Source organism: Larus michahellis, chromosome 1 (assembly GCF_964199755.1).
Source record: "Larus michahellis chromosome 1, bLarMic1.1, whole genome shotgun sequence".
Taxonomy (NCBI): domain Eukaryota; kingdom Metazoa; phylum Chordata; class Aves; order Charadriiformes; family Laridae; genus Larus; species Larus michahellis.
The window spans coordinates 160,449,759-160,521,847 of NC_133896.1; positions in this window are offsets into that span (position 1 = coordinate 160,449,759).

Genomic DNA, 72,089 nt, shown 5'->3' on the forward strand with positions numbered 1-72,089 from the left:
ATTAGGCACCACCTTCAAGGTGGCTGGCCATTGCCAGAGCATGCTTACCTGATCCTTGTAATTTGAACATGTCAGAGGGAGAAAAATCTGTATACAACTTCAGTCTTGGGGTGAAAGTCTGTAGCTTTGATTCTTTGTGCTCACACCAACCTTTCTTTTTCTGGGAGATGCTAACTTCAGTGGAGTTGCCTGAGCACAAAACCTGTGCAACCAAGTGGAAAATCAGGTCGAACGCCCCCATGAGAGCTGGAACAGACAACTAACCTTTTTTAGCTTATATCTCTTGAGGGAACAACTTATGGAATACGGGATATGGGAGATTTATTTGGAAACCATATGGAAACATTTATGTGTTGTTTTGGTGGGTCTGGGATTAATGTAAGAAAATATGATACTACATATTTGTTGGCAGGATGGTGTTTGAGTGGAGGGTTCATCTTTCTACGGGTTCATTCAAAAGTGTTTGGGTTTTTTTCCCAGTACTGGAGTGTATTGGAGGCCAAACATTTATGAGATAAATGGACTTACATACAACACAGTTGAAAAGGCTCGTTTTCATAAAAACAGCAAACAACAACAAAGTGAAGGCTTTGGCCTGGAATACAGCATGTGAAATGGCTTAATCATTTCAGTTAGTGTTGTTATGCCCTGCTGAAGTAATCTTTTCAGGAATCACTTGTAACTTATAATTCTGGTAAACAGTTGCCTTATGTACATATAGCCTCTTTCCTTTACTGTACCAAAAGCAGTAGACTGACCTAACTCGATGTCAGATTAGATCTGACTTTCCGACCTCACTCTGTCTGCTCAGCTTGAGGGGAGATTTAAGCAGGGGCTGCACCGGTGGAAGAATCCAAGGAAGAATCCAGTCCGTGGTCTCACCCAGAGCCTCTGGAAGTGCACAGAGAAAAGCCAGCCCCCCTTCCCACCCAAGTTTGTTTCATACACCTCTCTCTACTGCTGGAGCTATTTGGGTTTCAATCTACCACAGGACACAAGTTCCTGTGTGAAGGCTCACAGTAGCTTTGCCTGTAGGTAAAAGCAATGTCAGATTTCCTTGTGGAGATTGCAACTGAGTTTGCTGCAGAGATTTAATAAAGAATGATGATCTGTGAGGCTTCTTCTCTTCTTTGAACACCTGTAAAAGATGATTAATCATTCCCCCCAGAAATATTTTTAAAAAATGTTTTCTCACCTTCTTTTTTCCACCTGTCTCCCCTGAGACTACATCCAAACTTAGAATTTGTCACAAAATGTAGGTGGTGGAAATGCCTTACCTGCTGCCACACAATTGCATATTATTTGTAAGAGGAAAGTGGAAAACAACTTACATAGCAAAGTAAAATGTCTACAGACCCATTCCATAAATTGCATCAGACAGTCTCTCTCTAGAGTCTTCCTTTATTTTTAATATTACAGAAAGGAATATAATCAGATAACATTCTCAGATACTTTTAATGAGCACAGGAGATAGACAGAAGGGCTAGTATGGACAGTGTTGCCAAAATTTGAGCTATACAGAGCCCCGAGGCTGTAGGGGCCTAATATTTCCTAGAATGGGAGGAAAAGTTAGTGTGATATTTGCTGAGAGTAGTGTACATGTTTATTCATGTTAACTAGGAGCCCTGTGGTGATAGCAATATGAGTCTTCCAGGGAAGACAGATTAGAAAGGGGCAGATCGTTGTTTTAGGGCCAGGTGGCCTCAGGCCAATGAAGACTACATGGTTAGCATCCCCAGTGCACCTGTACCTTGCGCTTCAGCTGGAAAGTACCTGTCTTCTGCTGGGAAGAACGAATTCAGAATAAAGAGGAAGATGCTAGAAATAGTGAAAAGCTCCTGGGGGAGAGAAGAGATTGTCAAGTAAAAGGGAAAATGAGGTTTACGAAGAGCTAGTCTTTCCTCACACAGCCTGGGTTACTTGGACATATCTGTGGTGAGCAGCTGACCTTCAGGTTTGAGTCTTTCCCACTACGGGACTCCATGGAGGAACTCCAGGTCCTACTGCTCTAGCAAAAAAACCCTATGCAACTCCAGGATCCTAGGAAGCATGGAGCTAGTTGTGACCTGGAACAGTGACTCACAAGAGAGGAAGGTGCCAATGCTCAGGCAGCACGTTGGGCACATCAGCTGGTGAAGGAATTTGTTGGCATTACACCCCAGCTGGTACAGATGCTCGGCCTTTTAAAACTTTGTGGAAGTGCTGTAACGCCCAATGTATGCTGCGCCTCCAAAATTGCTGGGATCTGCATTTTTCTTGCAAATAGCAACACGCCCTAAAAGTGGGCAAAAGATTCTGTTTCATGAAGGTGTTTCTGACACATAGCAACCTGGGGACAACTCAAAGGATGGCATGCTTAGGGAATGAGACTCCTGAGGAGGCTACTATAGCTAATATCATTGCCTGGGGAAGTATTCAAAACATATGTCCTAAAATAAACACCGCCTGCTTACACACAATCTTTTCTACAGCTCCAGCCCTTTCACAGGAATGCTGGCTTCTAGGTTTAATCCCTTTAGACCTCAATTTTTTTTTTTTCTTTCCTGTTTTCCACAGCTTTTCAAGAGGATCTTCTTTGGTCTTACCTTGCCTTTTATAGCAGAAGGCAGGTGTTTTCTGTTAATTGTTAACTGGTCACAAATGAGCTGGAATTATTAATCGTCTGGGCCTCACTAGTTCTAGGCTTCCTACTACTAGAAGGAGCAAGCTGGCTTGTTACAAGGTTGTTTCAAACTTTATCATGATTTTGGCTGATTTCCAGTATATGCTGTAAATAAAATGGTAGGCATATGTGCTTATTTCCCTTATGAATCATGGAAGAACACATGTGTGCACTAAATATGCTGCTGTTGGCAATTTTTATGCACTGTGTTCTATTTCCTTTGTTAGAGGAAGATATATGCTATACTAGACTGCAATACACAGTCATTTATCTATGTGTAGATAGATATCTCTAGGTATTCAAATCTTTTTATAAGCATTTTGTTAGGTCACTTTTTTTTTGTATGGGATGCACTTTAATTCTAATCCAAGAATAAAATCCTTCAAATGTTACTTAACCGAATCAATAATCCTTGTTTCTCCAATGATGCTGACTTTACAATCCTTCATTAAATAGATCAATGCATTCCCATCACATTGTTATTCTTACTTTACTGAGAAATTAATTGTGTGTCTACCTCTTCTAAAAATTGCATAAACTGATAAAGAAAAATCAAACTTAGCTTTTATGTTTCTTTCACATCTGAAAGAAAGTACCTTATAGAATTTCTGTTAAGATCTGCAATAAATATTAAAAATTCAATTGTGTTTACTGTAAGATGAGCTCTAAGAAGCCTCTTTCTTTGAGAGAGACTAAGTTTCTCTGAGCCACAGAAGCTCCAAGACTATTACTGAGTGACTACAAAATCCAGTTATTTCAACTGAATTGCAGTTTCTGAAGGTTTGACCTCAACTGTGACTGACTGTTACAAATCATATGGTATGCACAATGGAAGCAGAAAAAAAAATCTGTAACGGTGAGATGGAAAAGACCTTAGAGAAGTAAATTTCTATGAACAGGCTGGTGTTCACAGTGCTATCCAAATTAGCTTTTGGAGTGCTGCCCTTTACTGCTATGAAAAAAACCCCAACCAATATTCCCACAAAAACTTCAGTATAAACTCCCCTTATTAACCTGGCTGCCACTAACATTTCCTCCCTGGGTCTCTTTTGCTCTAACCCACTAGAGAATGGCTCCCACTGTAATCATCAGCAGTGGGGAATTAAGCCACAATGAATCAGGTGAACTTCAACAGGGTTCTAGCACTTAGGAACATAAAAGGTCACCAAAAAAAATTGCTAATGCTTAATCTGGCCATATCAACAGGGAAAGAAGTATGTTTTGAAGGGAAGCACTACAGCAATATTCCAAAAAACCTTACAAGAATAGTAATATTCAAAAAGGGAAAATATCTGTTAATGCATTATCTTATTCTATGACTGTAAATCTTTGATAGAAGATGTCCTTCTTTACTAGACGTAGTCTGTATTTGATGCTGTCATTCATCTGAATTAGTCTTAGCAAGCCTGTTCTTTTTCCTTGCTTGTAAAATCGATAAAAGAAGCTTTATTTGTGAAAAGCAGCTGTTGGGATTAATTGTTCCATCTAACTGGTTGGATCTTTAAGGTTTCATATAACCTAATCTGCAAAGAGACTTTATTATCTGGGAAGTTTCCTGATGTAAAATATCTCTTGCACTTTTGTTAACAGTCCGTGGATAAAGAACTGTAGTTATAAAATACTCATTCTGTCCTCATCTTTCATACAAAGTTTCATTTATATTTACTTAGTACAGAGTTTGTATACGTTTATAATAGTGAGTAGAAATAAGTAAAACAAGTGAGGAACTTGTTATTCTACCATTTATTCTCTAAATTATGTAGAAATTGATCAAACAAGTGAAATAAAAATATTTACTTTTGAACATAATTCTCAATCTTTTGCTTAACTTATGAACAATTTATACTCAAAGAGAATTAGGAAGAGGAAGGAAAATTGGAAAGATCATTGGAAGAGGAAGTGATTTCTCAGGTCAGTTTTTTGTTGTACGCATGAAATGTAAATTGAGAAATGTAGGGGGTTATAATGGCTTGGATTACAAGAGCCTCTCCCTCTTTCTGATGATCCCTGTGTGTTTAAAGAACTTGCTGGTCTTTTATGATGTCTAGGAGTTGCTAAATGAGTTAAAAACTGGAAAAATCTTCCACCAGACTACCTTGGTTATTTGCAAAGATCAAGGAAGGATTTTGTTTGTTTATTTTTTTGAGAGATTGATTGAAAGATTTTAAAAGGTGACAAGACAGTCAGGAGGGTTTGGAGTACCGAGGAGATCCTTGATAGCTGATAATTCAAGAAAATACTTAATCAAGCAGGGCTGGCAGGCATCTCTTCACTTCTTTGAACCTTCAGTGTTGATAAGGAAGTTTTATAAGATGTCATTTGTAAGAAAATTTGCTTTTCAGATAACTGATTTATAGGTAGAGGATTTTCAGTATGAGGCACATAACAAAAAGTGACTGTGTTTTCATTGGAAAGAAGGGCTAGTATCAATGTCACACAGATCTGCCTTTGAGCAATTTTATTCACAAATCCAGTGGCAAAAAAATCTCTGGAGTCACTTAGAAAACCTCGTCAGTAGTAGATTGTATGTGTATGTGTGAAACCAACAGACTATTCATAGGCACTTTGTAATTAATGACCGAATATTTTGAAAGATCTTGTTAGTAGCAATCCAAGGAGAAATGGGGAAAAGGATGGTCTGTCCATACTTCACCAGCAAGGCAGATAGTGACTTTACAGAGCATTAAGATTTCGAGCTCTTTCTAAGATTTTTCTCAGATGAAGCAAACAACTGGATCCTGGAGTATTTCACCAAAGGCTGCTTTTGTCAAACAGAGAAGAAACTAGAGAAGGCTGACCTACCTCTTTGCTTACAGAAAGTTTTTTATTTGATAGGATTATATATTTAAAACACTTTCTATTACAGGCCAAGCACCAATGTTATGAAATCACTGAGTGTACATGTATTGAAAAGATTATACAGTGCTTCCAGCCAGAAGCAAGAGGGGGACTGAAGTTTTTCTGGACAACAAAACAGTCAATGTGAGAACACTGAAAATTGATCTTTCCCTGTCTCACTCCCTTTCCCTGCTGGAAAATGACAGAGGGTCTGCTGGTTGGAGGCAGGAACCCTCAAACAAACTGATGTTAACTGATAGAAACAACTGGAAAAAATACATTTCTATCTGATAACACGCAAACCCAACATACTTCAGTCATTTAGTCACTCACTTCTTCCATCACACTCTTATCTCTGTTTTATTATGCTTTATCTTTTTCACAAACCATTCTGGGTCTAAGTCTGAAACATATTTACATTGGGTTAGTTTAACAAGATTTTTTTTCCCCCCCTGCAAGTACCTGCACAGTACATCATGTTCTTCTGGTGTGACAATATTTATAAATAAAATATAATAAAGAAAAAGATTTTTCCTTAGGAGAACATATTAAATAGTTCCATAAAATTTAAGATGCAGCCTTCTTGCCCACTTGCTATATGTATTTCATCTACAAGATGAGCAGAACCTGGGATGTGAGTTGCAAAGCAGAATCTGACCTTCACTGAGTTTGTAAGTGTGACCTAAGGAGAATTCTTTTTATCTATGTACTAAAAGCATGTACAAAAGCAAACTGGAATTGGAGCTAACGATTTGGTTCTGGTATCCGTTTCTTTGCAAGCCTACTACAGTCTCCAGGACTTTTGGGATTTTCAGAACCGATGCATGATTTTTGCTTAAGAAGATGGGTGTGGGAGAACTGCAGTAAGTTGGGCTCATTTCCATTATGCTTAGAGGCCTTTTCTGCTGTCGCTGACGTTAAACCAAGAGGTCCAAGTTAAAGCACCCACCTGTTAAACTTTGCACAACACGAAATGTGTTACTCTAAACATATGCAAAAATTAGAAATAAATCCTGTGATTCTAGGAGTGAAAGAAATCAAAAGTAGTCAAACAACAAGCAAAATCAAAGAGAATAACCAGTGACAGGGTAGGGAAAAAAGCAGGGATGTAGCTGGTGGCAGGATGATGTGGTTTATGGCAGTATAGGCAAGAAACAGTCTTGGACAGAGGATGAATGCAGTTTTGAGGAAAAAGCAGCACTTTTCACCAATTACAGTACAGAACCAAAATGGTCTGAGGATGGATTGCTCCTGAGGTAATGAGTGAAGGGAAGGCCTGCCTCAAAGGCTGAGAAAATCCTTTTATTTTTCAAGCGGTGTGTATGAGCTATTTATTTTATGGATCTTGCAAGCCGTTGCTTTGATGAGTTGAGAAGGACTGACTGGCGAGATTGACTTCGCTGGCCCTTGGTGAACTCCCACTCTGGGGTTCAGCGGTGAATCTCCCTTCCTTCACGATCTCAAGAGCATGCCTAATTTACACAATCTATCTCCTTCTGTACAACTTCCACTGGAGTCAATGGGAGCTGTGTGCCTGAAGCCAAGGGCAGAATTTGGCTCAGAAAGAGTATAACAGCTCCAGTGCTTTGCCAAATGAAATACATTTAGAGCCTGACATGCACAGTTGGATGCAGTAAGTAAAAAATCAGTTTTGCTGGATACAAGGCTTCACTGACTAGTGCTGCTTCTCTCTCATCATTGTTAGAAGACGTGCTTTATAAGAAAAACTGTGCTAGATCAAACCGGAGACTTATCTTACCTACTGTTCATAGAGTGATGCTTTATGTAGTTCCTTAGTTTCCAGTGCTTTGTGGCTTAGGACTTTCTGTGTCAGAGGCCGCATTTTTTATTTAGCTCTGCATCGATTATAATGAAAGTTGTGCCAAGTTTAATTGCTTTCTTTGTCACAGCTCCTTGGAACACAGTTCTTTTAACTCATTCCAAATCATTTCCCAAAAAGCAGCAGCAGTAGCAGCACAGTTGACTGATATGATCTGTACCTCTTTTAAAACAGCCATTCAGCTTGTCTACTCACTGCTGAACAACAAGTATTTTACTGCTAAGTCACGGTACCTCACAGTTCACCAGTGTCGGGAACACAGGTCCTTATGTGGCTTTTTCTTGCGAGGTTCTTCTTGCGAAAAGCAATTCTGAACTGCATGCAAATGACTACCTCGTGGAAATAGCCTTTTAGTCGTCGTCTGTCTTTTTCTCATTAGGTATTGATGATTCCTATGGGATCACCTCTTCTCATAGTTATAAAGATTAATCGAACAAAATTGCACATATGGACAACTCCTCAGCTATTCACAGACTTTTACAGCCTACAGGAGTCTTCCATGGGAACCATTAGTTGCGGCTGTTTGTTCTTCCCTAAAAACACAGTGGCTTACTGCTCTTTCCCTAAACAAATAACTCTAGAAAAAAAACACAGTGCATTTAAGCGTTAACTACATACCCCTAAAGTGATCTGGGTTTGTTTCTGGGTTGGGGTTTTTTGAGGTTTTTGTTTTGTTTTGTTTTTCCTCTGTGAGACTTCTGCTTTTCTTCCCTATCGGTTTTTACCTTTGCCTTTAAATGTACAGTTCCCACCTCTGGTGAGAAAATCCAAATGAGGAAATCCCTTCACCAGAAATGATTGTCATGGAAATCACCAGTTCGTTCAACCTCCTTAAAACAGCCAGTCTGCACTCCAGCAAGGAATCTGTTCTTTCTGACCCATTAAAGTCGAAGACCTTTATAAGTTGTTTCCTTTAAAGTCAGAAAACCTTGATTTTGGATTATGTGACAGTTTACAATACTTTGTGCAGTGCAGCATACAAGGCCAGATTATTTTTCTTTAAAATTATGTCAGCACTGTGTGCTATGTTCCCAGAAAGCACTTCTTTTTTCTAGCTATATGTTTCAAGAATGGAACTGTCAAAAATTCCACAGATGCAAAAGAGATCGGTATAAAAAATCAAGGTGGAAATGTTTTGATTAAAACAATGGAAGGTGTTTGGGATTCTTTTCCCCCTCAACATGTGGATTTTAATAACTGCTGTTTGTTATTAATTACAGAACATACTGCTCCTTCTAATAAACACGTCAGAGGAGAATCAAGCTAATTTGTTATATTCCCCTTTGGACATGATTCCCATATACGCAATATTTAGACTAAATCCTGGGACTACTTTTTTTTCCATTGACAGCTCAGGGAGGCAAGTTCTCAGCGATCTGAGCTGCAGGGGATCTGAATCACTGATCATGCTCATAAATTAAAATGCCACACTGTACATGACTGTGAAGTTAGGTGCCTAGAATAGACCAAAGGTGCCTAACTCATATGCAATTCTTTGAGCAATTAAACCTTAGCACTTGATGTGCACGTATGTGTGAAGTTAGATTTCAGCATGTGAGAAAGTTTGCAGAGCCTGAAAGAAGGAGAGAGAGAGGAGCACCGGTAAGATTAGAACATTATGTAACATAGAGACTGTCACCTGGGAGGATCTTAAAATATTATTTGCAGCATCAGAAATATTTCCATGGGAGATTACAATATATGATGTACAGCTATTAGTTAGATGTGCCACACCTGGTACTTTTTTCTTTATTCACAGTTGTACAACATGTACATGTGATACAAAGGAATCAACCTATTGGAACAGACAAAGAAATGGAAGAATCAAAAGCCTGTATTTGAATAATTAAACAGCACAAAGTTATTGCAATCCAAGCATATTTTTAATTAATTGAAACCAATCAAAAAACCTTAAGTAAAATATAATTTATTTTATAGACGTTTCAGAGTTCTTAATAGAATAAATCTCTTGTGTGAAATATTTACGTAATGACTATCATAAAGGAGACTGCTTTAGAGTGCAATAATGTGTTCTGAAAGAGTCGTCTTTTCTGTGTCAGTTAGGAAGAAGATGTTATTATACTTGGCAGTGTATTCATTGTGCCTAATACTCTATGAGCTGTAGCTGAGTAAACCTGGAATGTACACCAATACTTCCTGAGTACCTGCCGCCCTGCCCATAAACCCACACTGTCACTGTGATTGTCCCCAAAATATTTTATAAAGTTTGTTCTCTCACAGTGTTTCTTTTTTTTTTTCTTTTTCTTTCTCACATCCTGAATATACCAGAGACAGGCTGAACTGACAAAAAAAGAATCTGAGATAGGCATCTAAGAGCCAGTCTATGACTTGCTACTTGTAAATCCTACCCGTGACCACTCACAAACAGAACAAGTTTTTATTTATTTATTTATTTATTTATTTATTTATTTATTTATTTATTCTTCTTTCTGTCTTATAGAATCATACAATCATAGAATGACTGTTTTGAATACCAAAATTCCCAGAAGTGAGTGAAGTTAGGAAATATCCGCTACAGCTTTGATAGGTTTGCTTTCCAGAGGTATTACTGTACATGAGTGATGTGAGAACGTTGTGATCCTCTGCTGTTCATTATGGGTATGTACCTGCACCTAAGAAGGTTTGCTAAAAATACCATAAAGTTCATTATGTACTACTACAACTAACTATTCTCATTAATTTTGAAAATGCATGCAATTTATATTGGTATTGAACACACACTAATGCATGGAAAGTACTGGTTGCGCAGTGAAGGAGCAGATGGTCTTGCCTTGAGGAGTTTACCACCTGAAAATACAAAAGTAATGTAGGGTGAGGGTGCATACATGCAAATGAAGGTCTCACCACACAGGAGCGGAGTGGGGATGAGACGGGTTGAGTCACAGGAGAGGAATGAGCAAGGGCCTGTCAGGAAACACCCTGCGAGTTCCAAACATTTTTATTTTTGTTTGATAGGGGTTTGGGTAGGTGGAGATCAGTTAAACAGGACAAAGAAAAGGCAGGGAAAGAGAGGAGAGGGCATTTCAGGATGTGGAGAAGAGAGGGGGGAGCAGGCATGCGGTGAAGACAGGGGTAGAGAAAGGGAGAGGCGTGGGGGCGAGATGGGTTGCAACAATCAGCACGTGGGGAAGGATAATTAAAAATCATGGGTGTCTTGTCAGCCTTTAAGCCTCTTTTACCTTTGCTATGTCGGCTTCATTGTCAGGCTGGATCCTCCCTGTAGTGTCTTCCTCATTCCAGGCTGCTCCTGTCATTGTTTAACACAGCTGTGCATGAACCGCGTGCACAGACCAAAGCCATAAAATTATACAGTGCGCTTAATTGAAAGATTGAAAAATTGCTTTACAGCAACAGTCTACACAATGGTTGACACTTAGGGACTGATCTTAGGCTACTGTACTCAGTAAGTGCCATTTAATGTTGTAACTTTTAAGTAAGAAACCAATGAATTTTCCTTTGGCAGATGGAAATTGTTCTTACACCACATTAACTTTTAGGGCTGGAAGGGGAACTTATCCCCTTACCTATCCCCCTTAAAGATTCAGATAGCTAATAATATTTCTCACTTATGCTTGAGACAGAAAGCCTGAATCTCAAAAATGGTCTCTCGGTGTGTGTGTATTTCCTTAGGTCAAGTGATATATTAAATTTCCTTAATATTTAAATGCTTTGCTTACGTGCTGAGAATTTTTATTTTTGCTTTCAAAACTGGTAGTAGATTTATGGTAAATATTCTGCTGAGAAATCCCAGATCAGCTCTAAGTCACTGCCGCCCTTCCTTTCTCAGGGAAACAAAACTCGACTAAGGTCCAATTTTATCAGTCTTCCCCCGTACTTGCCACAACTTGTTTGAATATAGAAACTTATTTTTGTGAAAAGCTGTGTTAAACCAGAAGAGTTTGAAATGGAGAGTCTCTAATTTCTTCCATAAAACATGATGAAAACAGCAAAGTAGATCCAAACAGCATCTAAATTGTTTGAATAGCGACAGTGTCATGGCTGAACCATACGGGCTGCATGCCTGGTTATTTAAGTTCAGTTACTGGCTGCCAGAATTGCACTCGTGGGACCTCAATATCTCCAGTCCTTAACCTTATTTTCCAGTCAAAATTCAGAAAAAAACCTACCCAAAATAATAAAGGAAACCCAAATAAACCATTCTCTGTATGAAGTCAGGTTTTTTTTGCAATTCAGTAAATTCAGCCCTTCCATCCATAAGTTCAGCATTTGCATTGTCAGCACTTACCCTTTTAAGTGGAATTAGGAAAACAAAACATCAATGGAAAATCAAGCTGATTTTAATATTGTTCAACAAAGCAGGAATCATCTGACACTGTAGGAACTTCTTATTCCATTTTCTCCGAACAGCAGGGTAGGAGCACTTTAGTATTAAGATATTTCATTTTCTCTAAAAATTATACTGAAGACTGCAGTGTGGTGTGTCATTTATAAATATTTGAATTTCATAATTGTTTCCATACAATATGGAGACAGAACCCACTAGAATTCCTGACGTATTGAATATTATTACTGCTGAAGTCTCACTTTCAGTATGTAGCGTCAAACTTGCATCTTTTGATCACATATGCTGAATCTCTCACATTAGAATAAACTTTTTTATTTACTTTTCAAACAGCTTCTCTCATGAAAGCACAGCTAATGGCACACTATTTGCAGCCTCTGTGTGGTAACACTTCGTTCAAACTAACACCTCTACCCAGAGCTCATTAAATAAGCACTTACATGCCTTCAAGACAAAGGGAATAGTTTCAGGATGAGCACTGGGTGTCTGATCTTCTTTTACAGAGATTATCCTTTTTTCGCCCCTGCTCAAGGCATTGCATGAGGGAACTTATTCCTGAAATACTGTAGCAAAAAATGGCTTCTTCCTCTCCCTTATTAAACTGTCACAAAACACATCTGAGAACCAGATATTCCACTGCAGTGTATTAGGAAATTTAGGAGATCATGTAGAAATTCTCACAATAGAAAAATGCGCATGTTCATTTTCTACCAACATACAAATTACAATTCCTCGTAAGCATTATTCTTTTTCAGCTTTGTAAAATTAAAACCTTTTCATGAATTAAAAAAAAAAAAGTAAAAATGAATGTGTTATACATTTAATATATTTAAAAATCTGAGTCTGAATCTGATTGGATGAGATGTGATCGTATTGTCAAAAATCCTTCTTTTTTTAACATAAAACCACTAATTTTGAGAATGTAACTTCAAACAACTATGGTCTGTTTTTACTTTTCTTTTCCTTTCATAGCTTTTCAAATTGCAGCCACTGAGTCCCAGCTTGTGAAGGAGAATCTCATTCCTGTGGGATGATCAGACACCTCATTTCAAGAGAGTCAGGTGACCCTTATGAGGCACAGGGGTGAGTCTTTTAGAAAGTCGAGTTGATGACATCAGGCTTGGGTCTCAAATAGTTAGATGCTACTTTGGTTAAGGTCTTACTCCACTGCCATTAAATAAATAACTGGTCCAGGTGGGCTTGATGAAATTGATACCTAAATAAACTTGAGTCGTCTTTTTATTTTTGTCCAGATCTCCATTTTGCATACAGATCCCTGACCTAAGTGCCCTGGTGGGATGAGGGTGGCACAAGGAGATAGATAAAGAAGAGATAAACCTCCTTTGCATGTGCAAACAGTTAATAAACTGCATCAATGTCTATATTATCCTGATTAATCATTCTGATTTTCCTCCTGAGTTAAATAATGCCCCCAGGGGAAACAAACAGGGGACTTAGTTCTCCTCATGTATTTCCCAGGAGAGTGAACTCTCTGTACTTAGATTGGAAGGCTTGCCTGACTGCCATGACAGGACTTTCAAACTGAACTGGCAAAAAAACATTGTCTATTCTCTACCTAGGCCTACATCTGTGAGAGAAATCAAGCTCCACCTTGGTGATAGAAAGCATCATGAAAAAGAGCAGTGAAAAATGCTAAGGCATTCACAGTCCTACATTTTTGATACACGTTATTATTTATGTTTGTTATTGCAATAATACCTTGCAGCTCCACCCAATAATTGACAACAGCTCAAGAATCATTGTATGGGTTGTTACAGACAGCCATAACAAAACACAAATCATGTCCTGAAGACCTTAAATTTAAAAGGGATGACAAATAATGAGCAGACGATTGGGACCTGAAGCCAAGAGAGTTATCAAAAACATTTGCTACACATCACAAATCTGTGGCAGTCATGAATAAACCACTGTTATGGCATGTTGTCTTGTCTTTAACCATAGAAATAACTTTTTTTTTCACTATATGTGTTAAAGATTTAAAGTTACGGCAACAAAAGCATACAAGCAACCATTGCAGTGCTTATTACTCAGATGATCAGATGTTTCCTAGAATTTACAGTGATAATTTGGATTAGATCCAAAACCAGTGTTAGACACTTCACAGTTGAGCATTGTCGTGAACACCTTTTTGGCACCTAAAAGGACATCAGGTGCAGTTTGGAGCCATGAGGTGAATACCTAATCTCCACTTTAAAAAAAGAGAAGAAAAGAGTGGGAATTAATGTCAGTTTGCTCCCTGGGAGGATGTATCAAGTGAAAACCCTTAGGGGTCTTTCCTAGATCATGTACCTTTCAACATAGCCATAAATTATCTGGACAGAAAGCAACTAACAGAAAGATAGATTTGCTAGGTCTCGTAAGTTAAATGCAATAAGAAAAATAAGCTTCCTGCAAAGGTCCTTGTAGAAGGACATCACTGAACTGAGTGAACAGGCAATTGACTGGCAAGTCAAAAACAATAGAGTAAAGCTGAAAATGGTGTAGGGAAGGATGATGGCAATGATCAAAGGTGTAGAATGGCTTCAATTCAGCAGGTAACTAAATAGACGACTCTTCATATCAAAAAAGAAATTATTTAAGTGGTATATAAATGATTTCTGAAAAAGATGTGTGGCTCCAAAAAATTGTGTTGAAAAACAATTATTTGCTGTTTCTCCTAATGCAAGAACTAGGGGAAACCAAATGAAACTGGCAGGGCCCAGGTTGAAAATGAGCAAAAAGAGAGATTGCCTCCATGGTAGACAAGCTGTGGAACTCTGCACCTTAAGTTATTGTGGATATTGAAATTTACCAGCGTTCAGAAAAATGAGTAGACGTAGGGGAGAAAATACCCATAATACTCAACACAAAGTTACTGACTCTGGCTCAGGAAGGCTTTCTGTTGCAAGTTTACGGCAGATGAGAAAGTAAATAAGGGAACCATAACGATACTCCAGTCCTGCTCTCTAGGCACCTGCTGTTGGCCACAGTTGAATACGACAGTGCAATAGGTAGATTTTTTTGCCTGCCCCTTTACAGCTCCTTTTAGGGTATTATAAGCTGTGAATGGGCACGATTAGGTCTGCCAGTATAACTCATAACAGCTCACATGCTGAGTAGGAAACGATCTAAACCAGCTGTACATATGCTGAGGACAGGTCTGTCACAGTGGTAAAACTCCCATTTGACCTCAGAGGTGGCACAGGGTCCTATTTGTGTAGGAAGCGGTGCTTTCACTGGAAGATGATGGACCTTAGCAGGAAACACTCAGCACCAAACAGGGTCAGGCCTCAAAGCGTAATTAGGTAGGAAGCTCTTATCAGATAATCTTTTGCTTTGAACAGATTGCGAAATCTCACTCTGGCAATTTGGCTGCTTTTACCTCACCAAGCAGCAAAGCGAGGACAAAGGCAGGATCAGCTCTGCGGTAGGGTTCTGCAGAGTTCATTCTTGCATCGTGTGGCTCAGAAAATGAGCTCAGTCTCACTGAAGTCAAGGCTGATTTGCGATCAGCGATCACGCTGACTTTCCTGCATCTTGCCGGAGTGGACCTTTACAAGGCTACAGTGGAAGTGTTGCATGAGCAGGTTTCGGAATGGGTAACGCAGACCCTTTAGGGATCTTCTGTGGTGTGTAGTCCCCTTGAGAGCAATTGGATTCACATCATCTGTCGCATTAGCATTCCAGACTTGAAATTAAAGTGAAAATAAATAAAAAAATATTCGAGTTGATTTAAAATTAGAAAAAAAAAAGCAAAAAATAAAAGCATTCCACTTCCTTAAATGTAAATCCTTGTAGTATATTTGGCAGCGTTGACAGGAAGTTTGTGGTGTGAAAAAAGAAAAACAAAAAGGAAAGAAAGAAAGAAAGAAAAATCTAGTGAAGTTTATGAGTGTTTTTACAAACTGTTATTCTCCCTCCTCCAAATCTCTGGCATCGCAGGTGAAGCATTGTGCGGCTGGTATCTTGACTTCCCATTCACTCTCAGGCTCTGCAGGGAGTGTCAGGCCATCAACACTGATGTTCAGAGCAAAGCTGTGAAAACAAACCGCAGCAGATTAGTTGGGCTGCTGACCAGGTTATTTAGTGCTAACCACTTCGTGTGCCCTTACATCTCAACCAAACAATTACCCTTTTCCATTCTTTTATTTGTGCATACGCTTATCAAGGAAAACAGTGTGCGCAAGGGGACGTTTTATTAAATAAGATGATTCATTTAAGAAGCGTTTCTTTGACTCTAGAATGCCAATATATTCTGCTCTTTAATTAAGAAGGTAAACAACACAGAAGACAAATATCAAAGCGCTAGTTATCTGAAATTACTTGATTGTCTGAAAGAGAAATTAAAGATGATTCTAGAAATGATGGAGCATGATTCTGCCATTTTGAACAGTTGTTCTTATATTGATAGCTCCATTGTTTACAGTAAGGTCACTCATGAAGTGAGTACTGTTTTGTGAAAATGAGTATTTGTGTACAGCCTTTAAGATTAAGATAAAAAAAGATGAGGCAGGTACTTCAAAGCTGAACATTTCTCTCTCCATTTATTTTTTCTCACCTTCCAGAAATATTTTTAAATGATTTGTCAACTTGATTTGTCCCTTTTTTATAACTTAATATGTTTGTGGTTAGAAGTAATGGCAGATGAATGAAGCAGAGCCGTCATTTCTAGGGTGAAATCACAGGGAATCAAAGAGGAATTGTTACCCAGCTTTTTATTAAAGGCATCAGGGATCATGTTCCCTTAAAAGAAAACACTATGCAATGTGCTTTGAAAATCCCTTTCATTTTTTTTGACATTTTAGAACTACAGCACTTTCTAAAGGGTTGTCATTTGTTCTTATGTATTGAGACTTAGCATCAACTTTTTATTTAGTGCAGCAGTAGAAAACATCGAGCTTGCCCTGGCTTTGTTGTGAATGAGTAGATGCTGTCAAGTTACTAATGCTTCAAAAAATTCACCGAGGTATTTATTCTGCTTTTGTTGCTTTAAGGTTTATGCCCTTTTCTTTTTCCCCTGGGGTTTCTGTTGAATTGTGTACAGTCAGTACTTGTTCATAGCTATCCATGGAAAACCTTGGCTAATAATATCATTATCAATTGCTCTCAGGAACAGTATGATTTGCTATTACCACGCACATACATGCTACAAGGTTAGTATTTGTGACAAGCCTGACTCAAGATTAATAATTTGCATCTTGTCCAAGTGATTGATTTCAAGCTGACTTGGAGAAGGGAGGAGAAAATAAAATCCTCTCAAATACATTTCTCAAAATCTGTACAGGATGGTAGATTTGTCTTCTCTGTGCAGAAAAAAATGTCATGACAAATTGTCAAAAGATCCTCCAGAGATGTGCACCAGCATTAGAGATCACATTTTATCATTTTCCCATTTTTAAGCATTAATTTTAAGCTTTCGAACAGAGTATGCAAACAGGAAGGAGGATTACCACAGGAAGAAAGGAGTTAAAGTGGTGTCTTGAAATACATTGCTAGGCTGCATAAATATCACTGTGGTTAATTCCTCCATTTTTAGACATTCCTCACTCAAGTTATTTTTGCTCATCAAATTCACACTTCGTACCTTAAAAGTAAGGTTGAATAAAAGACTCTTGCTCAAGGCGATCTTAATGAACCCGAGATGCAAAGTCTAATTTTAAAAAGTAGATACTTTGACAACACTTCCAAAACCAATACCTTACACACAGTCCTAGCTCAAGGCAAATGCTCCAGGAATAACTTGTTTATTGTTTATACATAAGCTCACTTCAAACTGTTACTCCTGGGGTGGAGAGCAGCTGGAGTAGGCAGGGCACGCATTTGTTTTCTTTCTTTCCGATGAGATTATCTCAAAGACATTTCTCCCCTTCTCCTCTGCCTTTTTCATATAAAGCAGAATTGAGCACAGCTGTCAGGGACCAGGAAAGGTGAAGCCTCATCTTTATGCAAACCTGTACCTTTTCATTAAACTAATTCACTTAAATCAGTGCTAAACTTGTGGAGACCCTCTTATTTAGCTTTGAACTGTCTGATTTGCAACTGACTTTACCAAACTGGAACAAGTGTATCTGCGCAGCCTCTTATTCCTCTTTAATAAAGCAGGTTTAAAAACATCAGCAAATCCTGAGCATTCCAACGTTCACAGAGAACCAGCAGATTCCGGCTTTTTTTCTCAGTGCTTTAATTTATCATGCGCTAAAAAATCTGACAAATGAGTGGGGGAATGTCTGTGTATTGCTTGTAGGGCCTGCTGGGGCAGAGATGTCTCAGATCACCCAAATCCCAAGCTGCAGTGGAAAGACTATGAAGTCCATGTCTTATAAATGGTACATTTGCTGAATATTAGATGATAGTCTGAATTTCAGCTTTACCATAAGTGCTTTTCATGAAGCTTCTCTGTTTATACGATTAGAAATGACATTACTAGATGGTTTTAGGGAATTCTTACACACACACACACACACACACCCACCCCACCCCTCCCCCCACCATCCAGCTCTACTGGAGAATCTATCAAGTGTGTCAAAGCTAAATGCATGCTCTAAGTACCCCGGATGGCACCTGGGGCACCAGTATGGTGCTAGCTGAAGAAGGGACTTCTCTGCTCTTGCCCTACATATGGCCTAATTACAAAGAAAGTAAAGAGGAATATAGTGGAGATGAAAAAGACCCTCTGCCAGCTCCTAATTTTGAGCTGTGTGGAGGTGATTTTGTTTCTTGGGAAATATGGAGGGACACTAAGTCTCTGTCTCACGCACCCCAGCCCGCCATGCCTCCTGGCTCTTCACGAGCTGGTGATGGTCCAGGAAAAACGCTTGCTTTTGGCTGCCACCTTTTCAGGACCCTAATGGTGTCCCCTCCATCAATTTAGGCTCAGGCTTTTTACACTGTACGTTCATAATCTGCTTACTTCCCCCGCATTAAGGCACAGTGTTCAGGAAGTCTTTGCATTAGATAACTAGGACTTTAATGACCTTTATTTCAGAGGAATGTTTGGCTTCCTCATGCTTAGACTGATTGTCTTGTTAAGGGATGGACTGTGGAATTGCTCATTCTCTGTCACGTGAACAAGAGATTTGGTTTTCTAGGTGGGCATGTTCTTTGCTTTTGCGCAAGCGGCAGGTTTATGTGCCACATTGCTCTCCACATTGCTTTTCTCTTGTATCAAATATGAAAAAAAAAAAAAATCATTTCCCCCCTGACGCACTAAAAGTCACAACTTGTAAGTTATGAGGATAGGGAGAGATACTGAGTTTCTGCCTACTTATTGTGAGAAACATAATAGGTGTGTAGCATCTGATTTTTCAGTGCCAAGGTCCCACCAAATCTTGAATGGGACTTTTCCACCTCTTCAAGCCACTTTGCACGTGGATGGTCCCTTCCAGTATTGAAGGCTTTCTGCCATCTGTGTCAATAAGGTCTCTTGTATTTATACCAAAGATCAACTCAGGCAACTATGTGCACCAGCCATTTCAAAGCTCTACATAAGAATATGAAATGCTAGTCCATCTGGAAACTCCTGTGATTTGTCCAAACTCAGGGAAAATGTGTGAATTTGTTGTACTGATTTGGGTGGGCTGTTGCTTTAGTCCTGGGAAAAGGAGCTGGAACAAGGGATCAAGAAAGCAGGCTGGCATGGAATAAGGACGGTGTAGGTGAAACAGAGGGCAGCTAAAGGAGGGATGGAGCAAATAGTGCTGAAAGATGCTAGGAGAGAGGATTGGGGAAAAAGACTTGAGCATATATCCTGATTGCAGGGATTGTACAATCTTACAGGTGGCAGATTTATATGACTGGGGAATCATCTTATCAGAGCATGATGAGGTACATCCCAGGAGGCAACTGCAGATAAACACAATAAAGACCTCAGATCATTCTGCAAGAAAAACAAAACAAAACAGAACAGGCAAGGCTTCCTGAATGCCCCAGCATTTGGAAAGGGCCTGTAAGTACTTCTATAGCATTATGGCAATGGCATGAGCCCTGCTTGAAGACGACTGGGGCTCCCCTTCTTTTAATTGCAGCCTGGAAAATGTTCATGCATGAAACCCAGAAGGACATTTTGCAAGTAAGGTAGTGAACATATAGCTTTCTGAGGCAGACCTGTGCCTTGGGGAGGAAAAATGTGTGTGTATGCGCACGTTTGTGTCAAGGTGGCTCTTTATATTATAGCTCTGCGATGCCAATCTCAAAACACCTCCTCTGGATTGCGTCAAACACTAATGAAAGAAGATAAAATTAGTCTGTGTGGGGAACACATGTGAGACTGCTTGCAGATTTGACTGAATTTTGGATGGTTATTAGGATGTGTGTAGGAAAAGGAAGAGAGTACAAGAGAAAGAGCAAAGGTGTTTGTGGGAATTGTCATTAAAGCCAGACTAAGATTCAACCTTGACAAAAGAGATACTGCAATTCTGCTGTAATGAGGAAATTAAGTCAATAAGGAATGCATTCTCTCAAAGCCAGAGGACTACAACACAAGCTTGTTTAGAATTACCGTTAAATTGTGGTACACTTCACAAAGAAATAGATGTGAACATTTCAGAAAGCAGTCATCAAGCACCTTGTTGTTTGCCAAGAAAAATAGGCAATTATGAACATTATGTCCAACTATGCATCATATCGGCTCCAATCAAAACCATTTAAATCCAGTCAAGCATTGCTTTCACACATAAAACCCTACCCTATGCTTGATTATACCTCAGCATACCAGGTATGCAGCCTAGGATGTTGGCCAATAACAATATTCCATTGTCTAGGAATTTTAATCCATGCATCTATTTTTATAAATGTCATAAATTTGACTGCAAAAGATTGCAATTATCAAACCCTTGCTGTTTTCACTTTTCTGTCCAAATCTGTTAAAAAAGCCTTTGAAATTAAAAGCAAACAAATAAACAAAGTCTGATGAAAAGGGGGCACTGTCAAGCTTTTAAGTGGAAAAACCGGACATAGAAAATGACTTAGCTTTTCTACAGTTCTTTACCCCTCCCCAGGTGATTCTGCCTCTCAGCAGAGTAAAATTATTATATGGAGAAAATGGTTCAGGCTGCACATACCCAGACTGAGAAAAAATTGCTTCAATATAGATACATTAAAAACAAACAAAAAGAAGCCTTACAGGCACTTTTGTGGTCTCACAGAAACAATGAATTCTGTTCCTCCTACTGCTCTGCTGTGGTAACTAATTAGTTTTTTTTTTTTCTCTCCTACAAAAGCTCTTTATATTGGAGACTTATTCTAAAAATGTGTCACTTGCTGGTATGCAAGCACCAGGTCATCTCAGCAAGTGTCAATAGCACCGGGAGTCTTAGCACAGTTGAGTGACCAGTGTTTTAACATTATGTCAATTTGACCTGCTGTGAGTATGCTATTGAATTTACAACGCTGACAGACCGGCTGAAGTAGGGCTCTCCACAATTTAAAGGAACTGGAACTGAGGTACTATTAGCAAAACCAGGAATTTTCTGCTTCCTGAAATAGCTGCTCTGGGATTCAGCCTTCTAGGTCTACACTGCTCAGCCATCCACTGGATGAGTACTTCCTTTCAACTTCTCCATCCTAATTTGCTTTTTATCCTAGTGCAGCTTTCAGTGAGAGACACTTGCCTGATTTCTATTCATATTAAAAATGATGGCCAAAATATCTCTGTCAAAAATTTCTTTCCAAGAGCAATGTTGCTGCCAAACACTCCAGACAAACTATGTGGCTAAATGTTTGACTCTTGAGTACAATGGCCCCAGCTTAACTGAAAGTATGATTTTATCGCTGGTATTAAAAATGGCACGTATAATCTTAAATAGGAAAACGGAGGGATTAAATAGCTTTGGGCTGTCACTTCATGACCAGACGTTCCAGGAATCTTTGAGAGACCCTTACCCAGGGAAAAGACATGCACAGTAGCTGACAAAAAAAGTATTTTTTCAGATACTATCAAAGGTGAGGCTGCACAGAGGTAGCTGATTTCATTTTATTGCAGCCAGTGTTGGAATGTACCTGCCAGAAACAGGAATGCTTCCTTCATTTAGCCTGATTTATCATTACAAGAACTAACAGAGCTCCTTCATAAACTACCGGAGCTTAGCTCTGGCACAAGTCCAGCTAAGTTACACAACTTGCTTAACACCAGAAAGAATATAATGCTTCTATTTACCCTTAAAATAATGCCCACCATTTTTCACAGCATTGTACCAGAATTCATGAATTACTTCTGACAACATATAGGGACAAAGGGGAGTGTTTTTTTTTTTTCCAGCAGAATAGAGAGAATAGGAGCTATATTTTGAAAGCCACCCATGACCCTGAAAGTTCAAGTAGGTACCTAAGATACAATTTAGACACTGAGCCGAATTTCTTGGAAGGGGTGGTAGGCACCTCCATACCTTTGCAGTGTACTGGCAGTAGACGGCTGGGTTCTTAGGCAGGGATTCAGGCATGAGCCGCTCCCTCTTCACACCCGCCTGCTGGATGACTTGCACCTCTACCTAATTTAGATGAGTGCTATCCTTTTTTCCCCCTAGGGGCCAAGAGAATTTCCCTGGTTATTTGCCCTGGGTAGCTGTCTCTGCCTTTAAGCATCTGTGGTCTAGCCACTCTCTCGAAGACTCTTTCACTGTGGGTCCAGGGTAAATTGGTACCAAATTGGGAGCTGGATGAAGTAGACACTGTTGGCCACCTTTCGCGTGCTTTTTTATGTTGCATGTGTGTATGCAAGGGGAACGTTATTCTTACGCAAACAATGACAATGTAAGCCAATGCGTCAGTGCTCCATGACTTTCTTACACCTCGTGTGGGTTCTCCCTGCACGCCCAACTCTAGCAACCTCATACGCACTGTTTTTCTTCTTATCTATGAATTAACTGAGAATTTGCATTCAGAAAGATCTTAAGGTATCTAAAAATTACAGTTGCTTAAATTCCTTTGATTTTACCAGGAATTAGAAGCCTAATTAAGAGCTGTATGTTTGACTATGTTTGTAGATCTGAGCGTTGGCGAGTGGTTAACAGCCATAGCAGTTTGTGAGAAAAATAAAAGATCTATGGGAGTATTTTTTTGAGCAATGTGAGAAAATGCTTTGAGTGCTCTGAGAATCCCAACAGTACTGCACAAGCATTAATCTGATTTCACTTTTCATGTTGATTTCTATTCATAAATACATTATATGATCAGCAAATCAAACCCTGAATACATTATTAGTTTAGAACACAAGCTAGGAACAACATGAAAAATGAACCCAGAGTGCTTTTTACTTGAACTTTGTATGTAGCCATATTAAGATGCTGAATATTTCAAAGGCTGCAAGTATTTATAGCTTTTGACTTTTAACCATATTATGTCCTTTGCCTTATTTCTTGCCCTCAGCAAATGTCAAGTGGGTGTTTTGTGGAACTGAGAGAGACCAATCTCAGGAGAACATCCGCCTTCAATAAGTGGAACTCCAGATTACATAAAGCTGCAGGCATAAAAGCGGCTGCAAAAGCAAGTTCAGTCTGAAAATGAAATGATTTTCTCTAGAAAAATGAACATGAAAGTTAAAGTAAGGACTTAACTGAAATCATCGTGCTTTTAGAAAGTGTACTTTGTATCTAGCAGTATTTGCAGTCAAATTAAATCCGTGAAGTGGGGTTTAGTTTTAAAACTTTCTATTTCCTTTCCCTAGAGTTGGCATATTTATATAAAAAAGCCAGTCCAAATATGCACTCTGTTCCTGAGAATTATGATCTACCAAGTAAGCTTGAATTTCTGAGAGTTATCATCTACCTAGTAAGCTTGAATTTCTGTCTAAATTCAAGACATTCTTTTAAGAAGAGCATATAAATGCTGTGAGCGGGATGTTTTTTTCAGAGATGTAACTCAACTCCAAGGCACTGTATCTAACTTATCTCAGTATAAAAGAGCCCAGAAACAGGGCTTGTTTTCTAATGCATGTACAAAGCGCAGAGTGCAGGTGACGACTTGAGCTGTGAAAGCTTGTATTATAAAACCTGCACCCACACATTCTGAAAGCTCATCCAGGTTTATCAAAAGGTTAACTAAAGTTGTGAACCTTTCAAGTAAACCTGTGGCTAATTTTGAGTGAATCTTGACTGATTTATGGTCACATATATCTGGCATGCCAAGGTTCAGCTTTTTTTCTTACTTTGTTATTGTTACTTGGAGTTATTCTGGTTTATTTGAGCCTGGAACTCAAATGAGTTTCATGAGAGACAACCCCCTAGAAACTAAAACCAAGGACACTGATAAAAATCTGAGAATGGAAATTGCTGAGTTTCAGACAGGTCTGGATGCAGCAAAGCCTCTGTTTCAGCCCCTTTGAAATCCTGCATTCGGCACTGAGAATAGAACTGAGGTGTGTTTAAGGGAATTTTGGCTGAGTGGAAAGATTGACCTTTGAGAAGGGCAGAAGAAGTAAACAAATGCAGTTTGTCAAGAGGAGATACAAAATAGCTGTATATGCTCTACATTGTGTTGTGAGTGACAGTTTCTTCCTAATTTCCCGTGGTGGAGTTCTGTGGGAAAACTCAGGACACGGTACACGCTCAGAGCCAGAAAATGGACGCAGCATGTCTGGGATACTCCTATGTCCTATCTAAGCTTGGCTACCACAGCAAACAAAACGCAGGTGTGCACCTGTGATGCGCAGCAGGCCCAGACCAACTGGCGTCTGTTGACTGTTTGTCTGTCCTCTTGGGTTTGGTGTAACTCCATGATTGCTTTGGGCCTGGCCAGGGCATGTGGAGGCAAGGTAGAGGGGCTACGTGGCCACAAAGATGCACCGAGAGCTGCCACATTGTTTTGGTGCTGCTAGCCGTTGTCCCCTCACATAAATCCATGTCTCTGTTACTTTCATCCGAGAGCTGCACCAGGACCTCGGTGAGGCTGGAGGTGTCTGCCCTGCACAGCCAGCGGCGAGGCTGAGCCCCCACCAAAGGGCAGGCCAAAGCATCTCAGGCTCTGCTCCACACGAAGGGGGGAGGCAGGAGAGGGACAACAGCATCCCTCATTTTTTTTCCCCAAGATAGACATATCTGAGCCTCCTGGAAAGTGAGAAATGCTCCAGTTTTTGCAGCTTGTCATAGCTTTGGTTGGGCTTCTGCTCCAAATTGCCCTCTGGAGGAATCTGTCAGAGTCCCATGATGATATGAGGATCCCAGGGAGTTTCTACATAAGTGTCCAAATAACATGCCTGAAAAGAGGTGTTCTCATTATCCTCTGTTGTCTTAATCTGTTACATAGTTTTATATAATTTTGTTTCACTAATTAAGTAGATTAAACAGATAATAATGACCTTGAAGTCAGGTATGACAACTTTCAAATTAAATTTCAGCCTCATGTCCTGAACTCTGCTCAGTTCTATAAAAGGCACAAGTGAATATATATACAATATAGAGTATATTGTTTCCTGTCATCTGGAGTATGATTTTTATTGTTCTAGGTGATTGCTTTTTATGTCTAGCTTGAAATAGAGTTCTTGTAATTGTACTGTTTACTTCTCTGGAGAAGCCAGTTTGTTTTCCTATTCTCTTTTGAGATTTAATGAATTCTTTCATGAAAAGTGAGGAGCTGAATAGAAAAGACCTGCTTATGGGCCAGATTTTTCTGACTGTATGCACATATATGTACCCACAGTCTCAGCGCACAAGACTTTCCTCATGGCAGCATTAAAACATAAGGATCAAGAAGCAGCCAGGACATACAGAAAATAATTACTAATTATTAAATAACTACTACTACTAAATAAAGTACTTTGTACCAAAAATAAGCTGACTTTATGGCAATCTATTTTTGGTAACTGTGGTAAGAGATAAAGGAATGAGATGGGACTAGATCACTTATTAAGAGAGTTATAAAAACAGCTAGCAGATAGTTAAGTGTTGACATTATCTTTTGCAGGATGAACAAATGTCAGCTATATAATGAAATGAAAACCAACTATGTTCCAACCTGGGTTTAAATGTTTGGAAAGGAACACCTTCATGATTTTCTTAATGTGTTTTGTTAATTAAGTCAGTGGGACGTGTGCTCCCAAGTCCCTCGGGCATCGCTGAAAGTGTCCCCCTACGTCAAGCTGACAAACTTTATTTATGTGATTCAAAAAGCATACCAAATCCCAGCCCATGCTCCAAGAACCCTGCCAGTTATTTAAAGCTACAAAACTAAATAACGGTCTCACAGACTCGTGGTTTGTAGTACATGCTCCAGCTCTACCTCATTCTTCTTTCTGTCCATCTCAAATGTCTGTCAAAACAAGTGGGTCTGCAGTGCCACCTCGAAGGCACCCTGTCTGGGGTACTCAGCCCAAAGGCAGGGAGAGCAGGCTAAGATGGTGATAGCAGGGGGGACGGCAGGAGGCTGTCGCAGGCGGTGTGGGGCAGTGTGACGATGCTGAGATGGGGCAGGCTCTGTGCTTTTTGAGCTGAAGGCTGAGGAAGTGCTAAATAGGGCAGTGTGAAGGACAGTGGGATGGATGTGGTACATGGTGGTGCCAGGAGAGGCATAACAAGGGCAGACCTCGGTGGTGTGGAGATAGTTTTAAAGCATGGGTATAGATGAGTTTTACCACCTGGGGAGGTTTTCACTGGGCGTTAACAGAGCGACTTCTTTCAAAGAAGGCCTATGCAAGTGGAAAGTTTGGTCCAGCAATGGAAGGACCACTGAGACTAAGTAGATCTTTGCTAGCCTTGCAACTCTGTGTACTGAAAACCTGGTATTGTTTCTGACACACGGGCTGTACGATGAGTCCATACAGGGCTGCGAGGGCACAGGTATCTTTAAGTCTGATTTTAAAATCCCTGAGTTCTCGAATATGGCAGATTGGTTGCATTTTTCATTCTGCAACTCTGTATCACATACTGTTTGGTAAAATCAAAATATTTGGATGGACTGAACAGACCTCTGTCACAGCAACTAATGGAGTGACTAACACCTATAAGGTTGTCAGACTCTGTGTGAATATAAGATAGAATAATAGAAGGACAGAAAAAAAGTGCTGAAAATGATATGAGGTGTTCTACCCGTGGCTCTTTTTTCTCTGTTGCAGCAGCAACCATCACCTTTGCCCAGAGGACCTGAGAAAGGAGGAGCAGAGGAAAGTCTCTGTTCTTCAGTCTGTGCACAAGAGACCATCAACTACATTGTTTGTGTGGGACCACTACACCAATGAATTAAAAGTGCCTGAAAATGTTCCCAGGCTCTGACTGCTGGACCAGGGAACAGACGGCGTTCCTGCTAATAAATTCCGTCATTCTCTGAAATTAGGTGGCTGTGTGAAAAAGTGCCTGTTGGAAATGGTCCCGGGAATACTTACACTCCCGAACTGGTTTGGGAAATTTTTGAAAGAGTGCTGGGTGGCATGTATGCCAAAAGTGTGCCAGGAAATGGTTTGACAATTTAGGGAATTTCTATATTAGGGAAAAGGTCCAATAAGAACAGATCTGGGGAAGAAAACATCTGGTGCTGAGGATCACATCCACGCTGACATTCACACCCTTTGCATTTCAGGGGGTTTTACTGTTGCCTAGCTCTAGCCTGCTCCTGTGGACAGAACGTCCATTAGCAGTCAAAGTGCATTAGATGCCCTCTGAGACCGCTCCTCCAGGTTTATTTTTATCTGAAAGGAATTCATTTTGCACATTCCAAATGTGATGTGAACCAAAGTGCAGGCAGTGGGAACTACTGGGAGATTTGCTTCAGTAGTGCCCCCGCTACCACAGATACACCCAGGAGCAACTGTGTCCCCGTGTCTGAGAACACTCCCAATCACAGTTTAATTTACCAGTTCACCCAGTTCAATTGCACATAAAAATTGTGTGAGGCTTTGGCATGCTAAGTGGAAATTGGTTTTAAAATTTTATTGCTAAAATTGAGTAAATCTTTACTGAATGTTTGAACTGTCATTCTTCAAGTGCCTAGAATAAATTTGGGAAAGTTTGCAAGAGGACTCAAAAAGCACAACTGTTATATATAGACTGTCTTCATGAAGTGTTTTAAATGTGGCTTGCTAGCATATCTGAGAAGGGAAAAGAAGGGGGAGGAGGGAGAGAGTGGCTGTGAATATTAAAAGGAAAGGGAAAGCCTAAGCAGGATTTCTTCTTCTTACAGATTAGAAAAATCTTCACAGTAAATTTACAACCAAAATTTCCAGTTCTGACTAAAGCAAGTGCCGTTTGGCACGCTGTATCTGTAGGTCATGAGCTTTAATTACACCACATTATTTTTCACTGTAAGATCTGGACAGCAGTTGCCTTTAGGTCGGAATCCAAACTGATAAGAGGCTTTTTATCGCTACACGGTACATCAGACGTAGTTTGTAAGGAATAGATAGTCATCTGCTGTACCAACCTGCCTATTCTAGTTGAAGCTGCCTCCAGGGAACAGATACCAGAAACTTTACATTTAGAACACTTAAAAAGAAAGATTCCTGGCAAATGTGATGGCATAAGTGGTATTTAAAGAAGAGCTGTGTAATATAGTACCTAAATCATTTTATAGTCCCACTGCTATTTTAGTATGCTAGTAGGATATCTGAACCACTTGCTCTTGACTTGTACCTTGTCTGTAATGATGTTATGCATAATGCAGCAAAAGGAATTCTTCATTCCTGAGCAGGGGAATGGGAGCTTTTTACAACTCATCTCTTATGGATCAAAGCAAACCTCAAACTTGCCTTATCATGTAAGCAAGGTTAGCGTCTTTGAGCTTTACTGTTACAGTTACACATACTTATCCCATAGTTTTTGCTATGTTTGTGTTAACTGAAATTGCACGTTTATAGATAGCACAAGCTTGATTTCTGCTGTTAGTTAGATGTTCAATGTGTCTAATATAACCACATATTTTCAGGGCTTACTGAGAAATATATGCAGAAATGATTAAAAAATGTGGAGATATGTACTTTAGGCTAAAAATGGCTAAAAAAATCTCATACCAGAAATAGTCCTGGGGGGGGAAAAACAATAAAAAAAAAAGAAAATCCCAATAGCTGGAAAATTATTCTTGATGTGTACATTTGTTATATTTTTATTTTCCCTCCTAAAGTCAACGCTTTCTGTATTTGTAAAACATAGCTTAAGAACAGTATAGATACGAAGGCTGAAAATTGGGAAATTGATCCTTGTTGTGATCATACAGTTAAAATGAATGAGGCATTCTGTTGCTTATTACACAACATTTCCATCTGAAGCATTTTATACCCTCATTGTATATTGTGTATGTGAAGTACAAATTATATAAGTGATAGGGTAACTGCTTTTCAGTGCTAATCAACCCCATAAATGTTGTTTCAAAAACAAACAAACAAAAGGCACTGTAATGTTTGACCTTAATGCCTTTTGGCGGTGATCTAGTACGTTATGTGTCTGGACTGTATTGCTTGTCTCATTTAAATGTCAAGGTTTTTAGGGCAAAGTGTGTATACCATCTGGGTTTTGTGTCTTGCTAAGCAGTTTGACAATTTCTACTAAATCATAAGAATTAGAACACTGTAATTGGTATCTTTGTGACAAAAAAGTCCTATGAAGCTTCTTTCATGACCTGTGTAAAGGTCAATACTTACTTTCTTAACTGAGGAGAGCCATAATATCCAAGAAACTTCTTATTCTTAGTCATGCATTTCCCCCTTCCCATCAAGTATATATTATACTCTCATTGTAGGAAAACAGTTTAACTGGTTGGGTGGTTGTGCTGCTGTTGGCTTCCCAGCTTTCTATCCTACAGCTTTTACTTTTTTGCTAGTTCAGCACTACTTCAAAAGAACGTGCTTTTTGCAGGAAAAAATGCCTTAGAAAGGATCCTGAAAATGCACTCTGGGCGTATTTATGTATTCAGCTACCCTCTACTTTCATCTGTTGTTTTTTGTAAACCAGAAAGGTATGAGCCAGTTTTCATCCCAAAGCCATGTAGCTATGTCAGAAACTCAGGAAGAATTGTGTTAATAAATCAGAACTTGCATTAAAAATATGGGCCCAGTTGCCCAAATTGGTCTGAGACTGGAGCTGGCATTCTCTCTAGACCCATGGGCAGAAGTTGTGTGCAAGTGATTACTTAGAAATTCCCCATGATGGAGTTAAGGGCCGGCATACTGTGCTGGTGCCAGCTTTCTATCAACTTTCAGGCCTCTTCCCCAGTTTGGATACCTAAATTGTGGTATTGTCTTCTGCCATGGTGCTTAGAAAAGAAACAGTGAATGCCTACTTTGGTACTGATGTTAAATATTTACCCAAGATTGCCAAAATCAGTGATAAAAAGAGAATCTTTACTTCGATGGGAAGATTATACTGTCAGTAGGCTTTGTTTATAACAGTAAATCAATATTTGTCTTACCAGTGTATGTTGCCTGCTTTTCTTTTTCTGTAAGCTCAGAGGCAGAGGTTACTAATGGAAAGTGCAGAGTAAGTTTTAACTCTCATCTGGAATAAAATGGCTCAGATCTCAGTTAATTGTGTCCATGGATGGCCTACTTGTTCTTTCCTTCAGTTGGCTGTACTGGGATTTTGAGCATGTGAGCAAAAATATTTTTGAAGTAGCTTCTATTCTAAGTCTTATTTTGGCATTCAGCTACTCAGGCTTTCTTTTGAACACTACCCCTCTCTGTACAAACAGGAATACTCCTTATACGGTTGTGTTCTGGCATCATTAATACCACTATGAGCTTTGTTGTTGACTGAATACAGACAAGACTTCACCTTTGCTCCCCAAAAAACTATGCAAAACCCCCTCAAGTTTTCATTTTCTTATGTGTTTTTTAAAGTCTACTGAACATGTTCAGGCTGGCATAAACGTGGGGATCCCACAAACACTGGACTGGTTAAGTAAAATGTCTGGACTGGCATGAATTAAATACGGTCAGGAGTCTGCAGACTTCATGGTGTAGAAGTGGTGGTGGCGGCAGCAGTCCCTCTCATCTATGTACAGGACCAGGAGAGGGTATATAACAGTTCACTCGAAATTCACGTGTACTGCAGTCTGAGAAACAGTGGTCTAGATGCTTCACTTAGAGGCTGCTGATTTATACATTTCTTCAAGCTGATCAAAAAGTCTTGGTATGTGTGTACATGTGTGTACAATCATAGAATCATAGAAAGGTTTGTGTTGGAAGGCACCTTAAAGATCATCTAGTTCCAACCCCCCTGCCATGGGCAGGGACACCTCCCACTAGACCAGCCTGGCCTTGAACACTTTCAGGGATGGGGCATTGACAGCTTCCCTGGGCAACCTGTTCCAGTGCCTCGCCACCCTTACAGTAAAGAATTTCTTCCTGATATCCAATCTAAATCTACCCTCTTTCAGTTTGAAGCCATTACCCCGTGTCCTATCCCTCCACTCCCTGATAAAGAGTCCCTCCCCACCCTTCCTGTAGGCCCTCTACAGGTACAGCAAGGTCTCCTCAGAGCCTTCTCTTCTCCAGCCTCAGAATCCCAACTCTCTCAGCCTGTCTTCATAGCAGAGGTGCTCCAGCCCTCTGATCATCTTCGTGGCCCTCTGCTGGACCTGTTCCAACAGGTCCATGTCCTTCTTGTGCTGAGGACTCCAGAGCTGGACGCAGTACTCCATGTGGGGTCTCACCAGAGCCGAGTAGAGGACGAGAATCACCTCCCTTGACCTGCTGTCCATGCTTCTTTTGTTGCAGCCCAGGATGCTGTTGGCTTTCTGGGCTGCAAGTGCACATTGCTGGCTCATGTTGAGCTTCTCATCCACCAGCACCCCCAAGTCCTTCTCCTCAGGGCTGCTGTCAAGACATTCTCCACCCAACCTGTATTTGTGCCTGGGATTACCGTGGCCCAGGTGCAGGACCTTGCACTTGGCCTGGTGGAACTTCATGAGGTTCGTACAGGCCCAGCTCTCAAGCCTGTCAAGGTGCCTCTTTATATGAATAAAGAAGAAGATTATTCTTGGAGCTACCCACTAAATATTCAAACAGATTAAAAATCCTCTGTTAAAAAAACACTAATAAAGCCTGTTTTAATAATTTCCCCATAAAATAGTTATACAGAATTCCTGCATGTTGATGCGGAAAATAAACTACAGTGTGGAGTCTATGTAAACTTAGATATCTGCTTTGCGCAAAGAGAACACACTCAACTCTTTCACATATGAAATACTTCAACTATCTCCCTTACATGTATAGTAGACATACACTATTCCAATCTTAAGTTATTTTCTTCTTTGCAGGGCAAAGAACAAAAATATTCTGCAGTTCTGTTTTCAAGTGTTTGAGAGGCGCTTGATGTTACATTTTAATTACGTGGATAGATAGGTTCAATAATTTATGAATTATCATTACTTTACAATACACTGTATCCAGAGACTTTGGGACAGGTTCAGGTAAAGTGTTCTTAGTGCTCACGATGCCCGTTATGGTCTTGAATCTTTCAGACATTGGCCCTAAATCAATTGAAGAGTACTGCAGAGAAAAATGGAGTTTATTGAATTCAGTGTTTTCCACTGGTACTGATTACGAATTACAGCAACTCCAGTGTTAATTAGACCCAAATAAATTAAATTCTTAGTGGATTTCATGGAGTTTCTCTTCAGGAATTAAAGCCTTGCCTTGGTCTGATAAGAGTTATCCTTCCTTCCCTCATCCTCCCTGCCAAGGATAAATGTCAAAGGAGTTATAAGCTTTTATACCTGTTTATGTATAGCATGAAGTTGCTCTCATCTTTACATGATTAATACTATTAACTTCAGTGGAACTACTGAAGTAGCGGGTGAGCTGGATTTGACTGTGTAAATATCTGCTGTGTCTTGTATGTGATATATGGATGCCCTCTCTTTTAGCCTCTATATTATTTTATTTTTTTTCTGAAGTGTCTCTTTTTGTCTGAAAATCAGTTATAGCATGAATCAGATGTGCCATCTGTATAGCAGTTGCTATTGTTTCCTCATCACCTTTCCAACTTCAAAAATTGTATATCATGTAATGTAACATTAAACTGTGCTGTAAAAAGTTAGGTACCTATGCCTCTGTTATTTTTAAAGGTATTTCCTTTGTGAAAGATACAGGTTGAGAACCTGCTGTCATTAATGTCAGATATAATCTTGTCACTCATTTCAATGGGAGCAATGTTGAGCCCATAATTTAGTTTGATGACTTGGTCATGAAGTCGCTCTTGCTGGACCCAATTGCCACTGAATATATATCAGTAACTTTGTTGCAAATGAGCAATCATCTTGTTTATTTCTGATCAAAAATGGGAGAGAAGGTGAGGAGAAAGTCCTACAATACAACAATACAATATCTTTTTTTTTTTTTTATAGCAGTTATTTGCGCTTTGAAAATTACTCCATGAATCATGAGTGATTGGCAGTGAAGTCAGTGAGTAAGGTTGAGGCCTGATCTTACTAAGAGATTCTTAATATGGACCTGATCCAGGGCTTGTTCAAGTCTCTTGGAATTTTTTCATAGACCATGAATATAAAGTTGGTCTGGCCTTGCATTAGGAATCCTTTATTTCCCCAATTATTACCAAGGCTTGAAATTTACCATGTACGGAGGGACAACAAGATGTCTAGGAATCACAAATAGCCATTAAAACCCTCAGATTAGGCCTTATGTGGGAAGGAAGTGATGCAGAGGTCTTTTGTTGGACTACTGTAAGGGGTGAATTGTTGTGAGGATGAACTTTAATCTAATTTTCCTATATTTTTCTACAGTTTTCTTGGTAACATTATCATTTGGTTAATTGAAAAATAGAATATTTCCCCCCACTGTATTAAAATAAATACATTATATCTTTCTCTCATAAATTGATACTTCTGTACTCTAATCCTAGTATGAAAAAAATATTATGATAGTGAACAGCAAGTGGTGGTGGATTCTTATGTTAAACCCAGTTTGTACCTCAAAACCCTTTCTGCAGATTTCTGATTTACTGTTCTAAAACTTTATGATTATTTCTAGTCCTGTTGATAAAAGAGGCCTCTTTTCCATAAGAGCAAAACATGATTCACAAATGCGCTTCAAAAACAACCATCATATTACATGAGACCCCTACACAATGAAAGTTGGTTTCATGCTGTCCCATGACTCAAGTAGTTATTGTTTCTCCAAATATTTATACTTGATAGTCATACTTACCACAAGGTGCCTTCTTGCATAAACTGACATTTAGTATCTTGTAGTCTAAAGTAAATATTTTTACTTAAAAGGAAAGTAAAATCAAGACAAAGCCTCATAAAACCTTAGAATGGCAAAACTTGAAAGTTTTGAACCAGCTTTTTTCCCTCTTCTGCTTCAATCCACTAGCAACTCAACTTTTGCACTATTCAAGGAGCTTTCTTTTGTGAATGGCTTAGATTTGCCAATTAGCATGAGAATGCTCCCTCCTTGCATAATGTCAAAATCACCATCTAAGAAAGCCCAGTCATTATATGGCTTGCAAAAATACCAAAACGTGTACAAATGGTGATTTACTTTGGTGTGAACCAGTCTTCTAGAACATTTTAAGAATAAAAATGGAAAGAAATGGTTGTTTTGTTATTTGGTTGTTTTGGGTTTTGGGTTTTGGGTTCTTGGTTCTTTTTTAATATTTCTGTTGATGTTGACACTGAAGTGAAGGCAATTTCCGTAGTACATTGTTGACAGAACTGCATCATCATCACGATATGTAGTGAAGATGGTGATATCGTTGTATGCATTGTTAAATTGTTTAAAATTCAGAAAGATGTAAATCCCATAGAATGGAGCACCTTTTTCTCTGGAGGGAAAATAAATAGCCTAGTAAGTGTTCGCTTTCCTTCTGCAAGATGTTTTAGCTTCACTAATAGAGTGGCGGAGAAGCTGAAGTTTATATAGAGTGCTTACACTGTTAAAGCAAAAATTGGGTTTTTATTGTCTTACTAAGGAAACAACTGCTCCCATCTATGGGGAAGAAAATGAGATTTTCTAATAAGGAAGGACCCTTCCAAATGCTTCCAGAAGAAATTTGAATATGTTAGTGAAATAATAGACCTTAGAAAATAGGATTTTTAGAATGACTGCTATAGTAGAATAAGTTAGTCCATCGACCCGCTGATCCATAGGACTTTGGATTCAGTCTCCCCACTGCAGAATTAAGTGAGATTATATACTTATATATTTGGTATGAGTTAAATTCATCTAAACATATGAAGGTCAGCAGTAGACCTAGAGACTCTGTATATCTTAAATTAATACATAAGTGGAACAGGGCTCTGGCCTTTCCCCAGGGATAAATTGCCACAAGAGTCACATTTCTGTTCTCCTTGCTTTACAGCGAGTAGATGGGCCAGGGCAGTGGAGACACATACTGAAACTGTCTTCTCACGCTGGGTGATGATTTCCACAGAAAAGCCATTGCGATGTCTGTCTTCCAGGGCCCCCACATCAGCAGTAAATGTCCATGTGCATCAGCTCATGTGTGATGGGCAGCGTGCAGAGGGATGGGGTAGAGTGGTGGCTCCTCGGTTCCAAGCCATCTTCACGTGCTGGGGCCAGCCAGCGTGGACACCTGTGCAGAACCCAAGCCTGGGCCTCTTCCTGGCTGGGGTGAGAGCAGCAAATCAGTGCCCCTAAAGCCTAGGTATGAAATGAATTGCCATTAGGATGATCACCTAATTTACCCTTTTCTTGCCATACAATTACACATTTTTTTTTCTTTTTTTTTTTTTTTTGTAATTGTTATTGGTTTCTTTCCTTTGCATTCACATTACCTTTTGCGCACTCTCTTGCTCTTTCCCTCTGCTCTTTGCTATCTGCTGTCAGCTTCTCCACTTCTTCCCTTTTCTCTTCTGGCTTCCACAACATCATTCTGCAGCCCTTATTCTCTCTTTTCTTTTTCCCTGCACTTTCTTTTTAATGCTTTTTCTTAGGCCGTAAAAAAGGTCTTACAGTTAAAATACCATCTATAACCTCAGCTTCTATTTCTAACATGCCTTTTTTACATCCGGTATTGTTTCAGTTTCACTTATGTTTGGCGTAAATAAATTGTAGTCTGAAAAGACCTTATGATTAGTTATGGGTTGAAGGACATTCTTAGAGAAAAAAAGGGATTAAATACTTCCAGTAACACACAGTGGAAAGAAAGGGAAGTTGTGGGGGGGGAACCAGTTGTGCTAACAGGCTGTTGGAGGACCTCTGCTGTCCCCTAAAGCAGACACTAGCACTGTTTGTGAAGATTACGGCTACCCCATTTGCAATGTCCTTCCCTATAGGAAACACTCAAAGGGAAACAGAGTATCTGAACTTTGAATGCAGACTGCAGAGAAGCATAAACAGGCAATCAAATCCAGCTATAAAAACATGACATGATATATACATAATACATTTGAACCCTAGCATATTGGATGCTTTTTATTATAGTTATTAAGAAGAGTCCATGAGATCTGAAAAATAGCCTGATCCTAAAGGGAAAAGAAAATGACACTCTTTATTTGAAACCATTACTTACTGTACCACTTTGGGGGGGGGGGTTAACTGCATTGTCTAGCATACATCATCTTGGCACGCCACTTTTTCACATGGGAATTCAGTTATGTAATTCACCATTTTCAGTACTTACTGGAGTTACATGCTCTATAGAGGGGAACACAATACAGACTTCTGTGCTTCACATACTTAGTAGTAAACATATGGAATAAATTACCAGGAAAAAGCAATTTGAAATAAAGAATACAAATGGGTCAAGTTTGTTTCCGTGGAAGGAAGAAACAGAGACTTGTAGTCCAACAGCAGAAAGCCTGGGACTGAGGCAAAATGGAAATGGGCAGGTAAGAGCAGGCAGCCCTTTCTTAATCTTGCAACTGTGCGCATTTGAAGCTCTCATATGTGCCTTTCATATTAAACACCACATTTGTGGGCATAATTACTTAGCTGTACTTTCATATGTCATCTTCAAATTCTTTAACCTCAGTGTTCTGAGCCTACAATCATTTCCCAATTAATCACTGCAAATTGCCTGACAGCCTTTAACAGCCACTGTGATGAAGCGGGAATGGATCTATACTTTCAATTCCAAGGGACAGGTTTCAAAACCCCTTACTCTACTTTTAGCAGATGAAGGCAATAAAGATGGTGTGACAACTTGCTAAGACACCATTTCTGCACTGTTACTAAAATGCTAACTTTTGTGGCCAGAAAGTATCACAGCTGCCTACAGGCAATGTCAAGTGCTCTCATGACTTACGGGAAAAAGACATAAAATAAGAAGCAGGCCTTGCTGTTCTGTGGGAGGAAGATGAGTGACTGGGTTTAAGGACGTGTCTTAGGTAAAATTTAGTAGGAAGTGCTGATGGAAGGAGGCTAGTGTTTCTAGAAGAAAATATCAGTGACATGGTGAGTTTAATTGTGAGTAACAGACTCAAGAGATTTTTTTTACCTCCTAATAAATCTGGGAAGAAAAAATGCTCTGGTGCAATGATTTCCAGAAGTACAGGAGAAAGAGAAACTGAACTCAAGAGAGCAGTGTGTGGAGTAAACCCATCCGCCCACGCATACATTTTGTTCTGTCCTATTGCTTAGATGGGATTTGCATGTTGCGTAAGCTTGAATTTAGCTCTTTCTATAGTTTTGATTTTCATTTTCTGTCTGCACTTCTGGCAGACTTTAACATGTGGTGTTAAGAAATGTGGTAAAGATTCTGTGATTAAAATACTGTGGTACTTGATGAGGCAGTCTTGCCGGCATAGGCAAGAGTACTATTACTGCAACGGTTCTTCTTGGTATTGGACAATGGAAGAGACTGAGATTGTCCGTCTGAAAGAGGAGCTAAAACAACAAAATAATTGGTTTGATATCTATCCCTCCCTCAAACCCTGAGCAATTAGAAGACTGCACTGACTTCAGCGTATAGCTGCTGAAAGAACTGTATTCCCTACAAAAAGAAAGGGGTTTTTTGGAGGTTCTGTCAATAGTGTAAATTAGTTCTTTGTAGTTTTCAAATATTTATCTTCTCATTTTTAATTAAGGTAAGGAAAGAATGTGATAGTTAAGATACCCAAACTCACAAATGGTTGGTATGCAAAATCTTTAAGAAATGCTTTTAACAGTGATAGGATTAAAAAGACACAACTATAGACCGCAATTATTATATGGCATGTTATTTTGAATTCCACTTGTGATTATTATTCTTCAATCTTTTTATTTTTTTAAAGCTATATAAAGATACAACATACTCCTATGGGAAACCACATTTTAAAATATGGGGAAATGTAACTTTTCTGATGTTTAAAGTGAATTTTTTTTTCAAAGCTGTCCCATGGGCTTTGGAGATGCAGGGAACCCCAGAATTTGAATCCCATAACAAGGACTGAAAAGGTCAGCCTAAAGCCAATGTTAGGAAACACAATAGATCAAATTCCTTCTTTAAGAAAACTGTCCAGTGCTATCAATAGAATATTACTCTGTTTTCTTAGCAGAGAATTTGCTTCAATATGTGCCAGATGCTACAAAAAATATTTAGAGAAGTTATTCTCTGCATGGACTACAAGTCAGCCAGACCCTCAGCATTCATTATATTTCTGCTGCCCGGCTGCACACATGTCCAGAAACTTTCTCAGCTAATGCTCCTTACTAAAAAATGTTTCTTTCACACAAATACCCAATCCCACAAGCTCCTGTGGTGCCTCTCAGCTTTTACGGGGTATTTGCTTTGTTGCCCTTGAGAATTATAAGAAGATGACGAGCATCTGTGTTGCTGGTCCTAAGGCTTTGGGTACTGTTACCGTGCAGTTATCCTTAATGCAAAACATCCTGTGGCAAAAAACAAATGAGGAAACAGAAAAACTCTAAATATAGACAACAATACTGCAGACATTTTAGAATCAGATGAACTGGGAAACAAAGCACACACATGCACATATTATCTTCATCTCTATCTGTATGTCAAATTATTCTCTGTGTATGAGGAAAACAGAATCTGTTAACAACTGACCTGTTGCTCAGCTAGCTATGAAGAAATCATTAACCTATTATGATGCACACATGCTGTTCCACCTGGCAGGAAGATGTTTCAATTTTAGTTTTTGACAAAGATTTCAAGAAAAACAGCATGCTCAGCAGGAGGAAAATCAACTGAGAGTGATGTAGAATTCCATGATTTTTTTTTTTTTTGAAAGATCGTTAAAGAGATCTTTAGTGAAAGCAGCTGAGTAAAGCGTCACAGAAAGAAGCAGATTCATAGAGGACCCTGAGTACATTTGGGGGAGAACAAGGGCATCCTTACGTTTCAAAATGAAGTAAAAACGTAGCGAGGCTGGGCTGAGAATGCTAGGGTAATGAGGCTGCATGAGGAGGGCTGTTTTATTCCAGGGCATGCGTTTTCCTCACCCTGGAAAAGTTTAGGACAGCAAGAGGTGTATATATAACACATCCCTCCATCCTGTGTCAGGCAGCTATTGTTTTGCAAGGGTGGGTCTCCCCACCTTATTGCCTCATTACCTTAGTGCTTTATATTCATTTTCTCAAACTTCTGTTAGTCCCACTTGCTCTTTTCTAGTTAGGTTAACCCTTTTCTTGTGTTTGCAGATGATACAAAACCAGGAAGTTGGGTGACACATCAAAGGGTTGTGCTGCTTTTCAGAGGGACCTGTACAGGCCGGACAATTGGCCCAAAAGGAACCTCATGGAATTCAATTAAGGGAAATGACAGGTCCTGTCTCTGGGAAGGCATAACCAACCCCATGCACCAGTATGGACTGGGGGCTGACTGGAAAGCAGCTCTGCAGATAAGGACCCAGGGGTCTTGGTGGACAATGAATTGAACATGAGCCAGCAATATCCCCTTGCATGCAAAGGCACCAATGGTATCCTGGTCTGCGTTGCCAGCAGGTCGAGGTAAATGTTCTGTTCCCCCTACTCATCACTGGTGAGACTCTTCTAGAGTGCTGGGTCCAGTGTTTGACTCCCCAGTACAAAAGAGATGTGGACTTATTGAAGAATATTCAGCAAAGAGACACAAAGATGATGAAGGGACAGGAGCATCTCTGCTATAAGGAAAAATGGAGAGAGCTGGGACTCTTCAGCCTGGAGAAGAGAAGTCTCAGGGAGATATACCTCCTGATGGAGGGAGTAAAGAAGACAGAGCCAGACTCTTCTCAGTGGTGCTCAGGTACAGGACAAGAGGCAATGTGCACAACATTAAAACACATGAAATTACTCTTGACTGTAAAGAAACACTTTTTTTTACTATGAGGGTGGCTGAACATTGGAAAAGGTTTTCCAGAGACATTGCAGAGTCTCCTTTCTCAGAGATATTGCAAACTTGACTGGACATGACCCTGGGCAACCTGCTCTAGGGGACTTCTCTTAATCAGGAGTGTTGGACTAGATGAACTTGAGAGTTTCCTTCCAGCTTTGTCCATTCTGTGGCTCTGTGATTCTGCTATTGTAAAATTCTTCTTTGGTTGTGTTTAGATAACACAAATTTAAAACAACTCCAGAAAAAAATTTTTGGCCTCAGTATGGATTACTTGAATTTAGAATGAAAATAGAAAACGAAGGAAGTATAGGCGATATATGGAGTGGTTGTTTTGTGTATGGTATGTGAAAAGAGTTGTCCTAAGCACAGAACTGAGCTGCGGATTTCTCTAGCACAGTAAAAAGTAGTGCTGTATACATTTAAAAATTCTGAAATTAAACCCCTCGTGTGTCATAAAGACTGATAAGTCCCATATTTTTGTTGGAATATCAGAGGAATATTTTATATGGATAACTTTCACATCGACCGCATGCAAAGCAAGCTTGTTTCTGTCAGTCATTTTTGGGATCTGCTGAAATAATTCCTCAGTTTCTAAAATCCAGCACCATGGACAAAAAGGATATTGTACAAATTTTATATTTGATTTATCACCATAATTAAATCTTTAAGAGTAATATGGTTCTTAGTATAGCTTGTAAGAAGTGAGGGGAGGAGAATCAGCTTGTCTGATGTGAGCCATTAGACTTTGGTGATGTACTATGCCACTGCATAGTGCAAATTGGTCAAAACCTGGGAAAACAGAGAAATAAACCAATTTCTTAAAAGCATAAAAGATTTGGAATAAAGCGAAATGAGTGCATAATCTGAGAGGACCTCTGGGGCACAACTACAGAAGGATAAAAATAATTAATTTTCTACCTACAAATTATAGGTGCAACATAGAGCCCACAGGTAGTTGTACTTCTGACTCAGGAGCCCTCTGTGTCATCTCAGACGGAAAGCTCGCTGTGAAACCAGAAGAATTATGCACACCTCATTCAACAAAAAAAAAAAAGTATAGGCATTTTAAACAGAATTTAAGTGATAAAAACTCTGTTTATTTTAATCCTGAAATCTTTTACTCTAAGAGAGGAGAAAGCACTTGTTAAAACCCAGTGTTTGGTTGTGAGTTGAACTGAGTTGGTGTGTGGATTAAGTGTATGAGCAAATAGCAGTCTGGAAAATAAACTGTTTGAAACTGCATGATTACAAAATAGCATGTTGGTTCAGAAGCTATGTATGATAGCTTAAAAGAGATGTCAAGCTTTCAGTCTCAAGAAAAGACATGAAGAGGAATTGAAGTCATTTACTAAGGGTAGGGAAATTTTCAATAAACTACAGAACAGAGCTAAAAGAGACCAACTAGTCCATGATTCATGCCAAAAGAACACTCCACTCACCTTAAAACAGAAGCTAAGGAGACCAGCTTGTAAGCTTCAATGCAAATAGGATCAAGTGTGCACACTTGCTAGTCACTGTATCAAATACATAACATTTGTACACACCGGGACCCCAAAGAACTAAATAGCTATCAGAAAGAAACACTTTTGTACTACTTACAATGGGAAAAATTCTGGAAAAGATGTTTAATTCAAAGTCTTTCACTAAGCTTGAGTGATAACAGGATTTTGCATGGATCATTAGAAAAACAATATTTGCATCTTTGCATGTTCAACCCTTGCTTAAAGAGATGCTTCCTTTTTCAGACTGTCTTTTTGGTTATGCTTTGCATCTGAGCTGTGTCAAGAAAATATGTTGTAGGACAATATGTTGTAGGAAATAGTCATGATGGCTATTAAGTCTCATGGTGTTTTACACTATGGGAAAACTGTTCAAAGTATGATAAGAAAGAATTAGCAACTTTGGAAATATTCAGAGTGTAGGCTAACACTATAGAAATAGAAATGTAAAATTCTGTGTAACAGAAACAGCGTACCTGGGAGAGAAGTTAGCATAGCAAAAAGACCAGAGCTAGGTCACAGTATGAACAAGCTCACAAAGGTACTTGTTCTCAAACACAAGAGTGGCAAGCAAAGATTTCTTCAGAGTAGTGAACTATGGAGTATGACGTGTGCCTAATTGGCTGCTAGCAATCTGAGAGTGCTCTAGTGCAAAAGAGTCTAACACATATAAGTTTCTTGATGAAGAACATAAGGAACTAAAGGTGTCATTTCTGAAATAGTTGGAGAGTAAATTAAAGAAAAAACTGCCTATAAACGTATGTAATAGGAAGTCTGATACAGTTCTTTGAGAAAATCTGGTTCAAAAAAAAAGAACAGGGGAATTCTTCCACATAATGAGCTATCACCAAAATTGTTCGTCAATATGCTCAGATAAAGAAAGAGGCATTGGTCTTGGTCTGCTGGGATAAAAGATTTCATGTCTTTATAATGGGAATTCTGTGTAAGTGAACACAACTCAATTACTAGAATTGTCAGGTAAATAACAGAGTAAGGTTGTAGAGATTTATTTATTTTTTAGCTACATATTTATGATTTTCAAATTGAATACTAATCTGGAAGAGAAGCCGTATTGTAAATGCATACTGCAGAGAATTTTGTGTAAAAGGACAGCTGAAATAGATTATATACATGTCAATCTGTTACAACAATAAGTCTGTTTGATCTTCCATGAAATATGGAAAACTTTTAGTAGAAATATTGCAAGAGATGAGACATACTCAAGAAACTATTTAAGTCATAGGGTGTGAAGAGCAGCACATTTGTAGAATCTATCAATTGAAAAGCAGTATCTGAGTAGGAAAGAATTTTTTTCGGAGGTAACTGGGTAGTGATTCCTAAAATATTCAAGTAGACAGCATTACTTTTATTTTTTATGTGTGTTGAGAGAATAATTGAAGTTTTAAAATGAAGGAATGTTATGGTTTAAGAAACCCACAATAATTTATTGTAATTTAGACAATTATTTTATCACCCGGTGACCTGTCCCCATCTGGGAAGGGGAATCAGAAAAAAACAAGGAAGCCTGAAGGTTGAAATACAAACAGATTTAATAGAATAAGACTAGATAATTAACACTAATAACACTAAAGAACCAATATTGATCTCAATACAAATATAAAACATACATGGATTATACTCATCCCATGATATCAGTAGGAGGTTGTGCACTCCCAACAGTGGACAGCAAATGTTGGGCACTGGGAGCGCTATGGCTTCAGGAGGAAGGGAAGGCCTCAAGGGTCTATCACCACAGGGCAAGAAGTTCTCAGGGTCACAGCCATTAAGAGAGAGACATAACTCCTCAGCAATTTTTCTAATTTATGTTGAATGTGATGTTCATGGTATGAAATAATCCTGTTGACCAGCTTGGGTCAAGTGCCCAGGTCTTGCTCCTCCTCATCCCTGCACGTGGCTAACTTGAAAACACTGAGACCTTGAAACCCCCATAGCATAGCTAGCTATAAAATAAATGTTTTCACAAATTCAGATACTAGAGTCTTCTAACAGTGCAGTCTGCCCAAGCATTAGAAGAGAAATTAGTCCTGTGTTGCTCAAACGAGGACAAGGAACAAAGACACACTACAACCCTGCAGTATGATGCCTAAGCTTGTGTAAATTGGTTGGGATTGGCCTGGCTTACCAATCTTTATCTGCATGTCCCAAGGGAAATTTCTGTGCATTTGTTTTCCCTTGGGTTTTAGAAATAACATGCAAGAGAAGAGACTGGATGCCTTCTGTGCAAAACACAGGGTACTATTTATTATAAAGCCTTTTCAAGTTATTAGCTATCCTCAGCAACCTGACTGAATGGTGGGACATAAGGGGCTTTTCCCTAGTCTCATGTGTCAGGTGGCTAGCCCTGCTGCAGAGAATTAAGCTCTCCAATATACAAATCAGTATCAGGGAGACTCCTCTGCATTCAATTTGTGGTGGGTTAACCTTGGCTTGCTGACAGGTGCTCACCAAGCTGCTCTCTCCATTCCCCCTCCTTCACTGAACTTGGTGTCTGTACAGTTGTTTCTTTCACAGTTGTTTCATTGCCTAACACAGCAATATCTAACAGAGGAGTACTTTTTAGTGATTGGAAGCAGAATGCTTGCAGAGAAATACGAGCAAAGAAGCTTGCTGTTTGTGCTGCTGCAAACACGTTTGAATTTGCAATCACTCCTCTGCAGTCAAAAATAATAAGGTTCCTGAAGAAGGAGCCAGACTTGGAAGATGTTCTTTGCTGTTATATTATAGCACTAATGGAAGGAAACCTGCACTGTGTCACCTGCTGATATTTTGCTTAAAAGAAAAGCAAAACTAAGAAGACCCTTCAAGGGAATACTTTTAGGTTGCAAGTCCCTGTGGGCAGAAATTGTAATTTGAGTTTACGTAATGCTTAGTAAGATAAGACACTGATCTCTACGTAGTGCCACTGTAGTTTGCATCTTAATGAATAATATATTTTTCCCCAGAAATCCAGGAAAATAAAATAAAAAAAAAAAGATAAAAAGAATACTTAGTACTGACATAAAGACAAGCTTCATCGTTTTCATTTCATGTGCTAGATCATTAATCTGGCCACAGAGAGTAATGCAAAGAGTAATGTCAAAAAAAAATTAGCTCTTTTTTAGAAAATACAGTATCTCAACAAAATTCTGTAAAGCAGAATTCCTAGGGAGGAAATTTTTATTCCTTGTAATTACCTTAATCTTAATGAGGATATTTGTTTTATTTTCTGTGCATTTTCATGCACAACAATGACAACATTGCTTGTCTGCTTTTCCTATATAATCAATGCCCTCAGCCAAAGAATATTAAAGATGGCAGTAGAGAATATGATAGGTCTCTTGAAAGAGTTTCCATAGTCTTTGAACTGCAGGTTTAACTCATACCAAGATGTAATTTTTGCCTGAAATCTTTGCTGCAGTACACTTTGGTTATAGTCGAGTATCTTATATTACAGTTTCAGAACAGGAGAAATTATTGAAATTGAAACCTATTTTTTCTTAAGCGAAAACACACTCTTTTCAAAAGGACTTCCAAAATCTTGACATGCTAAAACATTAGAGCTACTTGAATTCAGCGCTTGTGAGCTTTTCTTGGGGTAGATGTGCTTTATTATGGCAGAATGACATACTCGGGGTATGGTTAAGCACTTGCTTTAGCCTTAAGAGGCCAATCTTCTCAGGGTCCTTCTATGGAGAGGGAGCAGAGAGAGCGCTCCACGGAAATGGTGGGCTCTTTGGTCAGGGTCCTCTCCTGAACTTCTCCCTGGGGATGCCCATCTCTCCTCACGACCATGGAGGGTTTCCAGAGAGCTGGTGCTCTTAAGGATAAAGTCAGCTGTTAAAAAATGTTTTCTGCCTTTATAAAGTCCAACAGTCTTTCAGTAGAAATTCAGAGTGTTTTCTGGTAAAGATAATTTTTTTTCTCTCTTTCTGGTCCCACACAATCAATCTCTGATTTAATCTATATATGCATATTAAAATGCATATATTGCTATAATATATGTATATAGCATAAAATGCATAAATGCTATAACACACATAACAATATCTATATGCATATCAAAATGCATATATTTATTGTTATGTATGTTATAGCTCCCGTCAGCTTTGAAATGAGTTTTTGTATCATAGGTTTGTACAAAGATCTAAATAAGGAAAATGTCATGTGATTTGCACCTATAAATCTAAAAATGTGTATACAATCTTCTTAAAGCCAATTTCCAAACCTTAATTCACTTGGCATTATAAATTTCTGTCTGTCAAGTATCCAAAAGAATGAATTTGGCAAATACTTTATGTAGAACAATGGTTGAAGAACCATTGTCTTATTGGGAAAAGCAAAACTAATCTCTCTGTAGGTTAGTACAGCACTAAAAGCTTAATTTTGATGAGTGACTACAATATGCTTTTTGTTCTGTGATCCTTTCTCACATGTTGCCCTGGAAGAGCAATTGTTTGGATAGCTATCTGTTCATGATACTCAATATTTACTTGTCAAAAGGGAAAAGCCCCTGTCACAATGAGAAATACATGTGTATTTAGTTGTTCTGGTTCTGCTTATTTAATAAACAGGGGCTGTAATCCCTGAAATTTAAAAAAAAATCAAGAATTTCCGTCCGCATAAGCAAATGACAGGCAGGTTGAAAGGAGCACAAACAGTTGTCACAACTTTTTCAGAGCATGCAGAAATACCAATAATTACATATACACAATATAGGATGAAAAGTTCATTTTTTATTTTTATAAAGACTTACTTCTCAGTAATTAAGGAAACAAAGAATATTTTCTATTGAAGAAGAAAAAATATCTAAGTGGATGGGAGGGAAGTAAGCTAGAGTGAGCATTTAGCGCACACTAAAAGTTCTATGTTTTTTGTACTTTCCTAGGCATATGGACAGGGAAGACGGGAGCAAAAAGTAATGCTTCAAAATATTTTATTATTCTAATAGCAGACGATTAACTCCATAAGATCAAGAAAAAGCAGAAGAATAGCATTTTGGGGTCACGTGGTTTCTGGTTACAACATTTGAACCCCATTTACCAAAAAATAACAAGTTCTGACTCTTGCAACAGAGAATTATAGAAGTGTATTGAGTGAGATCTCTGCTTTAGAGAACAAAAATGTCCTCTTTCCCATTTTGTCTGCATTAAATATTTCTGAGGTCACACTTAATCAGACAAAGTTGAAATTAAGGTTATGCACTTAAAAGCTGTTGATTTTTATGGAAGTTAAGCCTAAATGGATCATTTTTCCAAAAGAAAACAGACTAATTCTTTAATGCAATAGACCAATTTTTGAGCCAGAGTTGTCCTGCAGTTGTGATTAAAAGGAGATCTACGAATTACAATCTAATGATGGATAGTTTTCTACATTTTTCTGCAAAAACTGACTTTAAAATTGTGAATTTTAGCTGTAGAGATGAAATTCTTATTTCTGATCATCTTTTATAAGGTGAATGAACAGGAATATCCTAAGAAGCCATTTCTGTTTGACTTCATACTTTCTAAGCTTCTAAGCTAAATGCTTATTTGGATACGTTCTACTGCTATGTCTACCAAAAGTTACAGGAAGACTTTTATTCAGATTATGTTAATACTTTGAGCTGTTAACCCTTTTGAAGCTGTTACAAATTTCTCAATCTTTTCCTTTTTTTTTTTTAAGCACGCCTTTGGTGTTTGTGAGCAGTTTAATAGAAAATGAATGAGATTGAGGAAGACTGAATACTTTGACTTTGCTATGCCATTGAAAAATTAAAATGATTGTCCTTCTCTGTCTAAAACTGCTTAAACTAAGAAGGCATATTTTTACGTTGGGAGAAAAATGTGTTCTCTATGGCTACAGATCTGAGCGTGTCAAACAGTGTGCTATTTAGAGCTTCACTGAGAATGAGATAAATAATCAGGAACTGATGGTTTCGCTTATAAAGGCTCTGTTGGTACTCAGATCCCACCAATATCTCCCACTAATTTTCACTTTCCATGGGAGTTACGCATCAAAGTATGGACTTTACAAAAGGTACCCTGTCGTGAATATTTGACAACTTCGTCTCTGGCCTGGTAATAGCAATGAGGTAATTCTGAGATTTATAAAGAATCCAGCTCTCTTTTCTCTGAGGTAAAATCCCACTCTCCCCATTTAGCTTTCTGCTGCTGTCCTTCTGAACAGACTTGATCTTCCCTGCTGTCAGAGAAGAGAAATAAGAAATGAATCCTTTGATCATCTGTTTCTTAAAGGGAGCCCGCTTCCATTCTTACATGGTTGGAAATTTAAAAAATAGGGGTCAGAAGTATCTTATGTGGAGAAAATCAAGTAAGTTATGGATAGCAAGACTGTATTAGTCCTGAGAGGGGGAGATAATACTGATCATAAAGCTGTGGAAGAACTTTCAGTGAATCTCGAGTGCACAGAGTGGGGAGCAGACCACACCTAATTTTTCCCTTCAGAATATATCACTTAAGGGCATGTCTGAATTTCATGAATTTCCAAAGGAATATTCTGCTTATCCATGACACCTATCCTATCACCTTGGAGTCTTTGTCTCTGTAATGAATCCATCTGGACATGACACACATCAAACAAAATCTTGCAATCCAACAGTATTAAATGTACCACAAATGCTTTCCTTTGTGTTGTCTTATAATGACTACCACCACAGATTTTGCCTTCTTCAATAAATTAATTAACTAACTTTTGTGATGCATGAAAATTGACTAAAGCATTCGGCAACAGACTGTGGGATGGTTGGGAGGAATGATTTGAAGTCCTTTTTTGTTAATTTCTTCATCTATTTCTGCTTTTTCTAGGAAATGCACAGAGAGTACATTATACACTTTTCTTCCTAACAAGCAGTTTTAAATCATTGTTGGGATAAAGAAAAACATGGAAACAAAAATGTTCAAGTCTTTTGTGACAAACTAGAGTAGACTTACGTCAGCTGTTATTTATATTGTATTATATTAATTTTATTATTATATTAGTTTTATATTATTTAAAATTAATTTGTCTGCTTTTTTGATTTATTGTTGTAAATTAAAATTTTAGTTAACTTATAAAAAATTTAATTACACTTTTAAGTTACTCATTTTCCACGTAAAATTTGCTCTTATTATTTTTATTGTGTTGCTGAATATATAAATGGGATGATTCTCATGAAATTGACTGGCTGAATTCAAGTACGAGATGCATGTTAATATTTAAAAAAAGATCTCTGGAGAACTCACTTGTATTGAAATTTATGACAGGCTGGATGTGGCTTTACTTTCCTCTGTATTTGTCCATGTACTAGTAACAAATGACCTGATTGAATGAATCACAGCAATTCCAGATCTGCACTTTTATTTTTAATTGTGCAATCTGTTGTGATTGGAGAACTGAATTGTAGAAATATATCTTGCTATGCAGGAAAAACTCTTGTGTCACATGGCCAGTGTTCACCTGGAGGGTATACATGACAAAACACTGAAGGCACAACATTATAGTATATGTATTATAATTAAAAAATACCACATGGAGGAGCAGGAGCAAGGTAATGACATCAAGATAGATTTACTTTTTCTAAACTCTGCTCTCCTCTTTTAGAGATCACATTGCTTAAACCTACAATAATTTACATAAACATCTGTTCATTTATTATATCTGCTTTGCTCTCTGTTTCATAATTTTAAGATTCCCCAAATTGTGTTGGGATCTTCCTGGCAGGAAGGAAGATGCGGTCATCACCAAATGTTCAACCCAGCTTCAGGGCATAGAGTTCAGTACATTTTTTTCAGGAAGTGTGGGAAGAAGATAGCATGATGAAGGATGAAATTTTAGTGTTCAAGTAATGCAAAATCTTCTTTAGACAGACTCTTCTTGAATATTATTTTTCTTTTTTGTCTTTTTTTAAATAACGTTATTGAGGGTCTGCAACCTGTTACTCATTTTTAAAGGTAGCATAAACATTTGCTTTAAGGCAATAATAAAATAAGATCCACCCAAACAGTTTTGTGGCCATTTGCTATCTTGGACTTACCAATTTGAATGCAATTTGATTAGTTACCCCTTATTCTCATATGGAGATGGCATCCATGTGAGTCTAGGAACACCTGATGTTTTGGTGTTTTTTTAGCTATTTTTAGTATTTTTTAAGTGTTTTTCTAATTAGAAATTAGAAAAGAATGAGTTTTGTTTTAAAAGACTTTATATCTAATAACATATGTACTTCAGATATAAGATTTGAAGCTTTAAATTATGGAAAAGCAGAGGGGATATTTGCATTAGAAAGAATAAAGAACAAGGAACTAACTCTTATCGGTTGCTAGCACGTTGCTTTCCCTAAAACATTCTGTAAATACCTTCATTCATGTCTGGACCTGACACATGGTATATTATCTTTTGCTTAATTAGGGGTATTTTCAGTCTCTTCTCTTCTTCTCCTGCAGTGAAAATTCATTTCTAAATTTTATGAGATGTCAGACTTCCTCTAACAGTGTGAAAAAACAGCTCGAAGGCTCTAAGTAAAAGGTTTTAGGCCATGATTGACACGGTATAGTAGGTCATACGCTCCTCTGACAAGCAGTAAATTCTGATCTATGCTACAAAATACAGGTGTTTCTAAGCAAGATTCTGACTGGATAATTTGTGAGCATCAGCCTGTATATCAAGTGCAGCAGAATGTAAATGGCTTGTGGAGAATCTTTCTTTGCTGGATGTGCTCAGGAAAGAGGGGATGCTGTCTGTGTGACAATGAATTATATTTAACCAATGGAAACGGGGATTACAGATTACACTGACGAAAAGCACAACCATCGCTCAGACAGACTTTGACAGGACCTTCCAATCAAACTTCCACTTTCCAGCCCTGGCGGATTAATTTAGAGACATGCACACATGCACAAAGTTTGAAGCCCTATTGATGAACAAATCACATCCTCACAAACAAACCTGGCAAAAACCCCTCCTGGAAACGACTGCTTCATGAATGTAACCAGTCTACGACATGACGGAAATGTCTTTGCACAAAACACTTTGCAACACAGCGTCAGGATGTTTTCATTGACAATTAGGATTTTCTTCCCCTGATACTCTAATACAAAATGTATTTTCCTACCATGAAGAATGACGGTTGATATTTTCCTGGCTATTCTGGAGCAGTTAATGATGGATAGACAATTTCTACTCATTCAAATTTTGAACTACCAGTAGTTCGCGGAAACTGCTTCTCAGTACCCTGTTTTTCTGTGACATGCATTTGCTGTTTCTCTTGCTATTTCGTATAATTAGAGCTATTTGCATGAAAAGAGAAGGTTGCGGAAGGGGTGGACTTAGAAATCCACCTACTCTTGCTGTTTACTCTTTGCATAAAGTCATAATCCCTGATGAAGTAATCAGCGTTTCTGCAATGGCAAATCATTAAGTCGCACAAAGGAAGTTGCGCTTCAGGGATTCTGATCCAAAAGGATTCTGCGGGTTACCTGGTGGCTGACTTCATCGGGACCTGGAGACAGCCAGCGTTTCTCACTATTAGACCTACTGTTCTGAAGTCAACCAGTAAAATTGCCATTGTTTTCTATGAAGCAGAATGATGCCCTATTTTAGAAAAAGGAAATGAATATTGAAGAAACAAAGGTGCTTCTTTCATGCAAATTACTTTACTAATAAATAAAAAAGGAGGAATTAGAACCAGGAAATATAGGAGATAAAGAGAAACTGTTGTCTGAATTAATGCCTTTCACATTTTCCAATGAGGCATTTAGTTAGCATTTAGTAGCAATGTTCATTATACTTTGATAATGATTTGGAGCTTTCTTCCTCAGAAACTGGTTGTAGTAAAAGACTGTATCATGGCTCAGTAGTTAGGGATTCTTTGACATCATTATGCAAAAAAGAATAAAGAGGAGTTTTTCTAGGGGGAGAACCTGTGAAATAAAGCCGCTCAATTAGAGAAGACCTGAAGTTAACAGGAGTGAGTTCTGTAGGATAAGTATATTTTAATGAGCAGATTGCAATAGAATAATACAAAATAAATTAAAACTAAAAAGAAATACCACCACCCCACCTCTCCCAAGCCAAAACCAAAATTTTTCCTTGTAAGTTACTTGAAGTTGTCTGACTCCTGAGATTGTAGCTTGTACAAACACCAAGATCTGTCTCCACTGAGCTAGTTTTTAAGTTGTATGCAACTTATGCATGTATTTAGTCAATATGTTGTGCTATAAGGTGAGACAAACACAATAAAATAATTAATACTGATGAAACTATATCTATCTTAATTATTACCAGAGAAGAAAATGGTGCAAGTACAAAGTTCAATATTTAGTGCATAGTGGAAAGATCTTACTTAATAATGGTACCTTTTGAGACAAACTGATTTTTTTTTTCCCTACATTTTTATAAAGATGTACTACTTGATATTAGAAGTCAAGGGAAAAAAAAAGAGATTTAATAGTGTAATATTCTTTTAAAAATCAGAATTATGCAAAGAAATATATTATTCCCTTTAGTTTTTTTCTGTCATTAATTCGTTCAGAGCATTTATTAGAGTCTACCTATTTTGTTTCAACTTGACCCAGTCAAAGCAGTTTGAAGACATTTACAATGATGAAGAGGGAGCTTCAATTAACCTTCTTGGCTGAGATATTTGATATGCATGAGTTACTATATAACAGCTTAATTATCTAATACTCTTTGAAAAGATTTCTAATAAAGAATGGAATTGATTTATATATTATGAGAGCATAATAATTTATTTAATTTCTCATCAGATTTCTTTTGCCAAAATATATGTAAATTAACTAGCAAGCTATGGGACCAAGACCAATAGTCAGGACCTGACAACTTTCTAACTTTATGTGTGTTTTGATAACTTTGCTTTGAAGGAGAAGCAAAGCTGCTGGTAACTAATAACCAAGTACTGCAAAATTGCACTGCAGGTCAGAATTCATTAGAGCTATAGAGATACATTTTAATCTTTATTCTAGACCTCCATTGTCATGATTTGTACCACAATAGACAAAAAGAGATAGACTAAAAGGATTTATTTTATAATTAAATTTACAGGTCCTGATTTATATTACATATATATATATATTTAAATGTGATTTACCCCTACTATTTTTGTAACATTAGAATTAAAGTATTCATTGTCCTTAATAAGAACATGAATATAAACATGCATTTTTTCTTAAAGATTGCATACTTGTGGAAAAGAACTAAGGAGTAGATTTGGGCTCAACCATGGAAAAAACAATCACAGTGTTTCAGACTAAGTCCTGCTTTATCTCAGTCCTGATGCAATCTAGGGCCACCCCTAGCACGGAACAATCAGATTCCTTGGGTACCTGGTGGCCTGTTACAACAATTCTAGTCAATAATGTTTGTTTTTACTGGATCAACTGTCAAGGCTTCTTAATAAGACAGATAATTATCATATTACAAAGGAGGAAACTGAGGCACTGAAGAATTGAGTGATTTCTCGATGGTTAGAAACAGAACTGGTGACAAAGAAAGGCACAGCAATTATGGTTTGATTCCCCAGTTATCTGTATTACTTACATGGATTTTGCTCACTCAGTGCTGCCATATTTTGGTTGTGGTTTTAGGAGAACTGAAAGGGTGTTTTTGTTTGTTTGTTTGTTTGGTTTAGTATTTTTTTTGTGTGTGTGTGTGGAAAAGATTAAAATCTCAGAACTATGGTTTTGAAAAGATTTTTAAAAAAGCCAGGACATTAGTCAGCAGACGTAAAGATGGAAACAGCCAGTGTGAAATCCCTGCTGAAGTTGATGTGAAATTTGCCACTGTGTTCTGGGAATCCAGAATTTCACTGTAAGGTGAAGTGGTAAGAATAAAATCTTCAAACACCAGAAAAAGACAGTTCAAAGCTGACATTTAGGAATAAGTTTGGGAAGTGAGTAAGGAGCAAGAAGGAAGTAGAAAATAATGAATTCAGGGATGTAAGCAAGAGTAGACTTGCACAGATTTCTAAAGGTGAGAATAAATGAAACAAAACAGTCTCTCATCACTAAGACAAGGTGAAGATTAATATTTTTGCATGAGGGCTTATGTTTTTTAACTCTTTTGAAATGTATTTTCTTCTCCAGTAATAAGCTAGTAAGCATAAATCCTTGGCAAGACAAACACATAAACAGGGTTTGCTAAAATTTGCCATAAGTGACTCCTCATTTTCTAGAAAAATACAGATTTTTTAATTTGTTTTCTTATTTAGACATTTTGTTTAATTGTTAAAAAATTTCTTGCATTCTATTTTAGAAAAAAAACCAAAAAAACAACCCCAGAGTCTTATAATGTGTACAATACATCTATAAAACATCACCATTTTCTTCTTTTCACGAGGTGGTGGTCATTATGTTTTGACCTAGTTGCTCCAGGTTGACTCCACCCTTCATGTCGCTGCAATGAATGTCTTAAATTCTCTTTATGATCAAGAAAGGGAATTTCACCTCCAGCAAGCAGGCTGTCTCATCCGTCAATTGGTACGCGGGCTGGGAAGGATGACCAAGGGTGCGGTGAAGCTTCTGCTCAGCTGTTGGCAGGAGGCTGGTGTTCATGTAGGTCTTAGGCAGAGGTGATCTCTTAGCACAGTGTCCTACCTGAAGATTTGGCTAGAAAATTCCAGAGCTTGAGTGATATATGAGATGCAGGGTTTATTTTGTTTAGAGTTGTGTATTTTTTTTTTTTTTAGTTTACTCCAAAATTTATACATCTATTTTCTGATTGAGTTATATTTTAATGCTTAAGTGTCATCTTGGATAACATTTGAAAATAAAATAGAGAATGGGGACTATGCTTTTCATTTGTACATTGTAAAGCAAGGAGGTAATTACCTCCATTTTATGAAAAATGAAGCTGTTAACAGTAATCGCTCTCAGTGTGGGGCTGAAACGTTAGGCATGAACTAGGATTTCTTTGTTAGAATGTTTCAAATTGTATTTACTGTGTGAGTTTTTTTCTCAAGCATTTCTTGTGCATCACAGTGACTGTCTGTGTTACAAGTTAGTTCAAAAATAATGGTGAAGTTCTTAATTTATTGTCAGGGATTAGAGCTTTCCAGTTTACAAAGTGTATTCGTGGAAAAGCCTAGCTGTCTGGAAAAAATATTGGTTAGTAAGTCAATGCTTCAGGAATAGTATAAATCTGAGATACCTTTGTTTCAGATGGAAACTGACCTACTTAACTACACGACAGGTTTAATGTGTCTCAAAGTAAAGAGCAGGAAGTGCTCAGGATATTTAAACTTCTGTAGTGAAAACTTTGAATTTGCAAAAAGAAATTCAAATGATCTGGGATAGGATTCATAGTGCTTCAGTCCAGGAGTCTCATTCCTGGATGAGTCAATGAGGACTGATTTAAAAGTAAGTGTCCATGCCTTCCTGAACTATGAAGTAGGTCACTGATACAAACTATGGTAATAAAAGCATTATAATAATTACGGGGGTGGAGAAGTAGAGGGTTTAAAACTGAACAAAGATTCGGAATACTGGCAAAGTCATCCAAGGCCAGCTGAAAAAAAGGTAATTTTTTTATTAACATAAATTTGCTTTAACGTTGAATGATTTTTTTTTTTTTTTTAGATAGTGTCTGGTTCACTGGAAAAAAAAAAAAATTCTCACATTTTTTTACCAAACCAGGCCTTTTCTTTATTATATTTCAAGTTCTGGAAGTAAGGTACGGAAAGTAATTTTAAGACAAAGCTCCAAAAGGTTTGAAGGAAAACTTTGATGAAAAAAGGAAAATAAAAAATCCCACCTAAACTGCTTAGAAGAAGTTTTCGGTCACCAGAGCAGCTCTGCTTCCAAATTACAGTGAAATGTTCGGTTTGCCTGCTTTAGTATAGCCATACCCTGGGACTGTTTATCTTGGGGTGCTCAGAAGAGATGATATCATTAACTAAACTCTTATGGAGCTAATTTACTTAACCTCCCCCCCCCCCAACTGCAATTTTCTAGTAGCCATAAAAGTTGAAAGACATTATTTGCATAACGAGCCCTTTTCTGGATCTGTTATCATGACATAAAAAAGGGTGATTCTTTCCCTTATAAATTACATGTTCACCGAATAGTCATCAGTTTTTCCAGTAAATTCTAACAAAATGTGGTGAATTTGTGGAAAAGAACTTGACCAGAAAGAATAGAAGGAAGAAGAAATATCAACACACTGAAATGTCTTGAGCTTTGCGTGTTGTTACAATCAACATGCAGGTGACTGAAATGGTGAGAAAATAGTTGTATTCTTGTAGTTGACAATTTTCTACCCCGTCATTACCCTGTGTCATACCATGAAGCTTTACAATGCTGATACAGTTCCTGTAGGTTTGCTGAATGGTAAACACGCAAAAATCACTCAGCAACAGCTTAGAAAAAAATATCAAAAGGTCTTTGTTTAGTGGCAGAGTTAAGTTTCTCCTCTGACAACTTCAAGCAACAGGAATGCAGAAATGGGACATTCTCAGTCAAAACACCGAGCAAAGTTTAGGCACATCCAGGTATATTCAGGATACAGAGTTCATTTAGCAAGCTAAACAACAGCATTACAGCAGATACACAATCTGACAGAGATAAACTAATATTTTGGAAATAAGAAAACTTTTGTTGTAGGTACTACAGTACTTTGCATTTGTTGGCTGCTGTTGGCAGGAGGAGGGGGGAAGGGGGGCAAGGGGGAGTGGAACAGGAACGAAGGAAAGAGTTTGTGCCGTCTTTTTACCTCTCCTGAAAGTTCTTAAGGTTGCCAACTGGCTTATTAAGATGTTTTAAGAGTTTTGCTCATGGCAATAAATTACTTTTTTCCAATTAAAATGCTTAAGTGGTGCTAAAGGACTTTTAATTCTGAGTAGGAAAAGCAGGCCACGTAGAAAACACGTTTTTCCAAGAACATATCTAAACCTAATTTTCTTAAATACAAAGCTAAATTGCATTTTCTATTTTTAAAAATAAGTTTCATAAATTATTACGATTAGAGGCAAACGATAACTATTTGATCAACTTAGAAAGAATGCATACAAAAGCCTGTAAGTAACAGACAAGTAAATAACATCGGAAGGCTAAACTGTGGTGGTTCAGAATTTCCTCTTTTCTTGCTTCTACATTAATGATGCTTGTGTGTGTACACACGTGTATGCGCATTTGTGTGGGTGTAAGTCCTTTTGTGAGCTATTAAAGGAGAAACAGGGCTCATTACGTCTTGCAGAAATTGCAGCACTGCCTTCACACAGAAGGAGAGGGAAGTTAATGGAAACCCTAACGCAGTCACAGAAGATTGCTGCTTCTTTTGTGATTCCAGACAGCACGGCATTCTGCACTTCGGTATCCAGACAATACTGGTAACTCTTTCAGTACGTCTGCATACCTAGCTCATTCCCAGGAAAGATGACATTTTAAAAAAAAAAAAAAAAAAAAAAAATAGAAAAAATATCTGGGAATCTCACGTGATTTTAGCTTTTTAGCCTTTTGCCATGGGATGTGCATTTCAGTGCCTGTTTAGGCCTGCAGATGATGTCAGCATTACGAGTGACAAGCCAGAGCTGTTACACATGGTCTCCTCGCCCTCTCTGATGAGAAACGGAAGATGAAGACAGCATCTGTCCATATGTGCAGAGGCGACCGGGGGAGCGGAGAGGCCGGCTGTGGGAGAAGTTTGTCTGGGTAATCTTGTTAGGAACAATTCAATGTCATTTTAATGCCCTTTGAACAGCACCAATTTCAAGGCAGTAATCTGTTTTTGTTGCATTGCACGCTAGCATCCTGAATGGGCTGGCAGCCATCTTCTGGTGGGCCCCCTAGGGCCTTTTAAGACAGGGCCTCTTAAGGCCCTCAAATGCCAACGTAAATGGATGTTTCCTAGAAAAACCAGCACAGCTCTGCTCTCCTTGTGGCTGGTGATGTCCTCCCAGGACCACACACTTCCATTTCCCTTTGTTCTTCTTCTTTATCATTGACAAATTCTGCAGAAGAACATTTGCCCTGAACAGTGGAGTCTCATACAGAAAAAAAACCCCACTTACACAGAAAAAGAATTTAATGATAATACAGCACAATATTAGTAATGTAGCAGCGACTTTCACTGCAAAGTGATGTGGCTTTATAAAGGATATACAGCTTATATACATACAGGCATGTGTACATATACATGCAATTTAAGTAGCAGTTACAAACCCAAACGAAAGACTAGAAGAAGTGCACTATTGGAGATAACCAAAACTTCGTCTAATCCAGTAACAGATGAAGTTCAGAGAAAGGGTAAAAGAAGAAGACTGCATATAATGTGATCTTTCCCCAGAAATACCTGGTCATCTTCCAGTAATTAATTAGTTAAACACTTCTTGAGAGGGCTCACTGTATTCTTCATGAATTTATTGAATCGCTTTTTGAATGCATATATACCTTTGGCTTTCGCACTAACCCGCAGCAAGGATAATTCATCAAATACCATATTAGTCAAATGATTCATTGTATGTCATCTTAAAATCACAGAACAAGCACACACACATCTGTATCCCCCTCCATCCCCCCCAACCTTGAGCTTGTTTTTATCCCAATTCTGCTTCTAGTGAGGATATTTTTCACTTGGTTACCTGCTGAAATAGAAAATTATTCTTCTTAAACCAACAACACAAACAAGGAGCAAAAGAGAAAATACCATTGTAAGGAGGGAAGACCAGAGAAACTGAGTGACTCACAGTGGGGACACAGCACTGCAGGGCACCGAACCCAGAACTGCTCCATGTCTCTTGGAGAAACATCTTTCCTTTGAGCTCTTGGCTTGTAAATTTTGGTTGATGGTGTAGAGAAATAAATAGACTGCAGCAGTAACTATGTCTTTCAAAAACCTGTTTCATGCCCCAAACCATGATTTGCAACATGCAGCTCCAGATCTTCTCATTTCCCTCACTCCTAACCCATACACATGCTTTCTCATGTCACTTCTGCTCTCAAAATACGTGCAGCCTAACACGTACTTTTGTGCAATAATTCCCAATAATTTTTTTCTTTCCAGTTGAGTGGGAGCCTTGCAGTTAGGGTTTTACTAGTCGACATGATTCAGCAGTGGTTTGGCATATATTTTTTTCCTTCTTTAGTACCTAGTTAGCTGAAAAAACCTCATTATTCATCATCGTTTCTAAACAACCACAAGTCAGAGACGTTCTGACTGTATCTACCGTTCCCAAAGTACAAGGTTTCTTTCTTGGAAGGAGCAACAGTATTGGGGTGGCAACTGAGGAATGCGTTTGCACTTAGTCATGCAAGCATTTCTCCTTTTAATCCTTTCAAAATCAAATAAGTTAAACACTCATTAAACTGTTTTTATGAAGGTGTGCACTAGCATCAGCAAAGGCTGAGCGTGTCTCCAACTCAAGTTCACAAGGAGTTATTTTTATAAGCTCTAGCAAACCCCATTTTGAGGAGAGTATATAACCCTGCGTGAAAGCCTGATAATAAACTGAATATAATTATGGAAACATATGGAAACACCAACTATAATTTGTGTATTTTGGTATACATAATAATATGGTGAAGAATTTTTCCAAAGTGTACTCAGCATATAAAGTGAATAATAGGTAGTTGTTACTTCCTTTAACTACTTCAGTCGTTAAAGATTCAAGTTATAATCCAAGATAAACTAACTTCAGGAGGTCAGGTTTACTATGGGTTTTATTATCCCATGTGAAACAGAAACAGAGCTGATAGTTTTCTTCAGGGCAAGAGTCCATTAGTAATTGACACTAAAAAACTGTTAATTTCATACTCTTGCTCTAAACTTTTTAATCTTTCTCAGCAGCTGTAAAGTGAGTAGTTCCTTTTCCAGTGTGTGACGGAGCCAAGAATCCAGTCTTGATAAAGGCGAATTAATCAGCTGAAAGGGAGAGATGAACCAAAACTGAGGGGAAGGAATGTCAACGTGTATGTGGTGGTGAACTGTAATACAGGTCTTAGTCCTGAGTATGTTAGCTTTGGTGCACTCTCACTGGTTCTCTGCTTAGCTTAAGCACACCTATGTTTTTGCAGTCTTGCAAGGCCTATAAATTCCATGCCGTTTGACTCAGGAATGGGCTTTGTTCTATGTGCAAGCACCATCTAAAAGAACTGGATGTTGATGCCTATTCAGAGCTGGTAGATGCTATTCATGTGATTACATTTGTTTTTACTGTACAAGGTGTATTCATACACTTCAGAGAAAACAGATCATGTTTGCTGTCTTTTGCTTACAATGGAAATTATGTAAGGGATTATTATAGGATCTGCTATTCTGACTCATCGGCTGGTAAACTAATTACAGTCTGATGTGATGCTGTTCCTATACGGATCTTAAGTTTAGTTAGCTGTCAGCGTGTATAGCACCCTTGAATATAGGCACCCTTTGGCATTTTAAATATAAATAACTCATATATACCACTCATATTTGTTGTCTCATATCTTGTTAACACATTTTTGAAATTTTGTTTTGCATACCAAGAAGAGCTTACCTCTTTCTTCAATTTATTCCTTAGCGATTGTTTTGCAAGACGCAATACTATGATAATCAGAGTCCTTGAGTATGTTCTTAGGTATCAAAAGCATGACTGAGTTACTGCATGTAGACTTTTCAAAAGCACACTGTAAGTCTGAGAGAAACGCAAAATAGTTTAACTTAGCTTGACTTTCTTCAACCCTAGGTTAACTCAAAATTACCTTATACTTTCTGTGGATAAAGAACACACAGAGATTGTTATCACAGCTGAATTGAAGTTCAGAAACTTTTCTAAACTGCAGTACTATCTGAACCCTTACTGGTTTTAGCACTCTATACCTATAAAGCCAATCATTTGAAGACATGCCTTATTGCTTTTTTGAACATGGGTAATAAGAGTTCTCACAGGCTTTTATTTCTAGATAGTCTTATTACCTAGAAGAAGGTGAGAAACACAGAATTTGCTTGCCAACATTTCAATTAATAAAAGAATGATAAAGCAGGCAAACACAAAAAAATGGAGAATGTACTTACTCATACAAGATCTGCTTTTTTCTTTTAACCATAATGTAAGGGGGCTTTTTGGTATTTTTTTTCCTGAGGAAGTTGTGGGCTAGAGGGTGGGGTAACAACACGCACCCTTTTGCATTCCTCCTGGCCCAAACTTGGATGTAACTCAAAGCCGGTGCTGCAAATCTGCCTCATCGTGAGTAGGAACATCTGTCACTGTGGTAAACACTAAAATATTATGGGATATATTCTTATTTCACTCAAATCTGTTTTGAAATAACACTGCTCACTAGTCTTCACAAGAATGTATACTAGTGACCTATCTTTACCTTGTGTGAAGAAAAACATCACTTGAGTAGAGCCACTCCTTTTGTTGTAAATTAACTCTTTTAAAAAAAAAAAATTACAGTAATTTTAGAGTTTCTTTCAGTGTGGTGATGTTTCTTTCTTTTTTTTTTAAGTTGTTTTTTTTTTTTCTATTTTTGAAATAGTATGTTTTGTCCAGCTAATTGATCTGGCTAAGCAGTCAGTCAAATATTTAATAAGAAGACTTTTCCAATTTTTTTTCTAATTAGTTGTTGTTGTTACACGTATGCATTGAATACATGCACAAACACGGTTTAGAAGCCTGAATTCATTAAAGAAAAGCCAGAATGGAAAACTCGATCTGGAAAGTCTTATCACACAGAATACTTTTAATGATTACAGATATGAAATGCTTTGGCTAAGAGTTTTAGAGCAAATGTAAATTCCTAAAGATTGGCTCTAAAATATAACTAAACTCAATTCTCTGCTGGAATGTGGAGGACTAATCATGTGGATAAACATGAGAACACATTTTTGAAAGGCTTTTGATCTCCCACATAAACAATGTACACTTCTAATAAAAAAGGTTACAGAGCATCCAGACGTTTAATGTGTAAGAGTATAGAAAGCTTTTTAATATAAACAACTCATTTAGTAAGGCTTCCAGATCTTGATGTGCCAGCTTTGAGTTCCAAATTCTAAAAATTGGGTAAAAATAGATTTGTATTTATCAAGAATTATATGAACACTTTCAGTAACCTAAATTGAGGAACTAGGAATATAAATTAGATTTAGTTTACTAACATAAAAATTTTGCTGTAACGGGAGTGGCTCTTGTTCTTGTTTTATAGTAGCCTTTCTCTTAGCAAACTAAAGATAAAAAATTATGCATACAAAGTCTCATTTAAAAAGTATTAGGGTGTATGCGAAAGGGACCTATCTATAATCATGGAATATGTGGCCCCTGGCATATGTCTGTGGCAATGTGGCATACGTGTGTGGAAATGTGTTGTTAGATACCTTAAGTAACAGTCATTTTAATTATAGATTACTCACAAAATTGCCTAGGAGTGGGTAGGGAACGCCCCCCAAGACATTACCTACCCAGATCAGATCCCTTTCTTGGGAAAGAATTTCTTCTTCTGCAGCCAATGGACAGGAATGACTCAAGTAAACTGAAGAAATTATGACATAATATATAAAGGATTTTAAAAAAAAATAAATATATGTTTAGGTATGTACATATACGTGTTTACTCCTCACTTTTATCCAGATGCTCCTCAATCAAAAATGTGGAGGCAGGCCTTCGGTCTTGAATAGTACATGAAACACACAGCTAAACCCCCATGTGACTCTTTGAAAGCATACCCCATGTCGATAGGCTTTCATAGCTCAGTTTCCAAGGAGGCTAAGCCTCATTCAGAAACCCAAATTATCAATTTCTCTTGTTTGGAAAGCTTGAACAATTCAGGGAGATAAACATACTTCTGACCCATTGCCTAGTGAAGCCTATTTTAAAAATTTGTCCTCTGTGGAAGTCACCGTGAAACAAAACACTATGACACTTCAGGGTTGTGTAGTTATGGACTGAAGTTATGCTGGTCCTGAAATACATTTCAAGCTCTGTGCTCTAAGCTTGCAGAGCACAAGCTCACCTCATTCAAATCAGGTTAATCCCCGAAAAAGTGAGAGCAGTCAATGGCACTAAAGCTTCAAATATGAATGATCACGAACACGTGAGGTTGCTGAAAGAATATCGTCTCTGTGGGAAGACTTAGGGAAGCGATGAACTATAATCCTTTGAATGATTGTCCTTTTTAAGGAAACCTGCTCCAAATGCCTCTTGGGATATATTCTTAGAGTTGAACTTTTATTTTGTCTTCTTATTTTCAGAATAAACAAGTAGGAATTATCTTTTTTGCTCCTTACAATAATGAAAAAGAATCAAATACTCTGGTGGATTATACGCCCTCTTTAACTTGATTCCCAGGAAGGATATAAATGTTTTGGTTTTATCATCTTGACCACCTTAAACCACACTGGTTTTGTCAATGTCGTTTAAACAGCAGGGTCACATATACAAAGACAGTCCATGTATAGATCTTATGTATGATTTGTCTGGTAGCCAGTATGATTTGTCAGATATTCAGTGCTAGTGTTAGAGTTTTTGTTCATTATCTTTTTGACTCGCTGGGTATCTGTGTGGGAATCATGTTGTGAAATTATTCTCTTAATTCTCCATGGTAACAGCCACAGAGAAGTTGTAATAGCCTAGTGGATGAAATTTTCCCTTGTAGATCAGGAAAGAAGGAGCCTGTTCCACTGCCTTCTCTTACATTAAAGAAAACTTCACACGCCACATTTCTGCTGATTTTGAGAAGTTAAAATATTTTTCCCAGACACCTCAGAATTTTATTTTATTCAGGGTTATTCAGATTTAGTTAGGAAATCTGGTGCTCTGATACTAAAGTGATGGACAAAAGAAACACTGGATATCTGGCATGAAAAATGGTTTGTCCAGATTACTCTGCCCCCCATGCTTTTGGAAATGGCTTATGATCAAATTGTTTGAGGAGGTTAATAAGGGATGGCTTTTGGTGCTGCTCTTCTACCGAAGAACAAATATGTTTGGCAACTCTGAAGCCATCCGTCAGCCAGATAGGAGGAAGCTCCATGGGGGAGGTGTCGCTTTGACAGATGCCTGCAGCTCTTGCTTGAACCGAATGGATTGTACATCTGGCTGCCTACAACTATATCACACAACATGGCACAATCTCTTTGTCACCCCCCCTCCCACACCCTAGCTCTCCACTCCCCCCCCCGTTTATTCTGGGTCTGACTCTGCAGCTGTGACACTGACTTCATCATACAAATCTGGGTAGAGCCTCCACTGCCTGCTAAGAAATGTTTTGCAGAAATGTGGCTGCTGTCCAGACGTCTGTTCTTGTCTCATCTTGTACTTCTGTTTAGACCTTTTGATCTCATTCCTGCCTCTGTTGTTTTGTTTGTTTTACTTCTTGTCCCAAGAATCCTGTTGCTTTTTTTGGTCTCTGAAGCCTTTCCTTCACTCACAGAGCCAGTCTTTCTGTTTGCCCAGGCCAAGGCCTCCACCAGACTGCAAATGGGTTATCCTGCGGTTATCCATCAAACCAAAGGACGACTGTGGCAGCGTGGTCTATGACTGGGAGGTCTTTTTGACTCCCAGATTTAAGAAGATATTTTGTGGTCAGCATTGACCAGCATTGTGAGTGTCTTCAGAGTGTTATCTATTGCCTGGAATACTCTGTTTATGATGTGATGGCTGCCTGTTCAGTTGTTAAATATTTTAAGTATTGCCATCTTTATAACTCTCTTTTTTAACCTTTAGCCCTTACAAATTTTTAAGTATTGTCCTGTGGAATCTTTGAGTCCCTGTTCTACAGTCCTTCCCTAAGTCTTTGGGTTTTGCAGAGTCTAAACTATTCAGATGAGTTAGTGAGTTTGAAAAAACTTACTATAGAGCCAGAATATTCATGTACATTGAATTCTAAAAAGCTGCAGATCTTGCAAGGATATCTTTGGTTTTGTTTTGTTTTTTCTTGGCAATGGCATAATTTGTAATCACCTTTTTTTTTGCTTAAGGAAGTGTGAAGTATTTTGCATGAATAGCTATGTATGATTTTCTTTGTTTTTTTTAATTCGAAATAAAATGAGTTTTACTCTGAGGACTGATAAAGTAACTCGCATGCTAAACAGTCTGGTTTGTCATAACACAATCCACTAAAACTTAGAAAAGTTTTAATTAATTGTAGGTGACAAGAAAGTTATTCAAAATATTTTTTGTTTCAATTTTAATGTTTTATCTCAAAATGTGTGTTGTAGGTTGAGTGACTGTGGTGAAGTACTATTGGAAATTCTCTGAAATCAATAAAAAATCAATATGAGCACAAAAGGGAAAAAGGCGAGCCTTTATGTACTTTATTTACCCAAGAAATACACTGAGCTTGAAGGAATGTGCTGTATTGACAGAATACTACAGTATCTTCTTCAGAACATACTGCATCAGTGCAATAAGGGATAACGCTGTGGTGAGAGCAATTGGTCAGTGACAGAATTAAGAGTGTACACAGTTAAAGAAATCTCCACTGTTCTTCTGCTGGACTGTCTCCTAACTGTGTATGTGCACTGTCCTTGTAAAACCAACGCAGTTGCAAAAAAAGAGACATTTAGAGCAGCTCATGATTTATCGAATTCACCTTTTTTGCTTTGCTTACAACCAACAGCAAGAAGACGTATTAAGATGACCCTCACTCCACACTTAGGAAAATGAGGAGATAGGAGAAGGATTGCACTCTGGTTTAGACGTTGCTCTCTTTTATGAAGCCTTACCAGAACCGCCATGGTCACTCCTTAGAAATAACATTGTTTTTTTCAGAATTTGAATTAAACAATGCTATTGGCACAAGTCCTAGTACTGTACTTCACCTTCATGTTGTTGGAATGCTGGCCACAAATCAATATGTTTGTGCAGACATACCACTCAGTGATGTTTTTCATAGAATCATAGAATGGTTTAGGTTGGAAGGCACCTTAAGATCATCTAGTTCCAACCCCCCTGCTGCGAGCAAGGACACCTCCTGCTAGACCATGGTGCTCAAAGCCCCATCCAGCCTGGCCTTAAACACTTCCAGGGATGGGGCATCCACAACTTCTCTGGGCAACTTGTTCCAGTGTCTCACCACCCTCCCAGTAAAGAATTTCTTCCTAATATCTAATCTAAATCTACCTTCATTCAGTTTGAAACCGTTACGCCATGTCCTATCACTACCTGCCCTTGTAAAAAGTCCTTATCCAGCTTCCTTGTAGGCCCCCTTTAAGTAGTGGAAGACTGCTATAAAGTTTCCCTGGAGCCTTCTCTTCTCCAGGCTGAACAACCCCAACTCTCTCTGCCTGTCTTCATAGGAGAGGTGCTCCAGCCCTCTGATCATCTTTGTGGCCCTCCACTGGACCAGTTCCAACAGGTCCGTGTCTTTCCTGTGCTGAGGACTCCAGAGCTGGATGCAGTATTCCAGATGGGTCCTCACGAGAGTGAAGTAGAGGGACAGAATCACCTCCCTCGACCTCCTGGTCATGTTTCTTTTGATGCAGCCCAGGATGTGGTTGGCTTTCTGGACTGCAAGCACACATTGCTGGGTCATGTAGAGCTTCTTGTCCACCTACACCCCCAAGCCCTTCTCCTCAGGGCTGCTCTCAATCTATTCTCTGCCCAACCTGTATTTGTGCCTGGGATTGCAATGACTCAGGTGTAGGACCTTACACTTGGCCTTGTTGAACTTCATGAAGTTCACACAGGCCCACCTCTCAAGGCCTGTCAAGGTCCCTCTGGATGGCATCCCTTCCCTCCAGCGTATCAACCACGCCACACACTTGGTGTTGTCGGCACACTTGCTGAGGGTGCACTCAATCCCACTGTCCCTGTCGCCAACAAAGACATTAAACAGCACTGCTTCCAATACCAATCAGTGAGGGACACCTCTTGTCACTGGTTTCCACTTGGACTTTGAGCCATTGACCGCAACCCTTTGAGTGCAGCCATCCAGCCAGTTCCTTATCCATTGAGTGGCCCATCCATCAAATCCATGCCTTTACAATTTAGAGACCAGGATGTTGTGTAGGACAGCATCAAACACTTTGCACAAGTCCAGGTAGATGACACCTGTCGCTCTCCCCTTATCCACCAATGCTGTAACTCCCTTGTAGAAGGCCACCAAATTTGTCAGGCATGACTTGCCCTTGGTGAAGCCATGTTGGCTGTCACCAATTACATCCTTATTTTCCATGTGCCTTAGTATAGTTTCCAGGAGGATCTGCTCCATGATCTTGCCGGGCACAGGAGTGAGACCGACTGGCCTGTAGTTCCCCGGGTCTTCCTTTTTTCCCTTTTTGAAAATGGGGGTTATGCTTCCCCTTTTCCAGTCAATGGGAACTTCACCTGACTGCCACGACTTCTCAAATATGATGACTAGTGGCTTAACAACTTCATCCACTAGTTCTCTCAGGACCTGTGGATGGATTTCCCATGGACTTGTGTACCGTCAGGTACCTTAAATGGTCTTGAACCTGATCTTCTCCTATAGTGGGCAGGTCTTCATTCTCATAGCCCCTGCCTTTGCCTTCTGCAACTTCAGCTGTGTGATTAGAGCCCTTGCTGGTCAAGACCGAGGTGAAAAAGTAATTAATTACCTCAGGCTTCTCCATATCCTGGGTGACCAGGTCTCCGTTTTCCTTCTGGAGAGGTCTGTGCTGCTCCTTGGGTCTGTGTTGTACAGTTGCACAACGAGAACTATCACAGGATCCTGAAGTTTAAAGATGCATATCCACACAATGGCCCTAAGTCTAAGTGGCTAAAGCTTTCCAAATCTTAAATTTTGGCCACAGATTTCACTGAAATGTTGCATTTCAACAGCAGCAGCAAAAAAATACAAACAAACAGACTATTTTCCAGCCAGTTCTACACAAGCAGAGATTTCAGAAATGTCTTCAGTGCATAGGATAAAGTAATTAGAGTTATATTTTTTCCCCAAAAGTTTTCATGAGAAGTGTTATGCTTTTTTGTAAGGGCGTTCCATTTGTTATAGGTTTAAGAAAATCCAGTATAAAGTGCAGACAGTGCCTAGGCTTTACAAGAGTCTCTTAACAAGTTACTGTAGTCCACAAAAGATGTATGGCTAAGCTTAGTGATGAATATATGTAGAAGCTGAACTGCTTCAAAGACTCCCCAGTCAGATCTGTCAGTTTTTTGGTCTCTTCCATGTAGTTTAGGATGCTTTTGTGAAGTTCCTAACATATTGCTTGCGCTTCTAAAAGACAAATTCAGAATTGATCCATTTTCCTCTCTGCTGGGAACTTACAAACTGCTTTTGATGCTCGGTAATCAACAGTATGTGATGACACAGAAGAGAAAGGAAAGAAAAAAGTATGAAGGTAAGAACATCCAGCTAAAAACATTGAGATCAGACTACTAGTAGTTGAAGACGCTAGCACAACCTCTTCTACGTGAATGTCTGGGGATTTATGCCTTTTAATTAGTGTTACCTCGACTCCAGTTTTGTTTCTTTTAAGCTTTTTACAAGTTTTCATGTGTTTAATGTAATAATTTTATTAAAGCGAGGGACTGAAAAATTTTGGAGAAAGTACACATCTGTCTGAGAAGGAAGGCCATAAAATGTAATAATATTGGTAGAGATGGGACAGACTGGAATGACCCGTTCAGGGATGTTGTCAGAAGAGATTGTGACCTTTGAAAAAAAGGGACAAAAGTTTTTTTGAAAGCATAGACAAAGTTCACTCATGATCTTAATATTAGGGAGGAAGTCTCACAGCAGTTTAGCACATGTCACTGTCTCTGAACTACTAGGAGTTTGGAATAACTATCTTTTGTCCCCAAGGTCTGGTCTCACATGTATGTATCATTACAAAATACATCACTGTTGAACATAATATTGGAGGTAGCTGTATCATAGAAATAAACTAGTAGGGGAAAATATGAAGGGCGTGTGTGCAGTGTGTTTCAAGTATACTTTTCTAATGATACTGGCTTACTGGGAAAAAGTAAATTCTAATGCGTTTCTGAAATAATGCAAACTACTGCAAGAGCCAGTTATTCTGCACTTGTAGTGCAAAGTAAAGATAGTGGGTTGAAAGCTAAATAACAGCAAGTAATGACTTTTTGAATAACAGGCACGGCAAGTAAAACCAAAGATGGTGGATTTATACTGGTTTGCTAGGTATACCTAATCCTGAAATTCATGACCTCTGAGGGAGAGAAAGCATATACAAATGCATCAGGAATAGAATATATAAACAATGAGGTTTTTAAGCCTTCTTCAGGACAGCTTGCCTATATCCAGTATTTGTGAATTGTTTTATTCTGAAGCATTATTACCAAGATAAGAGACATTCTAGGTCAGCCGATCTCCGCAGACCAACCTGGCTGGGATGTGCCTCCCTGAGAAGAGCCCAGTGCAGAGCCTGTCTTCCAGAGAGGCTCCCCCACCTCTGGTACAAGCAGGATAGAGTTCAGGAGCCCCATCTGCTCCAGCGAGTCATCACTTTCCATCTCCCAGCAGGATCCACACCTGTTAGCAGGGTGAGTTCACTGAAGAAAAGCCACCAGACTGTTACATGGCAATAATAGCAGTGCACATTGTACGGCTAAACCAGAAACATAAGATTGCAATAAAATGCAATATCCGCATAAATCTGTCATCTGAAGGATATGGCTGGAAATGCCTGTACCTCACCCTTCTGCGCAAAATTACTAACACAGTGTTATCAGTGAATTCAGAATGCCAATGCTTACAAAACCAGCAAGTATCAGCAGAGTCAGCTACTGGAAATCCATGCAGGTAGGAATTCTTTTGTGGCACTTTTGTTTATTTTAAGTATCACACCCTGTCCCGGACTGAACATTAGCCATTTCTGTCATTTTCTTTATTCATTCCCAGTTGTTCATTACACTTCTTTTTCCTTTGTTCAGCATCACGGTTTCAGTGCCTTAGATATGCTTGTTAAACTCCCTTTTTGGCTTAATGCACTTCAGAGAATGATTTTAATTCAGCTATGATAGTTAAGGTAAATGATCTTTCCTGAAGATTAAATAGGTCTCTAGGAAAAGTCAGTAGTTCTTGGCTGCACACTAGCAGGGACATGCAACCCATTATTATTTGTCAAAAATGCTTTGTGTTTGCTGAATTTCTCTTAAAAAAGCAAAAGAAATATTAGATAAAGCATAATTTTCTGGTGGAGTGTGAACTTTCTAGCAGTTTTCTCATTTTTTAATTTTGAGGCACAGCATGTACGTCACATTGATGATGGCTTCTGAGTGTGATAAGCTCCCTAAGTTTCTCCTCTTGCTATCCAAGTCTACTACATGACTGTGAGTGTACATACCTATTGGAGGACACGGTGGCCAGGAACATGAGCCAGGTGTGGGGTGAGGTGGGCGGAGGAGAGCCCAAAAAGGACAACTGCATTCACTTACCTGTGCCAATGGGCTTTTAGGGAAAGTGAAAGACTGAACCAAAATTTGTTCTTTGATTTAACTCTGGGATTTGAGATTAGTATTTCCAAAGACTAGAAGCTCTGGAAATTCTTGGTTTAAGTGGATGGATCTTTGTTGCAGTCACCCTTGTTTTATAGCAACACTGAACATGGCTTGTAATATCCTGTACACAACTTGGCATTTGAAAATATGCCTTGTGAAGGCGTATAAAGGAATCACATAAAAAAAACCAAAACCAAACAACCCAGACTACTCACCTGGCTTCTCTATTTGGCTTTAGATGAGGTTCTTAATCCCTAGGTACAGCATAAATAAATGCATATAAACTCAGTATTAAAACTGATGAGCAGCATGGTTATGAAACCTGACCCAGTATTAATGATTGCTGATGAGCAGACAATTACCATGCCTTGATCCAGAGGAAGATCTTACATTCCAGAAGACACTTGAACCATATTTACTCAGACACATCCAATAAGAGGCTATTCAACTCTAGTGCTCTTTAGGCTGATTTCCTATGGAAATTTTCCAGACTGCTGTCTGATTGGGTGGAAAGATGTAATCTCTGAGATAATTGCATTTAAAGACTTTGTGAAAATAGTGACTGGTGGAGGAGGGAGACATTCTAGGTGACCCGACTGAAGAAAAGTCTTCCAGGTGAGTTCACAGCTTCTTAGAGATTCCCTGGTGATGAAAAATTTCTCTGTGTTTGAAGCATCCCTTTGAAATAGAGGGCATGGAAGATTGCAGCTGCCTGCCTTGTCTACGTGTCAAGCTGAAACAGTCCTTTTTCTCACAATCGTCTGGTCGCAGCAAGTGTGGCTCCTCAAAGGACAGTGCAGCCCCCTTCTAAATTGAAGGGAAGCTATGCAGCTGAGCAACAACCGCTGTCATATAAGTTGGGAGCTTGTGAACTATATAGGGCAGGTGGGAAAAAAGTCTGCTAGACCCCTTAAGGTCTTGGCCCCCATCCACAGTATGTCTGCACCTGACGCAGAGTACTTGGCTTGTAGGACTGAGACGCAGACACACAGGAGACAAGGCAGCACTAATTCCTCTAATAGGGGAGAGATTTGTTTTATCACAATTTGCTGCAAGAGAAAATGATTCCTGCAGGGTCAGACTACTGCCATTTGCCATAGAAGAGCATTCAGAGCTCTTAACTCCAATTGTGCTCCTGCAGAGTCTCCATTCAGGCTTGTCCTGGCGAGTAACAGGCCAATTTAACCATCTACACGGCATGCAAGGACTTGCCTTATGTAACCTGCTACCTGTTAATAGCTCTGGTTTCTTTTAACTAACCATAGTAATTCAGAAATTAACAGAGAAATGTAAATTAAAAATAAGAAACACAAAGGAATAAAAAATACGTAGGCGTTGAGGGCCTTGGGTTCCCTAGTGTAGGCTGGAGAAGGAGATGGTGGCTGGTCCTAGCTCAGGCACTGTTTATCATGTAAATCAATTGAATCAAGTGGAAATAGCTCTTAAAAACTCCTGTCTAGCAGAAATGGAACTCGATGGCTTCAACTTGTACGAACATATTTCAAGGCTGTCTGGAGCTTAAAATACTGATCGTACTGTGAATTTGAATCTTTTTTTTTTCTTGTTGATATTGTTAACTCTTTTATGTCACCGGTAACTTAACTCACACAGTCCATTTTTTATCTGTTTGACAAAGTTTCATTTGTTTTCAGGTTTCTGCAGCTTCTGAATAACACTTTTATAAAGCTTTATAGCTGTCATTAATGGGTATTTTCTCTAAGATTCATCATGGTGACACCCTGGAATGTAAAAAAAAAGCCTCCCCATATTTTGGGTGAGCTGTAGTCACAGTAAGTTAGTTATGGGAAATGGAGGCTTTGTAGTGCAAAGGATTTGATGTGTCCCATTCTCTCCACTGTCGCACTTGAAATTGGTACTGAGTTCAGTCCTTCTACAGATGCTTCAGCTCAATTTGACCTATGTTTTTTTCCTCTTTTTTTTCTGTCTTTCTGAATTAAGACCCTATTTTTTTTTTACCTACAACCTAGCAGACACTGGTATTTGCTGTGAACTTTAGTTTTTTAATGACAAGGCAAGATAATCATGTTCAGATCCATCTCAGACACCTGCAATGAAATTTGCTTCTTAAAGTAGCTAAGTTTGCTTTCCTCTAATGTTCAACTGATACAGAAAATATAAGCCAATTATTCTAGTCATCAATTTTACTTCTATTGGTAAGGTAAGACATTTGATAGATATGGGCAGAACTTTCAAGCTATTTGGTCAACTCTCTCCCATTAAATTGATCAATTTAATAGGCACACTAATAAGTAAGTAGATCTAGACCTTTTTTCTCTCTGTTTTCCTCAAAAAATAGATAGTACATGAGATTCTGACCCGCATAAGGACCACAGTTCTGATGCAAAGTACGTTTTGGAAAAGGTAGATGCATCCTGTCACACTCAAATTCCATATTGTTATGCATAAGAA